Source organism: Gymnoscopelus microlampas, assembly GCF_963454915.1.
Source record: "Gymnoscopelus microlampas genome assembly, chromosome: 7".
Classification (NCBI taxonomy): domain Eukaryota; kingdom Metazoa; phylum Chordata; class Actinopteri; order Myctophiformes; family Myctophidae; genus Gymnoscopelus; species Gymnoscopelus microlampas.
Window position 1 is genome coordinate 28,033,567 of NC_139944.1, and position 72,089 is coordinate 28,105,655.

The 72,089-nt window shown below is 39.5% G+C and overlaps 2 protein-coding genes across 9 annotated transcripts; one reads left to right on the forward strand and one right to left on the reverse strand.

The window, feature by feature from the left end:
* Positions 1-6,877: 6,877 nt before the first annotated feature.
* Positions 6,878-41,334, forward strand: LOC311048312 (macrophage colony-stimulating factor 1-like). 7 transcript variants are annotated; one of them, XM_084061531.1, is made up of 11 exons: positions 6,878-7,092; positions 22,953-23,066; positions 24,703-24,765; positions 29,211-29,381; positions 30,386-30,581; positions 32,064-32,828; positions 33,910-34,094; positions 35,570-35,616; positions 37,831-37,898; positions 39,037-39,090; positions 40,553-41,333. In XM_084061531.1, exons 1-11 carry the CDS (start codon positions 7,060-7,062, stop codon positions 40,588-40,590), a joined length of 1,734 nt encoding a protein of 577 aa, XP_083917657.1. In that variant the 5' UTR covers positions 6,878-7,059; the 3' UTR covers positions 40,591-41,333. The 7 variants fall into 7 exon arrangements, with proteins under 7 accessions (XP_083917657.1, XP_083917658.1, XP_083917661.1 ...); XM_084061532.1 differs by lacking the exon at positions 40,553-41,333 and adding an exon at positions 39,656-40,545; XM_084061535.1 differs by lacking the exon at positions 22,953-23,066 and having other exon boundaries at positions 40,553-41,334.
* A 4,060-nt stretch (positions 41,335-45,394) lies between these two features.
* On the reverse strand, positions 45,395-50,999 carry LOC311048916 (uncharacterized protein). 2 transcript variants are annotated; one of them, XM_084062266.1, is made up of 8 exons: positions 50,835-50,999; positions 49,968-50,246; positions 48,552-49,547; positions 47,736-47,823; positions 47,471-47,562; positions 46,730-46,861; positions 46,506-46,546; positions 45,395-45,992 (listed from the first exon to the last, which is right to left on the reverse strand). In XM_084062266.1, the coding sequence occupies exons 1-8, from the start codon at positions 50,884-50,886 to the stop codon at positions 45,714-45,716; spliced, it is 1,959 nt and encodes a 652-aa protein (XP_083918392.1). In that variant the 5' UTR covers positions 50,887-50,999; the 3' UTR covers positions 45,395-45,713. The 2 variants fall into 2 exon arrangements, with proteins under 2 accessions (XP_083918392.1, XP_083918393.1); XM_084062267.1 differs by having other exon boundaries at positions 48,552-50,246.
* Between the last annotated feature and the right edge of the window lie 21,090 nt (positions 51,000-72,089).

Genomic DNA, 72,089 nt, shown 5'->3' on the forward strand with positions numbered 1-72,089 from the left:
AGACATCTTGACCAAGTTCTCGGAACGCTGCAGCAGACCTTGTTTAGAGTAGCGAACAGGGCAGTGTTGAGCTTGATAGCTTCAGGCTTTATTTCACATCCTCCTACATCAATATCTCAAAGGTGACAAATCAAATATAAATGCCATACAGTTTCTCAAAATAAAACCTACAGACAGTAAAAAAAATAATACACTGGCCTCCTACATCAATAGCTCAAAGGTCACAAATAACTTTTACAAAGTACTTCTGTGGTAACTGCACGGTCAGTATAGGCATTTTGCTAAATGCCTAGGCCTATACATTTTAAATTGTGTTATGCACTAAAATAGCAGATCTAAAAGCTCACAACACGTCACACTGTCATGGATAAGCCTCTGTGTGCTAGAGAGCTTATTTCCATGGGGGATGTATTTCCAAGTTGGCTTACAAAATGATGTCATTTGTGTTAACACTCCATTGTGGGTTTTCCTTAAAAACCATGCTTTGACCATGGCTAGTAGCAACCATAAATTTAAATGCATGTCATAAACTTCAAAATAATTCATACCAGGGTTTTTGTGTAGCAACACTTCAAATGTCCTCTGCTTCCAACATTTGAGTCATTGCTCATTGCTCTTCTTTCTATAGACCCACTTTAATTTGACCATAGAAAGAAAAGTACCAATGGATTTCATCCATATTTTGTTGGATGCCTCAACATAACAAGCTTTGGTTTCTCATGATCCCATAATAATTGTTTCTTTATCTACAAGCCAACCTTGTTACAGTAATTGGAAATCAGTGAATCATATATCAAGTCAGGAAAATCAAAAAGACTAAAATAAATATGTGTAAACTCACGCTGGGCGTCGCCCAGAGAACAAACATTCCACCCACGATCGGCCCCTTCTCTTGCAGCAGCATGTGAATATACCAGCTTTAGCCAAAAATGCACGCTTTTCTTACCTTTTCAACTGGCCACAGAAAATCTAGATCCATTATTATCGCTCATCCGGCCGTTTGTAAACACACACGGTATGTGTGTGCGTCGCCCAGAGAACAAACATTCCACCCGCGATCGGCCCCTTCTCTTCTAGCAGCACGTTGAAAATAAAATGTCTCGCGAAATCCAGGGCAAAAAAAGTCAACTCAAGATATAGCCGTTTCCTTGAAAAAGCTTGAAAAAAACAGGAACTGGACGGAAGTGGAAATCCTTGTGAGTTGAAAGTGAAAGTGATCACTGGGGTGATAGAGAAAAGCGCAATCTTTTATAAAACCACTAAAAAACTAAAACACGTCATTGGCCCGAGGGCCTTTGGGGAAAACACGTCAACACTTCAATGGCACTGAATGAGTTAACATTGAGATGCCCACTCTTCCTTAGAGTGCCCACTCTTCTTGTATCCCTGTCAATACAGAGTACTTTGAATATACACTGCTTGGAATCAACAAACAGTAGGCTATACTTAATCTCTCAAGAACAGATTCTGCTCTGCGTTGGAATCTGTCGGTAGCCCTGTTGACAACCCGTGCGCATTGGTTTCAAGTGGGTGTGCCTTCAGATCAGGAAGCAGGCCGCGCTTTACCCAATCAAATGTAGTGGGCGGGATTCACGTGTCCGTCCACCCTTCCCCCCTCGAAACTAACCGAAACGAATTTAACAATAGCGTCCTCGGGGCAGACAAAACCACGGAAAGATATTCACATTTTAACTTACTCTTTCATCATAGAAACAAGTGGGCTTATAACCAAAACCATCCATGTTCTCTGGGAGAAGTGGTGTTAGTGTTCCGTGTAGAAATATTGTTAGTGGGAATGAAAACATAGTCGCACCAACCGGAAGTGATGCGCTGAAGGCAGACACAAACCCCGGTTTCTAGTGATGCGCGGGTTGACCCGTAACCCGCGGGACCCGCGGGTCAACCCGCGGCGCGGGTGGGTCGAGTCAGAATTTCAGTGGCAATTATGCGGGCTGCGGGTGAGCGGGTCAGCCGCTCTCACGCGAAAAAAATAAATACAAAATCACATGCTCTTGTTTTGTCTTTATTCCTAATAAGAATAAGAATAATAACAATAAAACAGTTTGAATACACTTGGGGATTATTTTCTAACCATGATTTTACAGAATTCAAAAAAAATCGCGGGTTGAGCCATAGATTTATATATGGGTTCGTGGGGCGGGTTGAGGTGGGTTGGGTTCCGTGGCGGGGCGGGGCGGGGCGGGTCATGAAAAAACCCGACCCGCGCATCACTACCGGTTTCCTTGCGCACTGGTGTTATGTTTGCTTCCTGCCAGACCCAACAGACATATAACAAACAGCAGAGGTCGCTGTTTTTCATTTTCAGTTGGGTCTGGCTACGTAAGACTAGGCTATACTTGACTATTTATCATGTCAAAATATGAAGCGGAGATGCTCGTTATAGGGATCAGGCATCACAAAATGGAGTAAACCCGGGGCCCTGCTAAGTATGGCCAACAAACAATTTGAATAGGACAGAATACAAACCATGTTGATTGATTGAGTGATTCATTCAATGACATTTTGATATGTGTACAAAGGCCTATCTGTCAAAAGGACCCCAAAAAAAGGACCAAGAGCTTATTTCCTGTGTGGCCCTTTGGATTGCTATTATACTTCATGTAAAATGTTCGTGTCATCCAGTGTAATGGTGCCCTTTTGCCAAGAACGATGGAAGTCCCTCCAGGACACTTTTGTGATGGAAAGAAAACTAATTAGAATATAAAAATAAAGCAATTCATATTTTGAACCTCTTTCTTTTTTCTTTTTGTAATTCACATTTTGATTTGGGAATTGGCAGAACAGATATATGTGTTTCACATTACAGTGCATGCTTTGCTTTTCTATTCAGTCCACATTTCTATATGCTTGCATCGTTATGCAGTCTCTGTGTGGAAGTCCTTCTTGATCCCTCTTGTCCATTATTTTCCTTGCACATACAATAATATCTGTATGTTCCCTTAATCTTTCTGTGTGCAAAAACAACATGCACACCAATTACACTGCAAACAAATAAACACAAAAAAAAAGAAAAAGAAAAAACACACTCTACACAGACATTCACCATGTGGGTGTGATTTTGACAGCCTCCTGGCCACTTCAAAGTTCTCTCTGCTCCTTCTCCCTCCTGCTCTTTCTCCTCGCCACCAACAACGCCAACACCAAAGCCCTTTTTTGTCTACTAGAGTGACATACATCTTTTTTGTGTCACAGCTGAAGTCTGTCTGCGTCTCTCGCGGAACTGCCCACTACCCACAAAAGCATTGTGGGAAATAGCATGCGTATTATGATCCGTCACCAATGTTTTCGCAGTCGCACGTCTATGTGTGAGAGCGGCCTAGAAGAGTGTTTGTGTGTCCGTCTGTTCAGTGTCCTTGTGCTCGTCTCTTTGCCCACCCATCCCACAGTCCCTTCATATTTGGCCAAGAAAGATGCCATCAATATGACATAATCAAAATATCATCAGTGATCCACAAGTAAGCCACGCTATTATTACACCCCATCTTGTTTAAATAAATATTCACTCCCTTGAATAGCATTTTTTAATTGTATTTTATGCATGTATTAATTGTTAAAATATGCATGAATATCAATGGGATAAAAACCAAGACATTTTTTTTTTTGTAATATAATACAGTAACTGTCAAAGTGAATCATTGTGTCATCTTTTGCAATCTGGGCTTTCAGTCAAAATGAACCAATTAAACCCAGCAGGAGAAGAATAACTTCAACAATGGACCAGATCGAACGATTAGCCTATTGTATTTATTTCGTTTTTGCATGCTGAATATGTCAGAGTTCTATACAGCAGTAAATTGTTCAAGACAAGCCAGCCAATACAAAGGGCAAAAAAGGAAATTCAAATCAGACTCGAGGAGGAGAACCAAAGATATATTTGTGGTAGGCCAAAATGTTCTCTGTCACAGCAAAGTGTAGAAGGATCAATAAGAATGTTGTCATAATGATGGAGTATCCTGTTTTGATATCCTTCAAATGGTCACAACAAGCTACATGGTGAGTCAATTTTATAACCAGACTCTAAACTCTAAAGTATTCCCTTATCCAAATTGTTCCACCACTCCTACGGCATGGCAGCTCAACACCCCCTCCACCTCACCCTCTAGCACGCCTCATTCCTTGGTTTTTATTTTATATTTTCTAGTTATGCAGATATGTTTGTGTATCCCCTTTTACCCCTTATGACTTATGGGCAGGCCTCCTAAGTTCTTTTGACTTAAATGTACTTAGCTTTTAATCTTCTAATATTAGCTTGAGTTCCCTTATTAACTTAATTAATGATTACCATGAAATCAACCTTTTTAGCTTAAACCTTTTTAAACGTACACCTTATTATGAAATCCTTATTTAAGCAAGTAGCCAAACAACCAGATGTTTTTTGTAATTTTACTTAAAAATGAATTAAAATGAAATGATAAAACAGAAATAGAATAAAGTTCTCACTGGTACAGTAGGTTATTATACTCAGTTTCACTCAATGCACTTTACAACACCTCAGACACATGTGTATTCAAAATGATAAAACCTTATAACCTTTGAACCACTATCTAAGCCGGCATTTACAACACAATTAAATCAAAATAAAATGAGTAGGCTACTCAAACCCCCCCCCCCCCCCCCCGTTGCAGGGTAAGTGGACTTTAGGTGGGCAGAGTCTGTCAAATGAGATGGGGGCAAATCCCACGTTGCAAGAGGAAGGTTGAGCGTTGCCTGGTAGCTCAGCCCTCTATCTGGGATGTCTTGCTGCAGGCGACGTCACGTTTAGTAGCTCAGAGTTGACTGCTTTAGCTAACAGGCTACCACCTCCCACTAAATGCACCAATACTTGTCTCAGATGTTAGGTATATAAATGTCAGTTTCAGAAATAATTTGTGTTGCCAAGGAGAATATAAATACATTTACGAGCAAAACCAGCAGGATAAGATTTTCGTTTTTTTTTTTTGTAATTCACATTTATATATTTAGGCTTCTGACAAAAAACTGCAGAATATTGTGCAGAGAACTTTTAACCCAAAGTCCACAAGGGTATTGCCTATGCAAAAAATGCATTGAAAGAGTAGTGCCCAGACGTGGGCGTAGTGCCCAGACTTACAGTAGTGTTTTCTTCAAGCATTTGCACATTTGGCATTGTGCTTTTGGCATCTGGACTGGAGGTAATAGAGTTAGGTCAAACTCAGGTTGCAAAGGCAAATTTGTTGTTAGATTTTTTTCTTTTCTTTTGAAATGATGATACTTTTTGCCCAGATTTAGCTCCATGGATACGCAAATGAACAACAACAACAACGATCTACTTCTGCTTGGCGCGATGTAGCACCACACATCTCTCTGCACACCCACTACTATCCAGTTACCAGACAACATATCCAGTCATCTGTACAGCCACCCAGTGGACAGCTGGGAGTTTGCTACCATCTGCGTTGCATATGATATCCACTGGGTGGCTGCACAGGTAGACTGAATATGGGTGTGCGGATTTGTCTGTCTGCCTCTCCAACAAGTTATGTCTCGCTCGGTTTACATGTTGCAGTTTGGTTTCGCTTTCGATTTGCGTGTCGACACAAACACCCGTGTTGCAATGAACGTCAACGCGCTCTGTCTCCGTCTCCAATGTGCGGCCCAGGCTACTAGACGGGAGCCCCGCGCAGCGGCTAGACGGGAGTAATACACAAACAAGAAACTCTGGATGTAGCAGGAATGTCCACATAATTCCCCCAGTCATTATTATTGCTTTATTTTCAAGAGGTGGTGTTAATTTGAGGGTTTAGTTTACTCGTATATTTGATATAGTGCGGTGGTGGTGGACAAGCAAATATGACCATAAAAAAAAGTCGGTGGGTCCGTTCCAGACACCTGTATAAACATTTGCAATAATCTACTCGTCACGTGATTGTAAATATGGTATCATTGTCCACATAGGAATTGTGGTCCATCAATATATAGGACCACAATGAAAAAAATTCCCAGGACTTTTTTGTGTTGGCCTTTTATTCAAAATGCTTTACTGTACCGTTTATTTTTTACTAATAAAGTATTCAATCAATACAAAATATATTCAAATGTCTTTAATCTGTCCATGCATTAAAAATAAATGCTCTTCACTGAACAACAAAAGCAAGACTGACAGTATCAAATCTATCATGGGATCCTATGTGTGTCTTTGGTTTCTGATTAATTTGTTGGTAAAGTGGGACATGTTATCTTGGTCCTGGGTTACGTTTCTGATCTACAAAGTCCATCTATAGTCACAATAAACAGCAAAGCTAGACCCATTTGTGTTTCTTGGTTAGTAAATCAGTCCGTAGAAGAACGGAGAAAACCATAAATCTTTTTTTGCCAGCTGTTTGCACTTTGCAGTAAACTTTGTGGCCAAATATGAAGCCACTTTTTCCTGGGCAGCTATTCTTCTAGAAGCTACAAAACTTGAGTCCTGCATTATATATTGTGGCCAAGTTGAGGCAGGTCTTTCTCATGGATGCCAGCCCAAATGAAATGACACTAAAGAGCTATTATATGGGTCTAGTGGGAGGCCTGATACCAATAATATCTGTATTAAAACCACAGCTCTAAACACCTATTTTCATTGTCTAAGTCTATTATCCCTGATGATAATAAGAGCGGGTTGAACACCTTACGAGTAAGAAACCTACACAAATAGTCTAAAATAGAGAGGAGAAGAGTAGACAGGTCTACAGTGGTCAATATAAAGAACCAGTGAAAAGAGGGCGTCAAACATTACCCCTTTCTCCCTTTCCCCCTCCCTTTCTCCCTTTCTCCCTCTCCCCCCTTACTCTCTCTCTCCCTTTCCCCCTCTCTCTTTCTCTCTCTCTGTCTCAATAGGGACAGTCAAGCAGCAGAGCTCCACCTTGAAGTATTTCAGTCAGTCTTGTTGTGAATCTTGTGCCGTCCCCATGTCCTGCTCTTTCTCCAGCACAGGCCAGCACCTGGAATGTGACACAGGCTGATCTTTGCCACAGACAACACCTCTGCGCCAATGACTCTAAAAGTGGACTTTATTCTTTTTTACTTGCCCAGGTCGGCCAGATGAACACGCACAAACCAGTCCTTACAGCCAAGGTAAGTCACTCTACAGGCCATGTTATATCCATCCATGACAATACAACAAAATAAATGATTACATTTTGGCACAGTTATTTGTTTGTAAGCTCATTGTAAGTCAACTAACTAGAGTTCTGTCCTGAGTAAAAGCTGCCACCTACAATGATTCTGGTTTTAGTTATTTTCAGCAGACATAAAAAATTACGTACAATAAATAAACACTTCATCAAACAGTAAAACAGTTTTGCTTCTCCTCCCTTACCTCACAGCACTGAATCAGTGCTCTACCCACCTCGCCAAAAAAATAAAAATCCAAATCATTACTTGAGTAAGAAAGTATCTACTGAAAAGACGACTTAAGTACTGAGCCACTAAATATTAAAGTATCAGAATGTAATTGAAATGTCTAAAATATAAAAGTTATTGTCCAATAGAAATAAACTAAAGTATAAAATAGTTATGCGCAAATTCAAATATGGCCTAAACCATATTATACCAATTAACATAAATGAAGGCAGACAAAGAAAGCAGTGCATAATGTATTGTTGTAGTCTGTCCACTCATTCTATTATAGCCTATGTGTAAAGGTCACGAGCGAAATGTAGCCAAATTTAACTTTTCCTCCTAGTAAAAGTAACATTTCTTCTTCACAAAAATACTTAAGTGAAAAGTCAGTTGCATTAAACTACTCTTACAAATACAAGTTATGTTATGTTACATTTTATAATTTATGTGAATCTCCTATAAGTTGTGCTAATTTCATGTACTTCTCTTGAAACAGAAGCCAATTTAAGCTGCGTCGCTCACCAAAAATAACTGATAACGTTCAACCAAAAAAAAACAACATTGTTATTTAAGGTGAGCAATGCTGTCGTACAATGGAGTATATATTAAAAGACACAGGTGGTTTTGGCAAATTGAGTAATGGACAGCCAGACAGAGGAGTGATAGCTGCATGTGAAGAGATTTGAACACAGATCACACAGATGGTCTGTAAAGTGGCAACAGATTTTTCTGAAGAGAAATGCTGGAAATATTTACCTTCTGCTCTCACTAATATGTCTTTTTCCACATTTCTATTAACTTTGTTACAGCTCATTCAACTTCAGAGAGAGAGAGAGAGAGAGAGAGAGAGAGAGAGAGAGAGAGAGAGAGAGAGAGAGAGAGAGAGAGAGAGAGAGAGAGAGAGACCCTATACTGTATATACAGTATATATATATATATATATATATATATATATATATATAGAGAGAGAGAGAGAGAGAGAGAGAGAGAGAGAGAGAGAGAGAGAGAGAGAGAGAGAGAGAGAGAGAGAGAGACAGAGAGAGAGAGAGAGAGAGAGAGAGAGAGAGAAGAGAAAGAGAGAGAGAGAGAGAGAGAGAGAGAGAGAGAGAGAGAGAGAGAGAGAGAGAGAGAGAGAGAGAGAGAGAGAGAGAGAGTATTGATATGGATATTCAGCAGCATGACGGGCCAGGCATTTGTAACTGTATTTTTTTATTTCCTTGATCTGAATACACATTATCTCATAGTGTTGTAAGTTCTCTAATAATTATCTACAAATGATGTTAGAACAGGGAGGAACCAGTGGAGATGAATGACACAAGCATAGTGTCACACAGAAGCTGTGTGCCAGCTACTGCTCCCAGAGCTGGATAACTGAACGGGCCGGTCTGGAAAATTGGGCCAACTGAGACCCACCGTTCCAGAGCCCAGCCCTGAATTTCAGAGCCTGATTCAAAAAGGCCCCAAATACAGCGGCACATTAATGAACAGGCAAAGTAGGCAACTATACCGGAAGCACAGAGCAATAACAGGCCCCCCAAGGGCTCATTCAAGTCGTTAAAAAAAAAAGTTCTACCCAGGGTCCCAACAGTCTCAAGAAGTGCCGCTGCTCAAAGGCTAAATATTCAGTTTCGCTGTCTTTTCTGCTTGCCCATGGCCCCAGGACCTTCTGTATGGTGTAGCACTACTGGTTGTTGATGGTACATGTCAGGTCACCACAGTAGGGCACATACTGTAATGTCTGTAGCTTTAAAGCACAGTAGCTTGCATCATTATCTAACTCTTACAGAGGTCCTACTGCCTGGTTGATGAAGACTCCTTCAGATAATTGACCTAGCCTATACCAAATACGTTGATAGATTTATTTATTTTATTTTTTTCAAATCTCTAGGATCTGTTCTATGCTAAATGCGGCAGATGCTGCAACCTCATTTGTTTCTTCTAGACTCGACTACTGCAATAGCTTTTTCTACAGTTTACCCATCTGCACCACAAAGACATTACAGCTTGTTCAAACCAGTACCTTTTACCATATCACTCCAGTCCTCAAATCCCTCCTTTGGCTCCCTATTCAGGCTCGCTCTGATTTCAAAGTTCTTCAGCTAGCCTATAAATCGCTACATGGGCTAGCTCCATCATACCTGTCAGATCTCATCATTCCTTACACGCCCTCCCGCTCTCTCCGTTCACTAGATGCCAGCTACCTTACTGTCCCCAGAATCAATACAAAATCAGCTGGAAGCAGGGCCTTCTCCCACCGTGCTCCTTACATTTGGAACCATTTGCCAACTTCTGTACGAGGGGTGCAGTACGTTAGTCCGACAGCGCATTCCTCCGACAGCGCAGCGCTCCAACGTTTCCAATACTAAACCCGAACCAAACCCGCACCCTAACCCTAACCGCACGCGGATGCCACATAGTCGGAGAAAAGGTCTGTCGGATTAACGCATTAACTAAAAACACTTATTTTTTCTGTTTACTATGAAAGACAATAATCTCAGCATGTGCCCATGATCTATTTTGTGTTTGTGTTGTAAAGTGTATTGAGAGATTCTTGTGATTTTGCACTTTAACCCATTAAAGCCGGGAAATAATAGTGTCATTTTAGATTTTTGCATTGGCTATTCAAAAATAGCAGATATACGAGCTCACAACGTGTCACTTTGTGCTGCACTATTTGCTATTTTTTTTTACATTTTTGAACACATGCAGGCAGCAATATTTTTTTTTCCAGAACAGCAGAAGTAGTTAGAGAATGTTATGAATGTTATTTCATGATCAAAACACTTATTACAAACATGTGTTTGAATTAATCACTTGCAGACAAATAAAGCATCTCCTTATAAACAATGTTGTCAGTTCCCTCCTCCTCACCCACAGTAAAACTGTTCACGCTGGTGGTTCTCTTTTTCATATGGCTGCCCATGCGTGAAGACAGGCTGATGCAACTAATTATTTTGCCCCTGTTAACGGAGCTGGTGATTGAGAAAGACAGCATGACACAATATTCGCTCTGCTAGTGTCTGGGTGTAAAGGTCCTGCATGGCTGGCAGCTCAGTACTGGTGATACTGTGCTGTTTCAATCACTCTCTGTAGAGTCTAGGCTTGTGGTCATGAGTGGAGCATCTTCCATACAAAGTAGTGACACATTGTCTCGCCACCTTAACAATGGTGTCCATGTTATGTGTCCAGCTCAGGTCTTCGCTGATGTGAACCCAAACCTAGAGCTGCTCACTTTCCACTGCAGCCCCCTTGATGTGAATGGGGGCATGTGCTCCCTGCAGCTCCCTGTAGATGGGGCACGTGTGCAGTACAACGCTGACAGTCTACCATGCCAACTTAAAAATAAAAGTGCCTTAAACATAGTTCTGTGAGTGCTGGTATTCTCTATTATTGTATAGACGAATCCACAGAGCACTGGGGTGTCAGACTCCTGCTGCCGTGTGCATTCTGACACCGCAGTTATGATTGTGCCAGGAGAGCACTCTGTGTATTCGTAACCCATGTACCCGGTAAGAAAATATATTGAAACAAGTTGGAGATGTGCTCGTATATCGTGTGTATAAATGCATAGTTTGACTTTTATGCAAAGTGTAAAAATATGTCTCCAAGTTTGGAAACAGTTGGACTACTGGTCTGCACACACACAGGCACACGCACACGCACACGCACACGCAGTGCCTTTTCAATTATAGGAGTGAGATGGAATGGGATGGGATGACATCAATTGCTACGGTCATAGACAGGTCACTGACCGTCATTTGCACTATTGAGAAAAGTTTGCTATGGAACGCAAAGCACTGAGCGGAGCTGCCATGCGTAAACTTAAAGAGCTGATTGAGTGCATGTGACTTTGAATGAATGCACAGAGTGTATTTCCTCTCTATTTCCTTAGCAAATTATCAGTGTTTTGTAAATTGGTGCTATCTACGCAAACATTAATTACATTATGCATGTTACATGTCACATAGGAATAGACAGGCAGTTGTGTGGAGTGTAAATGGCACTGGCATGCATTTGTGTGGTAGAGGAAGGGGAGTCCCTGAGGGGTCTCAGACCAGGGCCCCATGGACTCAGGATCCGGCCCTGCATGCTCTCAAAACACTGAGGGATTGGATACAGATCCACAACAAAAGCCCAAATTTGGTCTTCCACATCATTATTTAGTTCATATCATTAGGCTACACACACATTACGTGCAATCATCAAATGTCAATCCATTAAATATGTTTTTATGTGCCAAATTAGGACAGGGCTTTTGTGCTGGGATTTGGGAAGTTAATGCTGATGTTTATGACATCTGGTTCCACTTTTTTCAATTAAGTCTTTAGTAGACAGTAGACGGCTGGTGAGCAAAAAGTAAAACATCTCTTAAAAAACATAAAACAAAAAAACAACATATTCAAGATGTTTTTTTTATTTCTTACATCCAATAGTTACCAATAGTAATGATAGTAATCAAAACCGGGTCTAATAATGGCATATGCTCCCCTGTGCAATATGTAGCTACAGTATATATGTATGGTAGATGCCGTTTTAACGACATGTCGTTTTAATGACATCCGCCAGCAGAAAAAAAAACAATCACACATGGCCACCGTAATGAGCCACCATAAACATTAGCTTTAGCCTATAAAATGTGAATTCAAGAGAATTGCTTTCCTTCATCCCTCTTTTAAACATGGGCTACAGTGATATCAAGCCTATATCTTGAACAATGCCTAAAGACCACCAATGATGAACTTAGACGCTACATGAGCATTGCAGTAATGTTACTGAGCTACAGGTGTGGCAGCGTCAGGAGAGCTGTGTAGTTTGCTGTGATTGGTCTAATGGTCTACACAGGCTCAATAGCGGGGGACAAACAACAGCGGGTCATCCTTCAAAGTTGTCGTTAAGAAGCTAGGCATCATGCCTCATGACATTAATACTCTATATGGATAGATCTAACAGTCTATCACACAACAGTAAGTAAATGCAGCAGTCAGTCAGCCAGAGTTTTTGGCTTGCACACATGACGTGATGATTGTTTGCTTTGAGCTATTAGTGGAGAGGAAAGTGGATGCAAAAGTGATTGGGAAAAAAAGAGTGTATCAGAGGAGCTTGAAAGGGTGAAAGTGAACTAGCCTTATTCCATTATATGAAAGTGGGTTGGCATATCTCAAAAGGGAAGCACAGATAAAGACGGTCAGTGCCAACCAAGACAGAAACACAACACATTTGAGAGTATAATGTGGGCCCAAGTTAACTTTATTCCGGCCATATGTTTTGTCCTACGTGTGCCAGCGGGGCTGTAACAAAACAACAAACAATTGCATTGTCTTTTGTTGCCATTGCCCAATATGGAAAGCAATCTTACGTTATAACGAAAGACATGCATTCCCCTGTGCTCAGTGGAGAAAGATAGATTACATTACTTAACTCATTCTCTGCCAGACTTATTTCTGGCTGCGTTTGCCCACTGCCAGCGATTTAGTGTTTTTTATAACTTTAAAATGTTCACAACTTTTTTTTTCCATTATGATCGCAAGTCCAATCGTTTATAAACACACCGACGATACGTGCACGTCGCTCAGACAACAGACATTCCGATCCGGGCGAAGTCTCTGTCCACCCCCCAGCCCCCCCAGCATAAAAACAGCATGTTTCGCCATGTGAACGGAAAACGCACTTACTTTTTCACCTCGCCACAGACCTCGCTAAATCCCTTATGATCGCGTGTTCAACTGTTTGTAGACACAGAGGGTAGTTGTGTGAGTGGCCCAGAGAAAACATTTTCAATCGGCGACATTCCATTTTGCAGTGTAGCAGTTTCTAAACAGCGTTTCTAAACAGCGTTTCTAAACAGCGTTCCGCGGCAGAGAAAAACAAACGAGATAATGGCGATTTAGTGGAAGGTTTAGAGCGGTGGCAGGCGGAAACGGAAATCTTCGATTGACGCAATTTCTGTATCCGGGTGTGCTACAATGAAATGTGTCACTTCGAGAGATGAAGAACGGTGAGATCTTTTAAAATCAACGTTTTTTGCAAAATTACGTTTTTTACGTCAGTGGCGGATTTGGTAATTGGAAAAAAATACGTTTTTTAAAGTATATTGTCACATCACAAGTTGAAAGTTGTGAAAGAGTGGGTGAAAATATTTTTCATACAATTTCACAACATTTTGAAGTTACAAATAAAACATTTGCAAGGCAAAAAAATGAAAAGTCACATAATAAGAAAACTCATGGAGCGCATATGTCATATGCAGCCGTCAGGAACCGAGGAAGTTGCGGGGGGAAATTGCTTTTATATTTTTGCATTTGCGTTCTCCCCCCCCTACGGACAGAAGTGAGAGAGCTTTTGAAGGCCAGCTCTATGAGGCCCCTCAACATGCATGATGTATTCTTTTTGTGTGTGTAAGAAATAGGTCCCCTTCTAATTGTGTAAGCTAATTACAGACAAATATGATGGAATATTAAAAGCTGTTTGGCAGTCATTGGTGTATTATTACAGAGATTATGTACCTACTTTTGTGAAGATTGTTGTTAATAAAAACTAAATCATGTTTCTACAAAAAACAGAGCTGTTTGTAAATTTCGTACTATATTTCAGTGTAGATTTTAGAGTATATGTTTTAAGACTTGCACATGATTCACGGAAAGCTGTGTAAAGCCTTGATTTGTGAGGATCACATGTATCAGATGATGAATCCCACCTGCGTAAATAAGATGTGCATTCCTTTTCCACACATTATGCTCTCATATGTAAATGAAAAGAACATCAATTGCATTTTTACTCCAAGTACTGTAACAGCATACAATTACTGTCAGTTAGTAAGATTGAGCAATTTTGAATAGTCATTCAACTGCAGTAAATATGTACAAGATAGAACCAGACCGCACACAGCTCAAGTTGGCACCCTTTCGTGTGAGTTGTATTATGACAGCTTCAAGTGCCTTACTGCTGAAGGTGGTGACATATTGACATTGTATTGATCTATCTGAGTCTGAGCTCTTGTGTTATGTTTCCAACTCAAAGTCAACTCAATATCATCCAAAATAAGTCATTTAATCAACATCTGGCTCAGTGAAGTTATCCTCATGGGGAGTATAGAATGTAGCCTACTAATGGCTAATGCCACCAAATAATCTGACTGAATACTGGAAGGGTACCAACATTGAAAGCTAAATCAAATGTGTGTGCTGGGTTCTACTACTGCCACGACACGTTCTTCCATTTTCAACCATATCTTCATATAATTGGTCCTCACTAATGCTCATTATAAGATGGCACCAATCCATTTCTGTCTACTCACTATGTGTCTTTTTGTGGGCTACCTATGAACCTGAAACCTGCCTACCATCATCGATGGGGTTCCAAGAAAATAGAAACTACAGCACAGTCTTTCTCTTCCTGGAAATGTAACTTCATAGTCATTTCATAAGTAATAGATATAGTATGCTTCCAAATGTACTTGACTGCATTTAATGTGAGCTATTGTGTTCATTTTCAATAACAAATAAATAAAACAGCTTTATTTGTTCTTTTTGCATAATTTAGTAGAATGCGACATCACCTTGGGACACCATCTTGGATCTCGTAATAAATAATGAACTCATGGCAATTTAACTGATTCAGTTGCATTCCTTGAGTTGAATAGTAATTGTGGACGCCATCTTGAAAATTACGTCTTTCCGGAAGTTAGATTTTCCTACATGATATTTAGCTTTCCCAATAGTAACAGAATCCATTGAAAAATATTTAATATTGGAGTTTCTGCAAACAGACCACTAGGGGGCCAGCCCAACTTGTTTGCGGTGGCTTTTGTAAACCGTATGCGTATGTATACCTAACACCATGCCTAAAATCAAAAACTGCATTTCATTTTACAATGCAATCCATCTTTCTCCATTGAGCTCAGGGAAATCATGTCTTTTGTTGAAACGTAAGATTGATTGCATATTGGGTAATGGCTACAAAAGACAATGCAATTGTTTATATTCCCTCCCATCTACAAGGCATTTGGAAGCATTTTAAATGAAAACATAAATCTACCAGTCCTGCCAACCTCACGAACAACATCATCAACATCCTCTGGTGAATGGTGAGCCATTATGTACATTAAAGTACATAATTAAATGTAAAAAAAATGGCGGTTCAAGTTATGGGCAGGAACTTGACTCAGTCCAATTGGGGCTCCCTGTCACTTGAGTCAGAGTCTCCTTAAGCAGCAGGACACTGTTGCTCCAATCTGCACCAAAGTTGTCACAAACACTATTCAGGGGTCTGCCATGACAATAGTCACACCAGGGGCCACATGTGGTACCCAGGGGCCACATTAGGACCCCCTGGGGCCACAGGTACACGGTTGCTCCCATCCACACCCAACTTGGCACAAAAATTGTTCAGGTGTCTGCCATGAGAATAGCTACACTAAAAAGCCTAAATTGCACACATATTGCACAGACAGTACAGCAGTGTTTAACACTTTAACACAACTGGCCATAAATCGGTGACCATTGCTCTGATCAGCGCAATATACAGTAGGACAGGATTTGAATGGCACATAATGGCCTGAAAATCGATGTATAAATGTACATATCAATGATTTGTCTTTTGGCCTGTTCCTTCCCTGTTTTGTTTTCCTCCTTGCTCTCCCTCTCTCTGCCCCCTGAATTATTTTCTTATTGATAGCCTATTCAGACTGAGCAACTACATGGCCTTTTGAGATAATTTACAAACAAGCTGCCAGAGACGAACATTAGTATCTGTTCTTCTCCTGCCGTGCTCAGCTGCTGCTTTGATCCATTTTAGAGCTCTCGCTAATTTACGAGGTTGTCCATACCTCGGACACGACCATTTTGCGTCCAATTCAGCATTAGGCTACACCTGAATTGGCACAAAACCAGACATCGAATGCAAGACCACATGCACAGTCAGCCTGCACATGCAATGTTAAATGCATAACATTTGTTTCCAATTCTTTGATTGTTTTGCAAATTTTACTGTCAGTTTATGGTGGATTTTTACAGCTGTGACACTGCCAGTGCTTGGTCGGTTACTGCTTTGTTTTCTAAATTCAGTGGGCTTGTAATGCACTGGAAGCCATTCAATTAAAATGTTCTCTGAAAAAGCAACTGGTGTCATGTGACAGAGCTTAGCATTTTGTTTGTGGTATTGTACACAGCTGGCATACAAGCTGTTTTTGGTTTTATAGGCATTCCTCTGGGAACTGTAGTGGTCTGGAAATAGATTAGATCTCCTTCCATCCAGTCCTGCTTGTTCCAACATAAACCAAAGTTTCTGTCCTTTTCCAATTATCCCAAACAACTTCGCACTTCTTGCATGTTGCTCATTGTAAATGCTGCCGCATTGCCTCTTACCTCAGTTTAAATTATTCTGTTGGTGACATTTTTATTAGTTCGATCTTACTGTAGCTATCTTGGATTTTTGTTGTTATTTTATAGCCCAGACTGTTCCAACTACAATGGAAAGCGTTGTCGCAATCAAGCACAATTGTTGTTTCGGAGACACTTGAGAAGGCAATATACTTTGTTACTTGGTTGCATGCCATGACTTGCACCAAAAATAGCCGATCTACAAGCTCACAACGCAATATGCGACACATTGTGTTCATGTAAATCTGCTAATTTCAGTGCACAACACAGATGCACAACTACATGTGAGTCAGGCATAACAGCTGGGGTGCAGCTGCAGTGCTTAAATGCCAGTAATATATAACATACTGTAGCTGTTTTAAAAAAAACGTGATTTTCAGGCCGCTACTCTGCCTTCAAACCCAGTCCTATGTTGTGCCGATCAGAGCAATGGTTGCGAGTTATAGCCATTTGTAGTGTTAAAACACTGCTGTAGCGCCTTATGTGTGTTTTATTCCGTTTTTTGTTCTGACTATATGGTAGATCCCTGTTTTTTTTGTTTTGTTTTTATGTCTTTGTAACGTTTTGTTTAATTTTTGTTTTTGGATGCCAGATGCTATGTATATGTATGATTGCTATGTGTTGTCTTTTTGCTCTGTTTTTGTTTGTTGTTTTATTATAGACATTTACTACAATTGCCATATTGCTGTGTTATATACCTGAAAATGCCAAATAAATATATTGTTTAAAAAAAAATATGGTAGATCCCTAAACAGTGTCTGTGCCAAGTTTGGTGCGGATTAAAGCAATAGTGTGCCTGTGGCCACCGGGGGCCCCTGGTGTGACTATTCTCATGGCCAACCCCAGAACACTGTCTGTGGCACGTTTGGAGCGGATTGTGGCCTAGTGTGACTATTGTCATTACAGGACCCTGAAAAGTTTGTGCCACGCTTGGTGCGGATTAGCAACGATGTTCCTGTGACCCCCGAGGCCCCTAACATGGCCCCTGGGGACCCTATGTGGCCCCTGGTGTGACTATTCTCAAGGCAGACCCCTAAACAGTGTGTGTGCCACGTTTGGTGCGGATTGGAGCAATGGTGCACCTGTGGCCCCCAGGGGCCCATGGGGCCACAGGTGGACCCTGGTGTGGCTATTTTGATGGCCGTCCCCTGAACAATGCTTGTGCTGCTGGTGCAGATTGGAGCAACGGTGCACCTGTAGCATCCAGGGGGCCCCTGGTAGGGCCTCTGGGGGCTACATGTGGCCCCTGGTGTGGCTGTACTGATGTTAGAACCGTGAACAGTGTTTGTACCAAGTTTGGTGTGGATCGGAGCAACGGTGCACCTTCCTAGTCCGGATGTTACATTGGTGACATCCGCGGTCCATGGTCCATGGTCCGTGGTTCATGGTCCATGCATGTTCCACGGTCGACCCGGCAATTTTGATATAGGATAGGATGAAGAGGGAAATTGCAGGGGTGTGAACTAGTCGGTTTAATTCGGCTGCAGGACCACCATGTCAAACATCTTTCGAACATTAATATTTCAGAAGAAAAGCCACATGGTTTTAACCAATCAACAATGAGCACTTCACACAAATTTGTTTTGTTTGGATTGAGTTATTAGCTGTTGCATTCATTGCTTCGATTATGTATAATTTATTCTAAACATAAATGGATCACTTGAGTCTGAACAGGCCATTTTGAATTTCTATAGTCATAAATCTTTATATTAATTATATTGTCGTCAGTTTCATCATAGATGTTTGCTCTGAACTAGCCTTCCTTTTTTTATTACTTCTTTTTATAGCAGAACTGGCTTAAACATATACCAAATGAAATTACATAATGATTAAATGTAATAACACATGCTCGGAAGTACATTTTTAGAATGAACTAATTCCTGAACTAATTCCTAAGTATATTGAGTCAACGCATGTGGTATGAAATGTGTTATAAATTTGACTTGACTTGAAATACACAGCTATTGCAAAGATGGCAGCATTAACTCATCCATGAAATACACCGATATTGCAAAGATGGCACCCCCAGGCATATAAACAAATTATATTTCACATTTATACAAAATGTTTGGACTTTAGACATAATCAAGTTTAACAGAGAAGTATGTACTTTTTATGTGAATCTTTTATTTACTGTATCTGGACTTCACAGACAGAAGAAAAAATACTGAACTAATTGAAAAGTATGTTTATTTCGTTCTGTTAAGGACAGAGGAAATTTAATCCCATTAAAATGTCCATTGATTGCTAACCAGCTCTTCTAGTCTCTCTACTAGTCTCTCATTATTATACCGGGGCGGCAGTGGCTCAGGGGTAGAGTGGCCGGGTAGAGTGAACTGGAAAAACCACAAGGTTCCCAGTTCCATCCCGGGCTGGGGCGCTCCCCTAGAGTTAGTGTCGAAGTGTCCTTGAGCAAGATGCTGAACCCCTAATTGCTCCCGATGAGCAGGTTGGTGCCTTGCATGGTTTCCTCCGCCATCGGTGTATGTGTGTGTGAATGGGTTAATGGCACAATCAATGTAAAGCGTTTTGGATAAAAGCGCTATATAAATGTACCATTTACCATTATGATAAACTAGAGGTACTAAAATGTATTGAAGAAGTCCACCTCTTGGCAAAACAGAGTTGATACTCTTTGGGTCTAAAGCAAAACTGACTAACTTCAGAATGGTGGTAGGTGACTCTGAAGTTACAGCCAAGGAAGCAGTACTTACTTAGACAATGAACTATGTGTACAGCATTGGAAGCTATCTCAAAGGTACTTCAAAAAGTAACATTTCTTGCTTTAATTTAATAGATAGAGGTTCTGTTGGCCACTTGTTCAGTGTTAGATAGATAACACACACCCTGGTACACTAGCATTGCTAAACTCCTTAAAAATAAGGTACAGACCTCACAAAATGTATTAGTTTGGTTGATCCCAATCTGAGATCCCATTCGGTAAAAAAAAAAAAGACTAGAAAAAGTGCTCCTCGGAGCACAGGTCCCCGCCAGGTCAGGTAGGTTATTGTGGCCTCCTGGTGGCGCTATAATAGGCCAATGGGAAAAGGGTGCCATTTCTTCTTAGGCCTTTCAATCGGACAATGCATTCATGATTTGAGGCATTTTGTTCCAAAAATGTGTTTTGCTAAATTAGACCTGCTGGTGGCGCTATGACAGGCCAATGTGAAAAGGGTGGCATTTCTTCCTCGGTCTTGTGGGAATGTGCATGTGAAATTTCAGGGAAATCGCAAGCTGCGTTCACGATTTGAGGCATTTTGTTCAAAACGGACCAAAAAAAAAGTGTTTTGCTAAATTAGACCTGCCACGATTTGAGGCATTTTGTTCAAAACGGACCAATCCTGCCATGTTTATCACATGACTATAGAGATAGTGTGTACCGATTTGCATGACGGTTGGATAAAATCTGTAGGAGTAATATCAAAAAATGGGTTTTGCACAAATCGGCCTCTTTGTGGCGCTATAAGTGGTTCCACTCAAAAAAAGGCCATTCATTTTCCCCATTTCCAAAAATATTTATATCAATTATTTTAAGCCTAGATCAAGCCATCCAGGCTACTGGTGAATCATGACCATAACACATTTGATTCTGTGAAAAACGTATTTTGAAAATCGCAAAACATTTTCTTATTAAATATAGCATATCACGTAATTAAATATTTTTCACCAAATCAAATGTTTTATGGTCATGGGCTAGTTAAGGCTTCATACTGTGGCCACATTGTGTTTCTCAGCTCATATATGATAATAGCAGTGTTATAAAGGCATCTATTTATAGAAATATTTAGGCGAAAATGTAAAACCTTCTATTCCAGTAAGTTCAAACTTGTATAACTCAATGTCAGTTGCACATAGAGTTGATAATTATTGCTGGGGAAAACACTTCAAAGTATTACCTTCAAAATGAGACCATGCCCATGCATCTATTCCAAATGGTTCAAGAACAGCAATCAATTTACTTTGGGTATGCTGTGTATAGGCATTTTATGCTAATTATACAGCCAGTGCAATCTTTCGCCCTCTCCCTCTCTACCCAATGTGCCATGGCCATGGAAGAGCGACATTGCCTTGAAATAAAATGATATTTGATATACAGAATTATCACACACATTGCTGGTTATAGAGAACTTTAAATACAGCAATCTGCTTGTGTTATGGATTAATCAAACGAACTCTGCAGCCGCACTGGGGCGCCTTAACAATGGACACTATACCCGACGTTTGCTTCATACGCTGTAGCCTTTGATTGCCCTTGAATAAAGCCATATTTGATCAACACAATTATCACCCACATGTTGCTGATTATAGAGAATTTTATATTATTGTAATCCGTTCATTATTTCCTGGGCAATGGAAACTGAACGGAATGAATGGCATTGCGCTACGCACAGCACAAATAATTGTCTGCTTTGAATAGACTATAATCTTCTATAAACATAATTGACAAGGAATTGACACTCTCACTTCTGCTGATTGCAGGAAATTTGAATCACAGAGATATGTGGAGAATTAGGAGAGAACTCAGCTCGACTCCCGACATGTCCATTGCAGGCGCACTCTACCAAAAGAATTTTGGCACAGCGGGTGGTTTTAGAATCCGCTATGCACTTTCCCAAATGTGTGTGGGAAAGACAGCAATTTTAGGGAAAGTGCAACAACACGCCCACAGGCACACCTCCAGGTGCAAATAACGGAGTCAGCATAAATAGCGGAATAGCGGGTATAGCGGCCGCAAGATACTGTTTAGGGACAGTGCCAGCTCCCTTGTGCTTAATTCACGGGCAGTGGGTAATGCCAACATTCACTTCTATGGAGCACATACTCCCCTTTTCCCTTCTGTGTTTGTTGGCGGTGACGTCGAGTCATCTGCATGCGCAGTAGTGTCACCTCCGTGTGCAACCCCGTGCGCAAGCTCGTCAGTCGAGCCCATTGGTCGAAACCGCTTTCGCTTGTTCATGTATCTGGCCCCAGACTGCAGAACTCGAATCGGCCACCATGACTATAGCACTTCACTTCTCCCTCTTGGTTCTGGGGGCTTGGGGCACCACACTACCTCCTGTTTTCTGTAACAAGAATTAATTGGATAACATATCCAATGTGAGAGTGTGTGTGAAATATATCAACATGTCAACCAAAAACTCATACCAAATATCAAAACACAGACAAACCTTAACCACCAGTCTTTACAAGCACCTTCACAGAAAAACAAGGGCAATGTCGCTTACAATAAGCAGAAATGGCAACCAATCATGACACGTTGCAGAGCCTTTTTGACCAAACACGCCCCCTTTCCACAGCCACGCCCTCACCGTATATATATGAACAGAAGTGCACGCCCACAATTCAGTCTAAACACATGAAACACACAAATGGACAGGGTTTTTGAGTGTTACACACACTCAAATGGACAGGGTGTTTCTTAGAGAGTGTTACACACACTCTCAAAAATAGGAACTTGGTTTGGCTCCCTCCCTTTCTTAGTCCACTTTCTTAGTCCACGTGCTGACAGATTCTGCTGTTAGCAGAATCTATCTTGAGATATTAGGTTGATCCTTCTTCTCAAACACATCTTCTCCCTGCTAATTTTATTAGCCCCAAGTGGCTCAGAGTGGACGAGAGAGTATCATAAATATGTACAGGAATGTCACATGGTACCAACATATAAATTAAATTACTTTTCTAAGATTATCATGCACAGTTATTCCACCAGAGGGAGCTCCACAAATGTTGTACCATCCAGATTCAAAAGCTGTATGGGAAAATACTTGTTTTTATATTCTGCAGCATTTATGTGGAATTGGTTACCTACAATCCTTAAGTTGATTATATTGTTAACGTTAAGTCCTCCAAAAAGAGCTGGCTGAATAGCAGCTGGACACCAATGTTGTTTTGGAAAGTTGTATGCATGTATCTATTATTGATTTTATTTTATTTTATGTAATAATTCTCTCTGTGTGGCACTCAGCGTACAATACATTCACATTACATTCAAAGGACCACAATTGAAATAAACTCTGGAGCTTTATTTTGTTCTATCCTTTTGACAGAAATGTACACATACATATTATGTTTAAACATGTGCATTTTGTCAATAATGATGTCAATCAATCAAATAAAATGTGTCTTTTCCAGGGTAGGGGACTTGTGGATGAGGCATACGTGTGTAACAGTGGTATGCATGATAACTCTTTGTGCTCTTGTCTTATGGACTTTAAGGCTAGGCATCTGTGCTTCGTGCTCCTCCTCTGCTTGTGCCTGGCGTGGGGTGGTGTCCTTGGTCCATGTCGACACTCTGTAACAAAGGATCACCTCCTGAGCCTCAACCGCCTGGTGAGACCTATACCCCCATGTAACATGCCCTACAGGGGACCAGCATATGGGGCAAGAAACTTTAAGCCTGATTTATACTTCATCGTGCAACAGCAAAAAATAACAGATCTATAAGCTCACAATGTTTAGCTTCAAGCTTGTAGATCTGTTATTTGTAGCATGTGAATTTAAGGACCAATTCACCCATTTTCAACCTTATCTTCATATAATTGGTCCTCACTAATGCTCATTATAAAATGGTACAATTTTTTTCTACTTGGCCTGTGCCTCATAGGAGGGCTGTAGACACTTAAAAAAAACACCTACCAGTGACATCATCGTTAAGCATCTTTTTTTTTCAAATGTTTTATTTAGATTTGAATTAACGTGAGAACAATGACTTCTATTAGCCTGCATGCTAACTTTCCAGGAACAGAAAGTCCCGTTTCTATCAGCTTGGATTCCCATTCGATGATGTCACTGGTAGGCAGGTTTCTGAACTATCCACAGCCCTCCTCTGAGACACAGAGTGAGTAGATACAGAAATGGTGCCATCTTATAATGAGCATGAGTGAGGACAAATGATATGAAGATAGGTTGAAAATGGGGCAGTGATACTTTAATGCAAGAACAATGGCTTCTATATCAGCATGCTAACCTTCCAGAAAGAGAAAAGCTGTAGTTTGTATTAGCTTGGAATCCCTATTGAGGATGTCATAAGTAGGCAGGTTTCTGAACTGTCATAGCCAACCAATGAGACACAGAGTGAGTAGACATCTTAAGACCAATACATGCTCCTTCCTGTCTCCTCACGACGTTAAAAAACAAGAAAAAATAATTTGGACGGGCTTACCGAACTAGTTTGCAGAGTCAGGACATAAGGGAATGCAGCAGATCAAAAGTTCTGAGATCGCCCATCAGAAGTTCTGAATGACGTCGATTTGTTGTTGTATCACCTCCCTTTCAGAAAACTTGGAGCATGTATTGCACTTTATAATGAGCATTAGTGAGGACCAATGATATGAAGATTAGATTGAAAATGGGTAAAGTGCGCCTTTAAGCATATAGGCCTATAGCTATTTCTGTTGATTTTGCCTATGACGTGCCCAAAATAGGGACACCAGGGTTAATGTGGTTAAGCATAATACTTCAGACAATGGTGAATCTTATAAAAAGATGCAACAGTTGGTCCAAAGCTCATATAAGAGGATGATAGACTATGTATACAGACATTAATAATCATTAGAAGACATGCTCATGGTATAAGATCTGTTAAAAAATCTGAGTTATCCAAAGATGAGCCCAATAGTTCTGTATGAGGATGTGGGCTTGTTTGTGATTTGTATTTCAGTTTTGTCATAAAAGCTTGCAGTGAGAGACAGCTCTTAGTTCACAGCAGTGCAAGCAGAACATTAGGCTATGTAATAACCGTGAAACACAGGATGGTCAGGATCTCACAAGTACAATGCACTCATTTAAATGGTTAGATATCATGAGTCCAATGTGTTGCTTTGCATTGTTTTAAACCATGTCTTTCCTGGGTTAGACAAATAATAATAACGATAATAATAATTATGATTATTATGATTAAGAAAGACAAATACAATATTTAGTTTTAGGAAACTGTGGGCTTCACATCTCAATTTTCACTCCACAGATTGACAACCAGTTGGACAATGGCTGTGCAATAAGCTATCCATTCACAGAGCGCCACAGTCTGGTGAGTGAATAGAAATGAGTGCCTTGTCTGCATAAAGCACATTCAGATATAGTTGGTGTATTTACAAGTAGAAAACATGGCACGTTGTGCTGGCATTGAGGGGGCTATTGTGACAATGGTACAATTCGCAATGTGGATCAACATGTTCAGGTTTCCCTCCATCCCTCATATATATATATATATATATATAGAGAGAGAGAGAGAGAGAGGAAGAGAGAGAGAGGCGACATAAACAAGGTTTATGTTTTATACATTTTTGAAATGCAGTTTACTTTTGTAATTTTTTTACTTTTTTAAGATTTCCATTTTCTTCACGGTAAGATACCTTGCCCCTGTACTCTGATCTTTTACATTATCATATGAATGATGATAGGAATGCAAATAGTTATGTCTTGTTTTAAACTGTGTCAGTGATGCTGATCCCCAAACCATCGCAGTGCATAAATCAGCTGCCTCAATGTGCTGGACTGTATTCAAGACAAGCTGTTTTCAGTCACAAACAGTAACATCTGGATTAGAACGTCCATCTCCTTTATAGGTGGCTTACAGGCCTATGTTTTGATGGAAAGCTAGCAAACTAGCAAGTTCAACTAAACTGGTAGTACAGTATGTTTTGTTAGCCTCATTCTTTTGTTCCGTCACATCCAATTTCACTTGTTTGTCCTGTATCCTGTAAACCTCCGTCCGCATGCGCAGGACTGCTCCCGTTAAGGTTCCATTGGGAAAACATGGCACAGGCTGAAAAAGTGATTTAAACGCTTGTTTCAACCTGTCTGTAAAATGTTCTTGACCGCTAAAAATGTAAACATCTGAGAGCAGGGGGGAATACCTTTACTTTTGGATATGAACAATATTGGCCACCGTTCGCCGGGGTCGCACTCTGCCGGCGTCGCACTCTGCCGGCGCCCTACATATTTTAGAGCCTGCAGGGGTTCTGATAACAAAGCCTACTCCTAACTAGGGGCCTGTTTCAACGAAACCAGATTAAACTGGAATTTATCAACTATCCTGGATGATTTATCTTGGTTTAGTGATTCATGAAAGCTGAGTTATCTAACCAGAATAACTTAGCCAGTTATCCTGGATATGTTTATCCATGGCTCAGTTTCATGAAAGCAAAGCCACATTAGTTACGATGGAGATTTATTCTGTGAAATTAGCCTGGTCCAGGCCAGGCTAGCAGCCAGGTTTAAGGTGCCTTTACTATTCATTGAGCAGTCAATCTGATCACAAACCAATGAGTTTTCCCACACTTATTCCATTCGTATGTGTTTATGTTGCCTTATTCTTATTAGCCTACCTACAGTATGTTATTAAAATAACATAGGTAGGCTACACATCGACATTAAATGTCCACTTAAGCCCAATACTTCATTGTACATCAAATAACGAAATTGTGTAGGCTGCACAACCTCATCATGACAATTGTGAGCTTGTAGATTGGCTATTTTCGCTATACAAAATAAGTAAGTAAGCCTTTAAACATTTTGAAAATGAAAAAAAAAAAACGCTATTAAACATTATACATTGTTAGTCAGAATATGTTTGTTAGACCATATTTTATCGCTTTATGGGCTATCTATTTTGCTAGGCCTAGGCCTATTTGTGGAATATAACTGCATGCCACAATCACTGGAGACTACTCACTGGAATATCTATCAATGAGTCATTATGAGATTTTTACTTTCGTTGTGGATTAGCTTCTGTCAGATTATTGGCAATAATGTATTGCTATGATTTTTTTTCATTGATCTATGAGTTATTGGACTGTTATTTGTTTGGACTGACTTAGGAACGTGTGGAGACGCAAATTAATGCGTGCGTTACAACAAGTACAATATTGAGCGTAGCGGTTTGGTACTGTGCACATCAGAGTGATCTATTCAAATAGATTTATATAAAACTAGGGTTGATCTTCAGAGCTTGATCATTTGTCCTTTAATTTAATTCAAAGCATGCAATTCAATATTATTTAGGAAACATAATAGTTTAATTAGTAAATGCACCTTACAACTGTACTTGGTATGCTCTTTTTTCACTTTACACCTACAGCCGATCAAGCCAATCCACAAGCATGAGCTTGTAGATCAGCATTTTTTTCTGAATGTTCTGTCAGAATAGGTTTACTGGGGTTCAAGTGGTTAAGGTCCTGAACTTAAGGAGAATCAAATACATCCTGTTTCATTTTTCGACACCTATTCGCCACCTATTGATTATTGGCTGTTCTGGCTGTCCTTCACTCCTTTAAGCCAATGGGGACACTTCCCCGTTTCAGCCAATGGGGAGACGGCCCGTCCTCCGCAGTACCACCCCTCCCCTCCCCTCCCTGAGGAAATCAAGGCTCCTTAGTTTCTTCAACAACAGTACGCTGCAAGTGCAACGTAGCTTCAGACTACAGAGTTAGCTTAAATGCTAGCGTGCTTCCTCAGACCTAGTTGGGCTATTAATTATTATTATTATTAATGTATTTCCTCGTAAGCGCTTCTCCATTTCAGCCTCATGGTCTACTGGAAGACGTGGACGCGCATTCAACCTGGTTTGACCAAGTCTGGCTTGATAAAGTCGCTGCTTCTCAGCCTGGCTTGGCGTTCGTGGAACGGAATAAACCAGGCTACACTGAGCAGACTTTGTCAAACCTGGATTTGTCTTACATCCAAGAGGATTTAAATCTGCCTTTGTGAAACGGGTCCCAGGCTGCACTGAGCAGACTTTGTCAAACCTGGATTTGTCTTACATCCAGGAGGATTTAATTCTGTCTTTGTGAAACGGGCCCCTGGACCTACTGTAGGTACTGTGTGCATCCAATAAAAATGTATCTGGTGATCTCAGGACATGTGCTGGTACATACAGGGTCAGGAGCTCAGAGACGTAGCTACAGGTGCCAGAGGAAAAATAATAAAATCTTAAAATAGATTCTAAAGTTGACTGACAGCCAGTGATGTGTAGCTAAAACAGGAGTGATGTGCACATATCTCTTTGAACCAGCTACAAGCCTTTCAGTTGCATTCTGCACCAACTGCAGCCAATGAAAAACAGCTTAGGCTGAGGCTAGAGTAAAGAGTAAAGAGAGTTGCAATAGTCTAAATGAGAAGGGACAAGGGCAACTCTAATTAGATGGGGACTCTAATTAGATGGGGACTACTCTAATTAGATAGAATTGCTTCTGTGAACTTCATTTGACTTGTTCAAACACGGGTCAGAATTATATAGAAGAGCTCATTTGCTGTCAACAACAACAAACAACATTGTTGTTGTTGTTGTTGTTGTTGTTGTTGATTCATCGACAGACAGACAGATAGATAGATAGATAGATAGATAGATAGATAGATAGATAGATAGATAGATAGATAGATAGATAGATAGATAGATAGATAGATAGATAGATAGATAGATAGATAGATAGATAGATGGATGCATGACATGCCCAGAGTAGGAATGCTAGGGTTCATGCAGTTAAAAGAGAAATCCATAACAACCAGATCTGACAACTCCCTGAATAACTGTTGCCTCTTCACTTCTGTATTTTATATGACAAAAAAAAGTTGAATAGCTCCAGACTTCACACTGACCGTCTGGAAATTTGCCTATGCCTTTCAAACAACTGGCTAGACCACAATGTCCATTGTCCCAGGCTCAGCTTGGTTAGAACAACATCATCCATTCTCCCACAGTCTATAATCCACTTCTTACATGACCAGATGACAGCACAGTTAAGTAATGCCCTTTGTTCTTCTGTCCACTGTTTTTGATTGGAAAATTGACCGTTATTATCCAATTTCATTCAAAACATGCAATTGTTTTTTAGTTTTTTGTGTTGAAAAAGATGCAGTCAATTCAATGGAAAGTGGAGGATAGTGAAAAATGTGTATTTTCATGTACGTTAGCTCTCTCTCTCTCTCTCTCTCTCACACACACACACACACACACACACACACACACACACACACACACACACACACACACACACACACACACACACACACACACACACACACACACACACACACACACACACACACACACACACACACAAAGGAATGGGGAGAGTATTAGAAACCCATAGTATTACAGAAAGCCATCATACATACAAAAAGGTATTTCTCTATTGCTATTATAAATCCATGTCTGTGTTTGTGCAATTGTATGGTGTGGCTCTGCAGTAGTCCAGCCATCTATAAAAGGGTTGGTCTGGGTGTCTGTGATATACTTTTTGAAATATTTAATTTAAATTCTATAATGGAAGTCAAGCCTAAAACCTTGCCCAGATTTGGAGTTCCGTATCATCTCTAAATCTCGATCCTTCCTCACAGTTAGGGGTGGAAACATTGAAGCAATGTTTTACAAACAAAAATGATGTGGTCCAAAATATTTAACATAGTGGTGATCAAAATCCCTGAAACTGACTGCAAGTAACTGTTTCGAATTTTCAACCTTTTGTGTCCTAGAGTAAAATCTGTTACATCAAAGCAACCTTTCCACACATCCTGGAGCTGCTGAACTCCCATTTCCAATATGCTAGGAAGTCAGACAACAGAAGATATGTCAACACCTTGAAGAAGATGATCTACAACCTCTATTCTCAAGGATGTATACATGAGATCAATGAAGAAATTGAGGTAAGCAATCATAGCAATGAGCATAAATGCGTAAATCTGAGAGAGGTCAACATTGTGCAAATTCAGAACAAACACCCGTCATTATTCTCCTCTGTCTAGCAGCTTAATGGATAAAACGAACCCTTTAGCTGCGCATTGCCCTGCAAGAGACAGTAACGGAAATGTTTGAAATGCTGCTCAAAATTTAATTATATTTGCAAATCGCATGCTTTATTGCAGGTATCTCAGTGTAGAGAGACAGGAAACCATGAGCACAGAGAAATGAGAGACATGTGAGACAAGATGGGGTCAGATTTGAACCTGTACTATACTGGCTGAGCCACCAGGCACCCCTGGTCAACATTTTATATTGTGTGTGTGTATATATATATAGTATATGTATGTATGTTTTGCATCCTGTCCGTCCGTCCGTGTGTCTGTCTGTGAACAGCTAATCTCCGGCACCATTAGCCCGGCCGCTGGGCTTTTTCAGATTGGCCTGTTATAGCGCCACCAGGAGGCCGATTTGCACAAAACACATTTTTGGATATCACTCCTACAGATTTTGTCCAAACCTCACGCAAATCGGTACACAGTATCTCTATAGTCATGTGATCAACACAGATCTGTCCGATTTTCCATATTCTATCCTGATTGGCTAAGATTGACTTCCAAAGTTTGCAAGATTGGTTATTTTTTAACAAAATGCCTGAAATCATCAACGCAGCGTACGATTTCCGTGTAATTTTGCGCGCACATTCCCACTAGGCCGAGGAAGAGATGCCACCCTTTTCACATTGGCCTGTTATAGCGCCACTAGCAGGTCTAATTTAGCAAAACACATTTTTGGAACAAAATGCCTCAAATCATAAATGCAATGTCTGATTGAAAGGCCTAAGAAGAAATGGCATCCATTTCACATCGGCCTATTATAGCGCCACCAGGAGGCCACAATAAACTACCTGACCTGGCGGAGACCTGTGCTCTGAGGAGCACTCTTTCTAGTTTCTCTCTCTTTCTGGCAGGACAACCCAGGAAGGTTTGCCAGGGTGTTTGGCAGCTCACCAAAAGACGCTCTAAAAAAGGCTAAAAGTGTGTTCCAGATGTATATGATGCTAATGTCAGAGAGTCTTGGCCCTGTGGATTGGAGTTGCCAAGAAGAGTATGCTGTGGAGGACACTACCGAATCCAGCACTGTTGTCTCAGACACTTCCACCACAGGTATGGAAAACCAAGATCCCAGAGTCTGTAACTCCTTCTCACAAAATGTGTAACAGGAAGCTGTCATCTGCTTGTCATTTCCATTCACGAAAATGTTGTTTGTGTGTCTCACTGCTACAGGGGGAAAGATGTTTACCCTGGTGCATGGTAGGCTATCTCTTGCAGTAATGTAGCTGACTGGGATGAGGAGTCCGAGATAAACATTAATACACACCATATATATTAGCTGAGCATGATTTCCCCCCTTGAAATAGCATAAAATGGTGTACTCAAAATTCTATTCAATCAGCTATTGCTCATCTGCTTTTAGACAACCAACAATCCCAATGCAGTCCCTCCGGGTAATGGAATATAAACAGAAGAAAGGGCTGTTCCTCCCTGATATGGGAACGAGAATGATAATGAGTGCATGGAACAAGTGACAGTATTTCCTGATAAGATATCAATGTATTTGTACTTGTATTTTTCTAAACGCTACAAGTTTAAGTACAGTATGTCATTGCCATTTAAAGGTTCTATGACATTCATTTTCACTTTTTTAATGTTTTATGTTTTTGGGGGGTTTTATAACCCCAATTACACCCAAAAAATCTGAACTTTGAACATTCAGTGGATTTTCTGTGGTCTGGGGTTTTCTGAATAATTAGGCTGAAAAGTAATCTGTGCTTGGCCCTTGGAGTGTGAAGTCATAGGCCATTAATCCCGCCCACTCTCCTCCTCGCCCCTCCCCGCCCCCATCCTTTCCTTTGGGGGGGGGGGGGGGGGGGGGGGGGGGTGGCAGAGCAGAGGTGATGATTGACAGGCAAAATCCCTCAACAGCGACACCCGCAGGCAAAGATTTATTTTTTCATTGCAGTTGAAAAGGCTTTAGAAATGTGAGAGAAAAACACCTGAATTTGGATCACTGGAGTGGATTTTTTAGTTAAAACTTGTATACACGTTTGAAGGACCATGACAAAGACTTTTAATGTGTTGTAAAACTGAATGTCATGAAACCTTTAAGATCACAGTGGCTGGGTTTGGATCCGCCCTTCAAGACCATCGATCGGGCTCGTTCTTTCAGTCTACATGTTGAGAGGCGTCTATAGTACAGCTCCAAACGCGCTTTCATTTCTGCCCATAGGGGGTGCCAGAAAGACTCTATTTCCCCCTGCAGCTTCCTTGTGTCCTGACGGCTGCACCCCACGAATGGCACAGCCCTGGACAGGCAACCAGGCCTGGTGGAGCTCTGTCCTCTGAGGAGCACACTTTTCTACTTTAACTTTTGTGCATCAGCCGTATTTTAGGAAATGCAATAAAGGTGGTGCTGTTTGATGGACTGACCAAAAAATGTACAGTGCTGAAGGTTTGGGGATTGTCCGTGTTTCTCCTTTAATTTAAATGACAGGGGCTCATTTCATTCACGTTATTATGAAAAATATAATAAAGATACATTTGTAATTAATTACTCCTTTTTTTTTTACATTGTTCTCCTTCTTTTAGGTAGTCCTGAATGCCAGTGCTCTTGTTCCATTTCGACTCAGACGACCACTGTCTCCTCCCCTGCCAATAGCCTATGGAAAAGGGCTAGGCATTCACGTCCTAATCAGCACACACCTGTCAGGCCACCCAGGTCCCTCTCCCCTCATGGCACACAGACCAACAGTTCCATCCTGTCTTCAGGGAGCAACATGACAGTAGGCTTCCTTCCTTCAGTGACAGTCAATCTCCCAGATATATATCCCATTAAGAAGAGGGACACCTCATGGCTGTTCCCTCCACCGACTGAAAAGGAGCATGACCCATTGCTCCATAAGCCAGAGTGGAGCAGACGGTTCCCATTAGGGAACAGGACTCAGGACTTACTGAAAGAGAAAATGGCTCAATCTGGCGCAGATGCTTCCCCAGCCCTGTATGGTGTGATGGACATCACTCAAAGTAGTGATGAAAATACAAAACATGTCTTGGCAAAGAAACCACTGGATTCTAATAACTATGGACCCCCTGACACTGTTCTTCAAAACGGGGTTTCAAGTCTTAAACCTAAGGCTACGGAACAAAAACACAGAGCTCCAGAGAACACTATGGATACTTCAAACCATGATACTGAGAGGGTGCCCTTTGTTGCTGTGCACACATATATGATGGAATTACATTCATATGAATTGAAAGATAGTTCCATGGACTTACAGACTCAAGCAGAGGATCCAAAATCCCAAACTAAATTTTCAAATAACATTAATGCAATCCAGGACATTATTAGTAAAGGTAATATCCCCCCCCCCCATTTCCCAACATTGTATTTATTTATTTGTTTGTTGTCTCGGCCAGGAGACATTGTTTTCACTTTCCGTCCCCCCCCCCTCGGCCAAGCTAACATTGGTCAAGCCTCACGTGACACGTGACAATACGGTGAAATAGTGTGATCTGATTGGCTAGTGACGTATAGCGGCCTATAAATACATGTGTCACTTTGAAAGAGTCTTAGCCTCTTTCAAAGTGAGGTAAGACAGGAATATTCACGAAATGGCTGAGAAATGGCGGATACTGTAACAATTGGATAGGACACTTACACAGACAGGACAGATAGGACACTTACACAGACAGGAGGGATAGGACACTTACATAGACAGGACGGATAGGACACTTATACAGACAGGACGGATAGGACACTTATACAGACAGGACGGATAGGACACTTATATAGACAGGACGGATAGGACACTTATACAGACAGGACGGATAGGACACTTATACAGACGGATAGGACACTTGTGTCATGTTACTATGACACAGTAACATGTTCTATTTTTTGTAAGAATTAGAACATAAGAATTAGAACATTCCCAACATTCCCAACACAAGTCTGCTGGCGGAGACTTGTGCTCCGAGGAGCACTTTTTCTAGTTTGTATTATTATTATTATTATTATTATCATAAGTCGCAATAGTACAGCAGTAGTAGCAGCAATAGTAGTAGGAGTAGTATTTTTATTTTCATGTAGCCAAATGACATGATTATGAAGAATTCAAAAGTTTTAGAACAAAATAGATTAGAATAGATTAACATGCAATATTCTATAATGTACATACAACTTTACAATTGTGCAGCAATGACTTATGCGTACTCTATGTGACATATGAGAAATGAAACATTTGTGTTTTGCAGTAACTCATTCAGTTCATGACCATGCCATCACAGTTATTTTAAAACTGTTATATCATCCTAAATGATATGTGCTTGCCCATATCGGCTCTTTCAGTGAACAAAGACCTCTTAAATCAATCAACTATGGAAAATTCAATATGCAACATTTCCTCATGCTATCCTGCTTTGCTCTCTCTCTTAGATGTTCTTCCTAACATCAAATCTACGGCCATCAGCAGGACTTCTTTGTACGAGGGTCCAAAAGAAAAAAAGGTGGATGGAACCAGTAGCTGGAAGCAGCTCTCTGGCCAGCCTGTATTCACCATGGCTGCAGTTTCTGGGGGATTTTTGTTATTCTTCGCCTTCTGTTGTTTCATAATGAAAACAGTAAGTAATAGTTATGCTTTGAAATAAATAGTGTTGCAAAATCAAATGGATTACAACTGACATCTATAAAACGGTCTGGGTTCTATTCAAGTTGTTACATAAACCTAGTACCATAGAAAGACATTAAGATGTCAAAGCATGTCAAAGTTAACTGGTACAGTCAGCTAAGTCAATGTCTCAAGACTGACTGACTGACTGAATGACTGACTCACTGACTCACTGACTCGAATTGATAAGAACTGACATCTATTAAAAAAGGCCTACTGTACGGGTTTTGTTCAAATTCTTACATAAACCAAATGCCATTAAAATGCAGATGTCAAAGTTAATTTGTATAGTCAGCATAGTCAATCTCTCAAGTACATACATACATACTGACTGACTGACTGACTGACTGACTGACTGATGCAACATTGTTTTAATCATTCCTTCCTGCTGTGTGCTGTGTGGCCAACAATCTTAGCGTAACCCATTTCTATATTCTGCTTTCCTGACACAAATAACAGAAACATTATGCATTCTCCTTATCCCATGGCCAGTGGTAGGCAAATATTACGTTTTACTGGGAAAGTTCTTAAATACAAACCCAGTAATGGCCCATCAAGTTCCTGGACAGAATGCTCTGGAATACAGCCATTTGGTTTAGGTTTTCCTCTCACCTTTGTCTGTTCCGTTTCCTCTGTATATCTACCGTATATTATTTATTATATCTGCATTTTCCGCATGCAGGAGTGTAATTTCAGCTGTCTACTCACTTCCACCATCAAGTTGTGCAAGACAGTGCTTTGGTAGTTCATAGCTGGCAAGATAAATGCATTCAAACAAAAGAACAACTCAACTGCCAGTCCCCCCAGTCATGCCAATGAGATTAAATCACAAACAAAGGGAAGAAAGTGCCCCCCACTGATCCAAACTGAACTAGGCTGGGTGAAGGTCATTCTTCAAGGTTCTGAAAGGCTCTGCATGGAACATTTTCTTATTTAAGTCCAAATTGTCAATCATCTTTATCTGTTGTATCTGTTCTCTGTGAGCAAGGAACCGGAAGTAGTGATATTAGTGATTCTGTTCAGTGTTATTGTATAGTGAAACAGGTATCAAAATAACATTAAAAGACTATAATTATTGCCGTGATTTACACCTATTGTGACTTATCGTTTTTGCTGCACTAGTGATTTTTGTCTAATTGTTTCATTTTATATTGCCAGTTTGCGTTTATGTGCTAGTATAGGTGTGACACCTGTTTCAATATACTTCATAGTCTAGGGGTCTATACTAGGGGTCCACTTCTTTTAAAGGATAATAAAGGATACTGTTCAAGTGGTTAAAGAATCTGTGTGCATCTTTCAGAATTAAATGGGACAAGCAATGTCAGTTGTAATCTGCTTTTTGAAAGCCTATAATTAGAAATTTTGAAACTAATGACAATCTGAATGTTTGCTTGTAAAGACAATCTGCTTTATTTTATTTTATTTCAGAGATGTGAAGGCCTATTCCATTGCTCTGGTCTCACTGAAAAAAAGAGGTAAATATTATACAGTTGTTCAAAAAACAGCATTCATTAGATGTTGAATAAAAATCACGATGAATGCTGCATAGCTTGTGTATTACTATACTCTGTATATTGGGTTTGGATTTTACTTGTAAAACCAATATTTGTTATTTACATTTTACTAAATATTCTGTTCTATATTTAGAGCCATATTTATGGTAAATGGTATAATGTATGGTGCATAGAGTCTTTCTACAAAGCGCTTCACAATGTGCATTACATTCACCAATTCACACATAGATTCACACACCAACGGCAGATGAAACTGAAAAGGTCTCCACCAGGCCGGATTGCCTAGCCAGCCCCCACAAACATTGGAAGGCAGTCATAGCCAATTGGTCTGGAATCTGAAAAATCTGACTATACATCTTGATCACATAACTCCAGAGATAATGTTACAGATTTGCGTGAGCTTTCGACAAACTTTGTAGGTATAGTAATAAAACTATGAGTTCAGTCATGATCCAAGGAATCTAGGGGGAAAACTGTTCAAAAGTTATAGCCAAAACGTGAAGTGGGCCGTTATAGCGTTACCATGAGCCCATTAAAAAAATGTGGGGTGGTGGTTCTTCTTTGGTCTTTTGGGAGTGTGCGTGCAAAGTTTCACGGCAATCGAATGGAATATGAAAGGATTTTCGTACATGGAAACCATGTTTATACAGGGCAGGAGATTCTAGCGTGCCTGGCCTAATTAAGGAGTGACAATATTAAGGTGTAAAAGTAGCTGAGGTGACTATTTAAATTGACAGCCTTGCCCAATATATTAAATTAGAAAGCGCCCTTTTACAGTACCCTGAACATGAACATGGTATTTTTCACCAAGGAGAAGTACGGTAGCACTTGCTCATAAGGGGCCAATTCATACATGTAATTAAGGCTTAATTAATGCTTAGTTAATGATTAACTCATACATTCATTCACCAATAATTTATTAAGAATTCATCATTAATTCCTATTAATTAATTACAAAGTCACTATGACTTAACCAAAGTTAATATTTCATTAGTTAAAGGGATATTTCACTTTCAAACTAATTTTGGGTAATTTTATCATCTACTCAGGCTTTTGTCAACACCCCGGACAGTTTTTAAGTTGCTTGATTCAGTATTTAGATATTTGATATTAATTTGATCAGACACGCCCCCCTTCCTGTACAAACCCGTTGTAACTTCAAACTCCATTTTAACCATGTTAGCTTAATCGGAAACACCCGTCCTTGGTTCTGGTGACTGATATTGTCCTTCTAATACGTGAGGAGACCGTGTTTTTTCAATTACTTTTTTCCATTTATTGTCTCCGCCAGGCCGAAAGGCATGGCGAGAGTATGTTTTACCCCTGTCCGTCCGTCCGTGTGTCCGTCCGTGTGTCATTCTGTCATTCTGTGTACAGCTAATCTCCGACACCGTTGGCTTGATCGCAGCGACACTGTGCACACATACTCCCTGGATGCCAGAGCAGAACCTCAGCTGCACATTTTTCACATGGGCCTGTTATAGCGCTACCAGGAGGCCGCTTTTTGCAAAACATTTATTTTGACCGTACTCCTACAGATTTTATCCAAACATCACGCAAATCAGTACACAGTATCTCTATAGTCATGTGATCAACACGGATCTGTCCAATTTTCCATATTTCATCCTGATTGGCTAAGGTTGGCTTCCAAAGTTTGCATGATTGGTCTGTTTTCAACAAAATGCCTTTTATAGCGCCACCATGAGGCTGATTTGAAAAATTTCAAGTGGCATTTATTCCTCGGCCTAGAGGGAACGTCAGTGTGAAATCTCACGGAAATCGCAAGCTGCATTCATGATTTGAGGCATTTTGTTGAAAACGGAGCAATCCTGCAAACTTTGGAAGCCAACCTTAGCCAATCAGGATAGAATATGGAAAATTGGACAGATCCGTGTTGATCACATGACTATAGAGATACTGTGTACTGATTTGCGTGATGTTTGGATGAAATCTGTAGGAGTACTGTCAAAAAATGTTTCGCAAAAAGCGGCCTCCTGGTGGCACTATAACAGGCTCATGTGAAAAATGTGGGGCAGAGGTTCTGCTCTGGCATCCAGGGAGTGTGTGTGCACAGTTTCGCTGCGATCAAGCCAACGGTGCCAGAGATTAGCTGTACACAAAATGACAGAATGACGGACACACACACACACAAACCTTCCTGTGGCTGTGTGTTAGGCTGACGGGGGTCTCACAAGTTGGACTGGCTTGCTGGATAGGCCTGGTGGCCCCCTGGGGACCCCCAGGTGGGTCATGGTTTTCATCATTAGTTAATCATTACTTAAGCCTCAATTAATAATAATTATTAATGAATTAATAATTACTTAACATTTAGATCGTAATTAGTTACTTGATTTTTGCATGTCAAAGTAAATCACATCAATGTATGTATGTATGTATGTATGTATGTATGTATGTATGTAAGTACAGTGTGTGTGTGTGTGTGTGTGTGTGTGTGTGTGTGTGTGTGTGTGTGTGTGTGTGTGTGTGTGTGTGTGTGTGTGTGTGTTGCGTGCGTGTGTGTTTAGAAAATAATATATATAAAATATATATATATACATGGTATATGTATGTATTCATATACATACATACATACATACATACATACATACATACATACATACATACATACATACATACATACATACATACATACATACATACATGCATACATACATGCATTTTAAAGTTTGAATTACATTTCTGGCAGAAAGTCTGAGGGCGTTATGCAGGTCCAAAATCTGGGCCAGAATTGTAATAATTTAGAATAACATTATTGTGTTCACTTCCAGCGAGCCCACCAACAAAATAGAATGATATACAATAATAAATAAGGTAAAATAATAACAAGCTCAGTCATCGAACAGTGATTATATATCTACCGATACATTGGGATAGTTAACTCTCGCCGCTTCCGACGATACACTCATTCCATTGTTTCGGACTAAACACAACAACAACATATCACATGTCACCACAACACGTAATATGTCCTTCATTTTCGTGCCATGCAAATCCCAAACAATACATTATTAGTTACCCGCGGCAGCGTCTACACACTGCCTCTAACAGTCACCCGAACCCGAAGAAACAAGCAAGCAGGTTCATGAAAAAACTAAAGCCACAGGGAGTAAGCCGGTGGATCTATATGGGGTCTGAAGGGGTCTGCGATGTTTCGCGCGCCTCCCAAGACTCCGCGGACCCCCAGGGGGGCACCCATGTATTCTTATTCTTATTTTTTTTTCTTTTGTTTTTAATTAGTTAATATATACAGAGAGAGGGACACGGAGGGACCAACAAGCACAAAGCCCCGCGCAGCGGATAGGGGGAAGGGGCGCGCAGCGTCCCCACCCTCTAGTACAGTACATTATGTTTTTTTTACAGGGTGGGCAAAGATGTGGAGCTCTGGCCCTGTGAAACCGTGGTGTGAGAGAACTGGTGAGCATGTTTCCTTTTTTGTGCAGAAATCCTAATCTTATTAACCACGCGTACTTTGAGTAGCAGAAATATCTCCTATTTTTGAAAATATATAAAATGAAACAAATCTCAGATTTAGTTTTTATGCCAAGTTGAAAGTTGTTTCTTAGTCTTTTCTGAATACAATTCTTAGCAATAAGCTCTTTTTATTGTCTTTTTACTGACACTGGCATTAAAGCTAACGCTAACCCTAAGTCAGCTATAGATTGAGATATACTGAAATAAACTAGCCTGGTTCCAGACCATAGACCCCGCCCACTCTCTGAGTGGACTGCCTCTTGGTCTGGTGTTGTAAATGTGAACCTAGGATTTATTCGGTAAAAAATGTATTGTCAAATGAGTCGGAGAGTCGGAGGTGGGGGTGGGGATCCCTTAGGATTGGTTTAGGGAAATTCGAATCCCCTCCCCCTTGTAATCGCCGACACTGGAGACAATTTCAGACTGAAGCTCCACGCAGCTTCAGGCTGATTATCAGGCTATAATAAACTCTACTTATTTGTCTTTTTTTCCTCTCTTTTCTTTCAAGACTTGGAACCCCTTTTTGAACCACATGTCAACTGAAATACATGGAAATGTTTGAGCTAAACTATCCCGTTTCCCTCCTGATGTTATCTTATGTTGTGTACATACATATATGGATATAGAAAAAATTATCTATTTTTATAAAGATTAAGTTTATTCATGCTAATGTATTGTCAGAATGTTAAGAGAGTGGTCAGTGGTTCTCAATGTGTGACCCGGGAGCTAAATGATTGATTGTTAATCTCTGCCATTATTACATGTGCACGTAAATACAGTCAGAGTACATACAGGAATGGCTATCTTGATATTTTCACTTCTCTATACCTACAGTAGATACTGTACGTGGTTTGACTTAATGCATATCAAGATGGGTTTCCATGAAATTAAAAAGGTTGAGAATCACTACTCATGGCACCCATATTTTAATGTTGAAGATATGCATGTGGAAAGTAAGCTGTCTTTACACACACACACACACACACACACACACACACACGCGCGCACGCGCACACGTACGCACACACACACACACACGCGCGTGCGCACGCAGATGATCACAGATATACTGAAACATCTGCGGACATCGAAATTGAATATAGGGGCTTGTGATCTGGCAGTGAGAACAGCCACTAACAAAATGTACACCTACTGCTTTAAAAAACAATTCTGATACCGTCCCAATGAATGAATGAATGATTGCCCTAAAGTCTTTGCTTGCTGTTATTTTTTTTTTAATCACTTGTTTCCACCCAGTTCTAGACCCTAATACTCTGGCAGTGGGTAATGCACTAGACTAGACTGTAGTCTATTAATAGGAAGTATTAATAGGAACTACACTACTGCACTAAGAACTCTGACAGCACTAGAACATGCTTATAACAGCCCATGGAATCAAAAGAAGAAACATTATCCCATGGATTGGACCAAGCCCCTGCATAATGAGTGATTTTCATTCATTGTGTTGTCAGTGGGCATGTCAGTCAGATTGTACAATACGACCACAGATATCTCAATATAAAACTACAGTCGTGAGGCTCTGTGAAATGCAGCCAACCTGTAAAGCCACCATCACCACAAATGCAACAGAACTAACACTAACAACAAGAACATCAACATGCAGAGTCTGCAGGGGGCTTTCCAGGACACAATGTGAAAATGACTTCATTTACTACCGGTTGAAATGCTTTGTACCTGGAATACTCATGTCATTATCCAACATTAAATATACCAGTGTACCACTAATAACATCAATAAGAGTCAAAATGTGCCACGTGATTTGTCAAGTAATTACTGTACATTGTCAAGATTCATGTTATCATCGTTGCTATCCGGCAGAAGCCTTGTATCTCCATATTTAATATTTTTAGTTTCATCATTAATTTATGCCCTGTTTTGTTGTATGACAGTGTAATGCAATTGTTGCAACAAGTTAAGTCTGTCTGTATGTTTTATAAAGTATTAACAAGTGCTTGTGACTAAACATAACAATGGATTACATTGGATCACAGGTTCTTTTTTCCATTTCCTCAAAAGTAACCGTTTTGGACATACAAGGTTTCCACCTGACGATATAATATAGTGCTTTATATTTAAAGGTAAGATATTATATTGACAAGCATGGCAGGAATACAATTCAATATAAAATACAATTGTTGTAAGAGGAAAAGTAGGTTTTAGGTTGGCCTATATATTATAATTGATAAGTAACTATTTTATCTATGCTCAAGTGTAGGCCTGTTACAATAATAATTTATTGAATAATTAATTAATTTGTTAATTAATAATTACATACCTAAACAGATCAGTCAAAAGCCAATATGACTGAATCCTGTTAGACATATTTACCACTATTCACCCATGTTCTGAAAACCAAAGAACAATATATTTACATTAATGGGTTACAATGGCGTTTTGACTGCACAACCAGGAAGTTTTAGTGAAAGTGTAATGATATAATAATATGCATAATGAATGGTTGATTCAATGATTCAATGATCTTAATTTCCTATCTTAGTTACGTCTATATTGTTCTTGTCAAGCAGTTTGTAGCTTACTTACAGGTGAATTATTTATAAAGCTCAATATTTTACATTCCGCTAAAAGTTCATCACACTAGTTGACATGTCCCCAAGAACTGTATAATGTGGCCTGGATTGAAAGTGGTTAAGTCTGTCAGTGGATTTTATAAATATTTAACCAATACAAAGTGGTGCTTGTGAGTAAATAACTATATTGGATCCATTGGAACACACATTGTTTTTTCCATTTCCAGAAAGGTAATGGTTTTGGACTACCCTACAGCGACATTTTACTGTTATAAGCCATAACATGTGGAGATGAACTTGAAGAAAAAGTCAACAAAACAAATAAGAAGTAACAAATCAGATTAGTCTATCTGCTTGACATTATTGGATCTATTAACTGGTTTGTTAACTTAACAATAACCTACAATGTGGTGGAAGTTATGACCAGGAGAGACATACAACTTGAACCGGGTGACAATGTTCTTCTCCAGGTAGGTACTCATTCAGCTCTTAGGCTGAGGCAGCTGACATTAAAGGCAACAGAAGTGAGAGGATAGTTAGAGACGTGTAATTTCATATGGAATCTGTGTTTAACTGGAAATGGCCTTGTTTCTAAGAAGAGGAAGTACAACTGTTTGTGTACAGGAAATGTCATACTTCCACTACTGCATATACAAGTTATCTAAATGTAATCTTCAACAGGATGTGGCACCGTATGCTGCAGTTCTGCACAAGATGTGTTTATTATTCTCATGCACACGTCAGATAGAGTAAGAAATCACGCCTCAAGCAGTTCTATCATTATGCAGTTATAACATACAAATCTTTGTTAACTTTTATATACCGATGTAGTTATTACAATAAAACAACATTTTCCGACATGGTCTAGTCACTTATTATTAAAGATGGTGCCTTAATAGGCTGTAGGACAACATACTGTAGCCTACCATAATGTTTGACTGATTACACATGATTTATTTGTATGGAGAATTTGAAGAAATCTGAAAATAAAGTCATACATTTTAGAAAAAAGAATTGGTCTCTTTTTAGTTAAGGTGTGCACATGGACATTTTTACCTAATGGTGGTGATAGAGGAAAGGCCATTACTATTAGGTTACCAATAGGGCCATCCTCGGATTCATGTATCTGCACAACAAATTCCATGGCAATTCAGCCTGTACAATTCAATATAATGTTGCTTGGGACCAAGTGGTGGAAGGACTGACTGACCGAATGACATTGCCGTACTTTAGGTCCCTCCACTACTGTGGCTAAAACTGAAGAAAATATACACTTACATTTTAATTAAATGTAATGTTTGCTGTAATTGCATAATGACATTTTTGGTCAATTTAATCTGAAAGGTAAAATACATGGAATGTCCCTTCCTGTCTCAGCCTAAAGTAATTGGGGTCAGCTAAATATTTTCAAACCTTGTTATCTGTATTTAGTCTAGACATGCCAGCTTCTATAGGCATGAGATGATTCAACGTAATTTAGTCAGGCCACTAATGCTCACCATAATTCATCTTGAACATGTTGCATTTATGGACCTGGCTCTGGTCAAGGGTATTCGGCTGAACTGCAGCAGTCTCTCTGTCTGACAGAGTTCATCCAAGGCACCCTCAATTTGTAAAGGATCTCTGGCTAATGAGCCAAATATACCTTAATACGTTATAATTGCCCTATATAACTAAAATATATAATTTATATATATATTTTTTTTTTAAGGAAAAAGAGAACTTTGAGAGAAAGTGTATTTGATGCTCATATCAACCTTAGGAAGTATTAAGTTGTTTTTTTATTTTCACATGCATTCCATAAATTCCATAGGGCTAGACCACACATGGGCAAATGATATCATCAACTTGCGACGGGCATTGCCCCTATTGAGTGAAAGATGGTAAAATATTTAAGATGTTTTTCATTTGACATTTTAGTAATAGAGGACACTTATAATGTATTTGGGCATATTTGGCTTATTAGCCAAGGATCCTTTTCAGTATCTTCAGTTCTGTTCACAGCACAGGCCCCTCAGAGCTCACCCTCAGCATTTTCACTCCTTTTTTGTTCAGGGTATAAGCCTACCCATGGTGAGCTTGTATGTACTGTAGATTGGCTATTTTCGTCAATGGTATTTAGTGTAGAGGGTGGAAAGGGGGCCTGGTGTGTCCTTGGGGGACTCAACTAAGGCTTTAGCTTGCTAATTACAGTGTTACACGTTTTTATCAAACAGAACAGTGCAGTGACACAATTTCAGTACCTGAAAAATACTTTATTGAATCTTATTAAATCTTTATTGAGACGTCTGAAACTAAAGTCCTGCCTGACAGAAGTTTGAGAAAGGCTATCATTCAGCAGACAATAAGTCATGTACTCACCCACTTACTTACTTACTCACTTACTTTCTTAACATAAAGCTCTAACCGTTATAAATCAATGGCCAGTCTTGGCCTGCACGGTATTCAGTAAGGCAAATCAATCATGGGTATGGATGTAGTTTCTCAATGGGTGCAGGCATCATTAGTAACAGGAAAAAAATGATAGATTGAAACCTGGCAAGGCCCAAGTAGTTAAGCCTATTGTACTTTCAGGAGAAGTCCACAGAATTCAATGTAAATAGGTAGGGGAAGGGAAATAGAAAGTTTCACTGGCCAAATTGTCCTCATTTAACATATCCCAACTATTGGGCAGCTACTGAACAGTGCACAGTGCCGGGGACCAATTATGGGTTCTGATCAAAGCCAATTTGATGCAATACCAGAAGGAGCCAGGATCAAACCGGGAATCTTTCAATACGAGGCAAACACTCTTACTCCGTGGGGAACAATAGTCTGAAGAGAATAAAAGGAAAAAGGGGAAGAAGGGGGATGGTAAAAATATGGAGAAACTAGAGAAAGTGCTCCTCGGAGCACAGGTCAGGTAGGTTATTGTGGCCTCCTGGTGGCGCTATAATAGGCCACTGTGAAAAGGGTGCCATTTCTTCTTAGGCCTTGCACGGCACCAGTAACCAACCTGTCACTAACTTCGGTCCCAGCCTCACTCATCTGCGAAAAGCAGAGCCTGGTCACGACCTAAAGCAGCGAGTGTCTAGGAAGTCCTGAGTGGACAGGATTTCCGTTTCCCCCGGAAACATTCACAACACTCGTTTCATTCACGGAGAATGTTAACAGATTTGTAAAGCATCAACGTCATTTCCTTGGGCGGTACTTCCGCCAAATTCAACCATTTCCAGTTGTCAACTTCCTAGACAACCAACATCTCAGGTCTTGCCCAGGGTGACCTGTCACCAGTCAACATTGGACTGATACATCCTACGCGTACGCCCCCGCCCAATATTCCACTGCTCTGCTTTTATTGGTATTTAGTGTAATAAAATAACATTGACTTTGGATTACTCTGCCTCTGTGTTGGTTTTTGTGTGGTGTCTCCCAATTGTGGTCACTTTACTAGAAGTGAAGCCCTAGGCTTATTTGGTTATTCACAACTACTGTGTAACACGTTGTCCGGGGTATTTTAGGGAAGGCTCGTACAACATTCCTGTGTGGGCTGATCTAAGAGAGCGGGAAGGGTTGTAGGCTTGGATCATGTCTTGAAGGTCAGGGGTTGCCATGCCTTTGGCATATTTCATTAGTGAGATGTCACTATTCATGAGTTTAGTTTAATCAACCTAAGTTGTGTCCAAAACAGTCTCTATATGTCTCTGAATGTTCTAACATTCTTTCATAATTATTTGGAGAGACAAAGCCAGGATACACAATATACTGTATTACAGAAAATACATGACATTAGGAGCAGGAATTGTGAGAACGTTGTGCACTTATAACTTTATATACATGTTTAACAGCAGTAAACAACATTATATACAGGTAAGACAAGCTGAATGACCATACATTATGAATTGTTGAATTAATCAAGGTAATCAGTACCTTGATAGTGGGCTTGTTTTTGAAAAACGCTTTCACCTGCCACCATCATCACCATCAATTATGAGATTAGTTTAATCAAGAACTGTATCAAAAATCTACTGTGTCCAGCTACTTTGGTTTTCCTTTGGGCTTAAATATCACTTGAGTATATGAGAGTTCAACATCATCATAATCATCATCATCAACCTTATTTTTATTGCTTTCTTGCAAACTACTTTCAACACTTGCCCTTGTTTTCTTTATTTTTATGGCTGCTTTGCGTATATTTAATTTAGCATAGGCTTTATTTTCCTCCTCATCCTCATCAGATGTATTTTCATTGTCCTCCATCTGCACAGCTGTGCCCCCAGATGCAACATCACTGTATGCTTTTGGAACCGACGGTATCTTCAGACCAACGGTGTAGTCCAGAACACATGGTGAAGAAGAGACAAACAGAGGGAATCAGGTTATAACGCATGAGACAGTAGTTTGTACAAAACCTGGCTTATACACACTAAATCCTCAGTCTTCATTTGTATCCAATTGTAACTCAAGAGAGTGTACACAATTAATGTAACCAAACGGACCGCTACTGGTCCTTTTGTTAAAATTCAAATGAACACTCAGGATTTTGCAGTGTAGCGTAATAATCTGAAAAACAAGATGGGGGCTTACAAGTCGCAACTCACTTTTAAGTACTTTATGCTCCAATTAGTGAGTTGCAAGCCCACATCTTGTTTTTCATGGTTCTGTTTTTGCAATTTGGCTCAGCACCAAAAAACGGAGGATGTGAGTAATTTTTTCTTTGAGAGTATAATCTGAAAAAAAAAAACACTGACTGCTTTGATAGAGATAGGACAGTAATGTAGGTGAACGCGTGGATTATTTCACCACTCTTTACTTCCTGTCATGACTCACCATTTCTTCTGAGCTAGTTGAGTCGGTGTCATTGTGTTCATCTACAGAAAAATATAAAAGTTTTACCAAGAATGTTTCCAGATACAATGGATTTTAACCTGTTATCTGTTTACTCTGTACATCTAAACGAAGACATTTAAATCTAGCATAGACTATACATATATTTTTTAATACATTGAAAAATCTGGCTAGAGCAAGAGAAACATAATAAATTTCACTAATACCAGTGGCCTGTGTGTCAAGTCTGGGCAGGTCACGGTTATGGCTGTAGTACTGGGCCAGGGAGTTGGCGTACTCATTTGCTAGGACATCAACTTCAGCTGCAGGTGCTTTATTCAATTTCAATATTCTTCGTCCTGAAAAAATATAAAAGGCATAAAAACAATCACAGTTGCATTATGATAATGTAAAACTGGTTCAATAGACACAACATGAGTGATTTAGCTTCATTGACCAAAGTTGTTTCACTTTCATTAAGTATACGTACTGCAACATTAGCCCCATAACACATTCATACACTCTAAGACATATCAATCCTTTGTTTCTGTGCATTGATGGATTTGGCCTTTCAAGGGATGTGTCTTTGCAACTTTGTTGCTGTATTATTGTGGCAATTATCAGCATGTTACTACTTCTTAAGTGTTCTTGTCATGTCATTATTATGTTTATACCAATATTTAAAAAACAGATTTGTTTATCTTTGTTTTGATTGTTGTAGTGTAACCAATAGAGAATAACCAATAGCCAAATGTTAATATGTTCTATTCTCAACCATACTAAATTTGGATAGCTACCTCTGAGAATAGAATAGTATTCTAGCATTCTGTTTGTCTATAATCACAGTTAGGAGTCTGTTGTTACAGTAACTGACTCAGTCAGAAAACATGATTATGTGTCTTTTATAATATTTTGTTCAGCTATCATTTACTACTGAAATAATGGTACTAATAATGGTTGATACCTACTCCTATATGTTATGATGACTAGAAGCATCAGAACAGTGGTAAAAGGGACTATAATGCCCACGGTAACTTGTGAAGGGGTATCAAAACGGTTCCTGGAAAACATAGAAACATAACATTTGTTAGTAGGCTACTACTAGCTAACAATCTATTGCAAAATGTCCTGACATCTAATCTGGTTTACAGCCTGTGTCACGTCATCCCCAAATATGAACTTAAAAGGGCAGATTGACATTTAATTTTGGAAAAGATGAGGCAATGCATTTACCTTGTTGTTGTTGTTGGTCGTCGTGTTGTAGTCTTGGGAGGAGGACGAGGCCTGGGAGGAGGACGAGGACGAGGATCAGGAGGAGGAGCTGTAGGGAAGATGGCGATCATATTAACTTTGTTCCCATCCAGAGTACATTCTGATTTAGTACATTAAAAAGCTGAATTGGCTAAAAACATCCGTTTTAAATACAATTGTTTTAATTTTGCTCAAAGATTGCTGTGCTTTCTTTCATATTTTATGCAGCTAAAGACAGCCTGTGATGAATAGTCATCGAAACACTTGTGTCAAATAAAAAATGACTTAACAACTTTTCCTGCTGTCATCTTTCCCAATAGTAATATATTTTTCTTGCAGTTGTATCACAAAACTCCTCATTAATGTATTTTCTATTCATCTCATTAGACATCTTTTGCAGCACTTGAAGTGAACTTAAAGTGTTGCAACACTGAACTTTTGTACTGTAGAACATTGGGTTGTACAGCTCGAGAAACATCGCTCACAGCACAGACCCAACAGTTAAACATGATCGACAAGGTTTGGTCTTGCAGTATATCATGTCCAGGTAGCTATATAACACAATGTTCTACAAAAGTTCAACATTGCTTTCAAATTCCCTCAATTGGATGCAACCATGACTATTATAAATGTTACAACATGTAAAACCTATAACCAGGGAATGTCAACTGAGCATGAAAAGTATGTTATCATACCCTAGTCTTTTGCTGTTGGACACTGAATGTGTCCAGTAGAATAGAATAGAATTTGTCTTAAACCTCACCAGTGGTCCTCACTAGCAGTTTCTGTGTAGCCTACCTATTACGACGATGTTGATAGTTCCATAGGTATGCGAATCCACGCCGCAACGATATTGTCCAGTATCACCTGGCGTGACACACATTTGCATAGTGATAGAGTCGTGTTCCGTTTTCTTGTCCATATAATTTGTCATCGGGTTACATCTGTGTTGGTACTTGGCATCCATCTTGCACCATGTAATAGTATAATCATAATATTGTATAGGCCTTGGATAAGGCCGATAAGGCCGATAAGGCCTATCATAAAAATCATACCTATCATACCTATCATCATAGTCCCATGATCGACGAGGAGGAGTGTACACACACTTAATTTTTAACAGATGGTAAGCATCTATCCTTACATCCTTTCTTTCTCTCCGATTTATATTTATATCGACGTCTTGAAGTTTTCTGGAAAAAGGATTCCGAAAAGGATCAGATTTGTGAACTATTTTAACTTTTACAACTTCTGCGACACATGTGTAATATTGAAAAGTTTTACATGCTGGTCTGTCAATGGACAGTTCCAGGGCTGACTGGAAACGATCATCTGTTATGGTCATTCCCTCCTCTGGGCATTTAGAGTCATCACACTGCCAATATTTGTCCAAGTGTTGGAAATCATGGGTATATTTGCACGCAATCTCAAGTCGTTTATGAGCCTTTGGGTTTTTTCCTTTGGTAGTGTCCAGAAATAGGCCAGGTCTCGATTGAACTGTCACTGCCAAGTCATTTTGTGTCTTTGTGTCATTTTGGCCATTGACCACGCATCTGTACAGTCCTGAGTCACTGTAATTCAGCTGATGTTTCTCCAGAGAGAATGAGCCGTTAATGTCCTGAATCTCAAAATCTCCAGTGGTTTCATTTACTAGATCCATGACTGGTTGGCACGCAGCATCTGGGCCCACCACCTTACACCAGTGTTTCTCTGAGGATGACACGTTCTGTTTTGCAGCACATGGCATCAATAACGATTTTCCTAGAACACCAATCAGGAAACTTTTCTCACGATCTGAGAAGTTTTAAAGAAACAGCAGAGGGGTGAGACTAGGACATTTAAGAGAAGTGAAATAAATGATCAGAAGTAACAATAAATGGTCTTTAGTTCAATTGTAGTTAAATCTAGCCACCACATTTCCTTTATGACAAAATGTCAAACAGAATCAGACCTGTAGCTCAAACATTAGATGTATTGTATCAGTTCCCATTATAGTTATACAGAAGTGTTAGTCCCGGAGACCACAATGCTTTCTTTGTACCTAAACCTAAACCCAAGCTCAAACTTGTGTTCCCATGTCATTTTTTACATTTTGAATTAAATATGAAATATTTAATTCAAAATGGAGTTAAATTAAAAAAGGAATAGAAATATGTCATTCTTTGTGATGAATTAATTGCATTTAGTTAATTCAATTGAGATTACAGGACTTACCTTGAAATACATTTATAAAGTACTTTTGTCCATGTTTTCTGTTGTTATAGCAAGTGTACAGCCCTGAGTCATCGCCTTGAAGTTCAGTAAATTTAAAAACCTTGTCAAGATGTTTGTAGACTTCAGTGCTAGGCTTGTCATAGCGTGTATAACTATCACATCTGCAATTTTTTGGGTAAGATGGGCAACTGCATCTAACAACAAAATCGGAGTATTGGCACCTAAGCATTACGGAACTATTAGTCTTCATGTTGATTGTGATTGGTGTTCCCAAGATACCTGTTGAAAACAATTAGCATGGTTAGTAAATGTTACTCCTGCTAGTGTTTCTTGTCATCAGCTTGTACATCATATAGGCTACAATTCACATACACTGTATCAAACTAAATATTGTATATATATTTTGGCCTCTAAAGATATCTCATATGATATATTTATATTTTCCCTCCCTATGGCACAGAAAGTTGCAACTACAAGAGATGTATTGTCTCTGTCTATTGCTTTACTAGTTAGCGTTAGGAGTCATTTAAAATTGTACTTCACATTGAAAGCAAGGCTTGGGCTGGCTCTTATCAATATCTCAAACATTTTACACCACCAGTTGAAAAATAATGAAATGATTGCGTGATGAAGAACAAATTAGTTGTAATCACAAACTGCCACAAGTGCACAGCTCCTGCCAGCCTTCAGTATTATATCATGTAAAATGTTAGTTAATTCAGAGAAAATTGCAAAAATTATGCAGTGTAATACTAGTTAACACTAGTTACGAGTTAAAAATGTGTCATAATTTGCTTCGTTTTTTTTTAGATTACTAACTTCATGTACAGGTTTTTATATTACAATGCAATACAATATTTAACTTACCTTCTAAAACAAGAACAAATGATATGTACAGTTGCACATTGAAGTCACTCATTTTCAGGTGTGGAGATTCCACCCTAACAGATCTGTCTACAGAACTTAATAATCAAGCCTCCTTACAAGCAAATTATGTTTAATTGCACAATTGTATTGATTCTAGAAATTATTTTGAAAAGTGGTTCAACGAAACCATATGTTTAAAATTTGTATTTTCCTTGTCGTTATGCTACTTGCATGTGGTTTAGAATATTGTCAGTAAAAGCACTCCCCGCGCAGTCACTAAGTGAAACCAGTGTTCAAGTGGAAAGTTGTGGTTAACCTAAACTGACTCAGTTAAGAGGAAATAAAACTGCTTAGGTAAACACTGATAAAAATCTCTGTTATTTTGGAGGTTTTTGGTGTCAAAATGTTATTGCCTGTAATATGCCTCCAAATAATGTGCCATGGCCTACTGGTACAGTATACTGTATATCTAATGACTTGTGGCAGATTGGTAATCAGAAAATGTCTTTCCTGCCGCAGCTAACAGTCAAATGTTTGTATCAGAATATGACCTCATTTTCTGTGTACCCCACCTGTGACGCTGATGTTGACAGAGCCACTGTTCCAAAAGTTTCAACCCACTTTAAAACAACATCTTCCAGTGTCACTTGGCATTACACACATTCGTATAGTGTGGGAGTATTTGTTTTCATGTCCATCTGTTGTCTTGTCACTGGGGAAGAGCTGAACCTCCTGAATCCTCTTTGCAACATTTATAATTATAATAATTGTTAATCCAAACTTCAACATAATTAATCTTCTGTGCCCAGCTTTGTTTTTCTTTTGGGCTTAAATGTCACTTGAGTATTATGTGACTTTAACATCATCATCATAATTTGTATGACCATCACCATCCTTATTTTTTGTGCTTTCCTTCAAACTACTTTCAACATGCTCCAACTTTGTTTCCTTTGTCTACTTTGCATATATTTAATTTAGCAAATAGGTTTTATTTCCCCCCCTTATTCTCATCAGATGTATTTTAATTGCCCTCTATCTGCACAGTCGTGCCCCCAGATGCTTTTGGAACCCACGGTATCTTCAAACCAACGGTGAGGTCCATAAAACATGGAGAAGAAAATACAAGCAGAGGGAATCAAATTAAAATGACAAAAGTTATACGCGTATACACAGTAAAGTCATAATTTATCCATTTTGTAAGTCAGAGCGTAAATGTAATAGTAAAAGCAAAATCTGATTGACTGCTTTGATAGAGGTAGGACAGTAATGTAGGTGAATGTGTTGTGTGAATTATTTCACCACTCTTTACTTTCTGTCATGACTCTGAGTTAGTTGAGTCGGTGTCATCGTGTTCATCTACAGAGAAATATAAAAGTGTTAACACGTATAATGCCATGGCATTGGAATTTAACCTGATATATTGATACATTTTTACTCTACATGTACAGGACAACTAAAGCAAACAGACAGCTACATTTAAATCTAAGATAGACTATAAAAATGTTTAAATAAATGAAACAGTAGATGTCACTCATATCATTGGCCTGTGTGTCAAGTCTGGGCAGATGATGGCCAGTGTTGCTAGATTTGAAAATTGCCGATCTACAAGCTTGTAAATCTGCTTTCAAACAAATCTTGAACAAAAAAGAAAAACATTTTGGATGGCACAAAATATTTTTAGAAATTGGGGTCCTTGGACAAATACATATTAATTATGTATATAAAAACAAATAGAAATATTTTATAATAATACAATATTGATTTGAAAATGTTTGAGAACCACTGGTTTAAACAACGTTGAGGAAACAAGACCAAATAAGCAACTACACTTTAGAAACAAGCCAAAAAAAACGCAACCCGCAACTACCAATATTTACAAGCTACTTTACAGAAAAACAAGCCTATAATAAGCAGACATTGCAATGTGGCAGACCGGTCACCAGACAAGTGCCATCTTTAACAGTGAATTTTGTGTATCAGAATAATGACCTAATTATCTGTGTTGCGTACAGTAGGCCTACCTACAGTATGACAGAGGTGATGTCGACAAAGCCATAGTACTGTAGTTCCAATCCACTTGAAAACATTATCTTCCAGTGTCAGTTGGTATGACACACATTTCTATATCGAGTGAGTATTGTTCTGGTTTCTTGTCCACATAAATCATGTAAATATATTTTGACCAAAGATTTGACTAATAATAGGCCATCTATTATTTTCACTCCCCTATGGGACAGAATACTGCAGCCAAGGTTTTAACTGGTGCAAACACAAGAGATTACACTGTCTCTGACTAGCATTGCTTGAATAGTTAGTTTTAGGGTTGATTTAAAGATTTAATTTATCACTTTGAAAGCTTGGCATGGGCTAGTTCCTACATTATGTATCTCAGACATTTTACACCACCAGTTGAAAAGTGATGAAAGGGTTGTGAAATAAAGAATGAATTAAACTTTAATCGCAAACTGCTGGATTTCCTGACAAACACACATTATTATTGCATTCTACAGCTATACAAAACGTTCGGAATTCTCTTTTTCTTCACTATATCAGTACTTTGTGTGCACAAATTTCCCAGTACAAAGGCAAATTCTATACCATAAAAAGATATATTTGAACCACTTTCAACCCTTTCAAGTTGGTGTCCCTATTCTGGACAAATGCCATTATACTGTAGGTGAATGTAGGTTTTAAATGTATTTCTTTATTTTTATGTTTTTTTGTCTATTTATTTTACCAAATGTTTCCAATAGAGTGAAAATAGATCTACAAACCCACAACACATCCATATGCGGAGCTTGTAGGTCAGCTATTTTCAAAAAATGTTTCTTTTGTGAAAGTATTGAATATGGCAGTATTTGGCAATCGTAAGAGTGATAATGTTATTATTATTTTGCTACAGATTTTTACTTGTCCTTTGGTGTGCCTTGGACACAAAGTTTTAAAACCACTGGTCTAACACATCTACTAAAATGTCAGGACATTTATATGAATTTCAGAGCAAAATGCAAAAAGAAAAAGTGACAGTCCCAACTATGCTGTGTAATACTTCTTTTTTTAAATAAACCACTCATTACCTTAATGTGATGTAAAGTAATGAAATCAAAATATGTTGAACTAAACTTCGGCCACACCACTGCTGTGTGGTTTTATGGGGGTGAAGTTTACACAGCTCTGCTTTCAACATAAAATAGTTTCAATCTCCCATTAATGCATATGAATGCATTAATGTTTGTTTGAGAACTACAGCTCGGGTTTCAACACCATTGTCCCAGCCAGGCTTGATACAAAGCTCAGACATATTAGGGCCCTAACTTGCGCAGCGCCTAATGTTATTAGGCATTTTTTATTATTTTGAAAAACATTTTAAGAGTGAAAATAGCCAATCTATATCAACGTGTTGTGAGCTTGTAGATCGGCTAATTTCACTATTTTAAAGGAGAAACACCATGAATTTCACTTTTTTTTTTTTTTTTTTTTTTTTGGGCTCCCCAGTGTCTCTTGTACCCCAAAAAATATATTTTTTTAACATTCAGTCATTCATTCTCATTTCAGAGATTTTCAGAATGGGCGTGTCTGAACAGGCCATCTCAGAAATGGCATGTTTGCTTACATCACAAAACTTTCTGCCCATGTATTTTGACAGACAGAATTGCTCAGTAGCACCCCTCTGCCCAACAGGACGTTTTGGTATTGCAGCTGAAAGTGCTTTATAAGCCTGAGAGAATTGACTTGGGATGAGTATATCTGAGTGTTGATTTAGGCTCAAACCTTTTGAAAATGGTTTGAGGGACATACACCATATGATATTAAATATCAAATATTTTTTTTAAATTCATGGTGTGTCTCCTTTAATGTTTTGGCCAATAACTCTTGAACTGTAGCTTGTACAAAACAAATATTTTCCCCCTGGATTCCTTAGATTCTCACTCTCCATATAGGCCCCGGCCACTTGTGCCAGATTACATTTCTGCCATTTTGCGTTTTCTTCAAAACACACATTTTGCTACTATTTTTCAACACTATTTTGACCAAAACTCACACAAACCGGTACACATTATCTCTGGGGTCATGTGATCAAGATGAATAAGTTAGATTTTTCAGATCCCATTCCAAGTGGCTAATGACTACCTTCCAAATTTGTGGGCCCTGGGTATGCAACCCAGCCTGGTGGAGACCTGTGCTCTGAGGAGCACACTTATAGTTTTTAATGAAACCTCAGGAACCCAGGGAATGATAACTGATGATCTTAACACATATCTGTGTCCAATCTGCAGTCTGGTTAATGTTTACTACACCAGCCTATACGGTAAGAGCAAGGCTCAAAGGTCACACTTGGAGAACAGGAATGAAATCACCAGTTCTCCAGATTCACCACAGAAGAAAGGCGAGCAAGGAGCGTGGAACAGGGGAGGCCAAAGAGAGCAAAAGGCAGGCGGGAAAATAAAGAAATAAGGAATTATGTTGGACATCACAGAATTTCAGAGTAAGTGGTTTTCCACAACACCTCCTTCTTCTCTGTGTGGATGTGAAATTGCTATTTGAGGTTTTGGTCAGCGAGCACTGAGGTACAGTAGATAACTGTCAAGGGTGACACTTGGAGTAGAGAATAGTGACGTGTAATTTGCAATGAGATGAGGTTAAAGACTTTGAATTGACTTGAACCTCACTGTTCTTAACTTTTCAATTTGAGATAATTATTATAAAAATATAAATTTCTTAGATAAAATAAAAGTTGTCATGAGGACATAATATTTCCTAGCCTGAATTATCCTACATAACTGAGAATGAACAAAGTTCTAGCGAATAGTAGCTTTAGGTTTTTTATTGGTTGTTCTTCCACAACAAAGATTTGACACCTGACTAATGATGTTGTCAATCTGTCTTCATTGTAATGTAATGCTTGTTTTTGTTCCAGAAATTGGCGTTGGTCTAACAGGATTCGGCGTATTCTTTCTGCTTTTTGGTGTGCTGTTGTACTTTGACTCTGTCTTGTTGGCATTTGGGAATGTAAGTAGCTCAAACAAATATTTCACTTTGTTCACAATGCAAATCATTTGAGATCATTGGGGGTAAAACCAACACAAGATAGTTGCTGGTGTGGAGATAGCTGCATTCTTTGTGGAAGGAGTTACAAGGAAGGAGTGGGGATTATCTATAATGTAGATTTTTTTTTATACTCAAGAATAAGTGTAGGCTTTAACATCGTGGATGTTTAACACGTTTCAGCTGCTTGCAGAGTTCAGCCCAGTGAGTGGGCACATCAAATGAGCAAATAAAAAAGAAAACACTGACCACTGCATGCATGGGCAAAACAATATTATATTGTATTTAATTTGAGGGAATTGTTGGGAACTGTTCTTATGTTTTCTATGTTCAGCTGTCCATGGTGCGGAAACTGCACATAATGCATTTTAGTAGTCCGAAAATACACCATCCTGGATGCAAACTCACTTGAATTATTTGTGGGGCCCCATATTAGCTAGCTCTTCAAATGGCCCCCACCTGTGTGTAGGTCAATAGTGATTAGTGAACGGCTGTTGTATTCATTGCTTAGTTACACACTGTGTGTGCGTATACATGACAATTCAAAATACACTAATTTAATCCGAATAATTTGTATTGCAATCTAGCCTAGAGTGAATTCTATACAGTTATTACATGTCTCACATTTAACTTATCGCTCATTTATTTACCCAGGATAGTAGCTGAGCACAAGTGCTCATTTTCAGCAACACCCTGCACATACTGTAGAAACACACACATTAAAACCTGGGAGGTGACCAGTAGTCTTACACTGTTGGCCACTAAGCAGCTCCACTGGAGAAGTTGGGGGTTCAGTGCCTGGCTCAAGGGCACATCAGTGGTCTTGGGGGAGTGGGGACCTTCACTTCCCCACCTGGGGAATCGAACCCGGTAACCCGGCAACAAGGGCGCTCCTCTAACCTTTAGGCCACTGCTGCCCATTTAGTGGAATTGACCACAAAAAACACCTTATGCACCAGAAGAGTACAATGAACAAGCTGACTATCTTAATAGATATGGATGCTTTATTGCGTTGTTCTTCCTTTGCTGCAAGATTCTCTTCTTGACTGGCTTGGCGTTCATCATTGGCCTCCGGAGGACTGCCCACTTCTTCTTCCAAAGGCACAAGCTTCGAGGTTCTACCTTTTTCCTGGGAGGTGTAGCCTTGGTGCTCTTCCGCTGGCCAATCATTGGCATGGCAATTGAGACTTATGGCTTTGTACTTCTGTTCAAGTAAGTAAATTCAGACAAGGGTACTCCCTTCTGACCAATGGATTAGCTCAGTGTTTCTCAAACATTTTTGTGTCAAGGATGTATTTGCCGGCAAAGCGCCATCTGAAAATATTTTGTGCCAGGGACCCCCATACAAGATTTGTGATTTTTAAAATGTTTCAAAAATATTAATTTAATGCCTAAACTTTTTCAAGATTTATGAAAAAAATCATAGGGGTCCCCGGACCCCACTTTGAGAAGCACTGGAGTAGCTTATGGCTTACATACATTTCAAACATTTTAGAAACCTTAGTACCGGTATATGTTGTTTTGTATTGTAATGTATTTTTTATTTTATTGACTGTTAACTGTGAGAGGAAATAAGTCTCAGGTCTTTCTTGTGTAATCATCGAACTGCTGTAACCATGTGGTTTTGCTTTTCAAATAAATCAAATCAAATCAAATCAGATACATTATCCCACTCATCAGATATTTACAGAATATATTATATATCACAGGTATTTTGCACTATACTTAGTTGTGGCAGTGTTGCACAAAAGTAGGGAAAATAGCCAATCTACAAGCTCAAATGTGAGCTTGTGTTTAAATAATAACTACATTAGACCCATTGGAACACAGGTCCTTTTTTCCATTCCCTGAAAAGTAACGGCTTTGGACAGCGATGATGTGCAGTTCACTAAAAGAGAACAGCAATACAATTTAGAACAACACTGAACACTGGACATTTCACATCTTCATTTAGCTGATGCTCTTATGCCCAATGAATAAACCATAACTGTAACAACAGACTGAGCTTCAGAAAACAAGCAGTAAGGTCAGAATCAGACATAAGGGAAAGTGCCAGTCGTGTTTTTTTTTCTTTAGATTTTTGAAATGTGTCTTGTCTTCTGAGTTTGTCTGTTCACGTCACATTGTTATCGTCTACTCTCTAGGTCATTTTTTCCTGTGGCTTTCGGGTTTGTGCTGTCACTGTTCAATATACCCTATCTAAATACGGTGAGTACAGTAAATGTTATTTCTCAATAGTGACACTGACAACTAGTAAATAATTGTCCTTGTGATACAATGGGACACACATATCTACTGAGATAATTGTGATTAACTCAACTGATTAACAACTAGAAAGGTTAATGCATTCAGTGGAGCCATTGTTTGTGTATTTTATTGATATGTATTGAAGAGCAATGCTATTTCAGAATGCTAACTTTTCTAGGAAGAGAAAGGCTGTGGTTTCCATTAGCTTGTAATCCCCTCCAATGTCATTAGTAGGCAGGTTTCTAAACTCTCCACAGCCCACCTCTGAGATGCAGATTGAGTAGACAGAAATTGCGCAATCTTATAATGAGTATTAGTGAGGACCAACGATATGAAGATATCGTTGAAAATGGGTTACGTGTTCTTTTAAACACGTTTAAAGTGAGGAACTTTAAGTCACATCGCATTCCACTGTTATGTAGATGACACACAGCTCTGTCTCCCCCTAGCCTGGGATCAATACCATTTTTGGGTTTCTGATCCAGTCGGAGCGGAAATAACTTTACGTCATCAGGTGGCCGGAGCCAACGACCAGAACCACCGGCATCTCCAAAATGATTCCCCTAGTTTAAAATGTGTTTAGTTTGGTATAATCGTTTCGTTTCTTTTGTTATAATAATGGTTTGGTATGTCCATCTTTTATTCTAACTCATAGCACGACTAGCAAGACTAAACTAATTGATTTCGCATTTTGTGGGGAACAAAAACAATGCTTTGCCAACCGGAACAAACCTCCGGAACCACGATCATATTTTCCCTTTTTTCTAAAGTGGATCACACGGCTAGTTTTAGAACGAATACCAGGCTTTCCACCTCGGAGGAAAGCCTGGTATTCCTGGTTAGTCTCCCTCTGAAACCAAATGACCAGTCGAAGCTATAGCCAACCTCATGAACTGCCTTCAGGACATAAAGTGTCGCACGAAATTTGGCCCCTCTGACTCGATCACACAGACACAAAGCGGTCTTAACCTGTTCACCCAACTGTGTGCTCTTTGATTCCTCATTTACGTTTGACGAGCATGCAAATGCTGTTGTAAACAACATTCTATCACCAAAATCAAGCAGTTTTTCCCTGTTCAAGAGAGAAAGTCATCCACACCCTCATATCATCCTGTTTAAATTACTTCATTTCCCTATAAACCAGGACTATCCAGTCGTCCCTGTCCCGCCTGCAACTGGTCCAAAATGCTGCAGCCGGGCTCCTGACTTATTAACCATATCCTGGCCGCTCTCTACTGGCTGCCAGTACGGTTTAGAATCAATTATAAGATTCTCCTGTTTGTATAAGCCCAAAATGGGTTGACCCCCTCCTACAATGCTGACCTGTTAACCTCTCATAGTACCTCCAGGTCCCTCAGGTCAGCTGACTTGGGGCTAGCTGTTTTAAGAACTAGACTCAGGCTCAGGGGTGACAACATCGTTGCTGCCGCAGCCCCTAGACTGGGGAACAGCATTCCACTCCGTGTCAGATCGGCTCCTCCATCAAATCTTTTAAGTCCAGGCTCAAGACGTTCTTTTATTCACTAGCATTTGAATCCCACTTATATAGTTTATTTGTATAATTTATGGCTGATTGTTCAAGTTATGGCTTGTTGTTTGTGCCTCTGAAATGTCTCCGCATGTCTTGTTATGTACAGCACTATGATCAATGATAATTTTTAAATGTGCTGTAAATAAATGTCATTTTATTTGATTTAAGACTTTACTTTTACTCAAATGTGACTTTATACACCACTGGAAATGCACAGTTAAAAGAAGAAGTGCCTTGCAACTGTTACTGTTGGCTCAAATCGAGAGGCAACACAACAAATGTATTTGACCAATACACCTGCACCACAAAGTGAAAAACCAGATGCCATCCAACAAAACAAAAGTCTATTCCAGGTGTTTGATAGTGCTGCACTGTATGTGAGAGGCTAAATCACTAACGGCCAGAAATAAATCACGAACACAACAATGTTACTCCTTGCCAAAGATATGGTACCACTAAGTCCTCACCAAACATAGTTTTAAAAAGATAAGAAACCCAAGAAGTTGATGTTTACGCTGTTTCAGCGCTATGTGTGCTACAGTAACAACATGGATTCGAACATTGCACTCTGCGTGCTAGTGCTATGGAGATGAAATTCAAAACACCCTCCCACTCATAAAACAGTCCATTATAAGTTTGGGTCTGTCTGCTTTGCCGTCCTGTGTGTGTGTGTGTGTGTGTGTGTGTGTGTGTGTGTGTGTGTGTGTGTGTGTGTGTGTGTGTGTGTGTGTGTGTGTGTGTGTGTGTGTGTGTGTGTGTGTGTGTGTGTGTGTGTGTGTGTGTGTGTGTCAAGTCAAGTCTGGCCAGCGTAGAGATCCTATAGCCTGTGCAGCTGTAACCATGACAAGAGATCCCACAGCCTGAACTCGGAATCTCCAGTGTTTACACAAAAACGCTAATAAACAGCTTACATTTTGTCTTTATATGCTAATGGTCAATGCCTGTGTGTAAGTTCAGATCAATTGCTCAACCCACTGAGGGGATACATGCGAAACTGACTGACGGACAGAGTTTCCTTAATATATAATAGGATCAGAAAACAATTTGCAATTCGGCAGACAGCAATAAAAAGTACCAAAAAAATAAAAAATAAGCATGGCATCCATATTCACACGTAGAGGAAACCGACCGCTTGAAGCACTATTTTTAAAGAGGGGCGCTAAGGTGCACTTTAATATATTAAAGTGCAACATTTTCTTCATTTCATCCAACACTTTTTTTTCATTAACTCACTGACATGATACTAACCATGATACTGTCATGATACTGACCATGACGCTGACCATGATGCTGACCATGATACTGACATGATGTCCTTATAACAACTGAATGCCAGACACAACAGGGCGCCACACCACTTGAATGAATAGGATGGTGGAGCCTCAAATCAGGTCCTCCCTGAAGACCAGAACACATTGCGCGGTGCAGTTGGCACCTAATTCAGAACTGGATATAACAGGATACACATGTCCTGGAGCCTATCAGCATGGCACTGGGCCCACTGCAGGACTTCATAAATGCTCTATCAGGGGAAGACTGTGTAAAGCCAGTAGTTCATCTGTTCCACATCTGTTCATCGGTTCATCTGTATAATTCAGCACATCTCTTCCACATAAACCATATTTATGCACTGATTGAAGAAGTACTTTTGACATTATTTCTTACATGTACTATTTATTTAACTTCGATATTTTACTGCAAGATTTATTTATAAACCACTCAGACCAGTTGTTTATTCCGTTTCACTTGGTTATTTAAAATAGTAATTTAAAAGTTTTGGATTTTTGCAATACATTGTAAAATGATGTATTTAGGAATGCCTGTGTGTACATGTCTGTGTGTACATACACCGTATGTCACACATGCAAAAACAAATAAAAAATCACACCCAGTGTGAAGTGAGCGGTGTTATTTAAGGTCATCACAGTGATGGAAGCTCACTTTTTAAAAAAATATTTTTTTGAAGTGCGTGGTGTAGAGATGCGCAGATGGCCTCTCACGTCACCCGAATCCGCATGTACAAATTAATTATCCGCCTGTTGTCCAACCACAATAATTATATTATCCAATTTAAATATCCGCACCAACCGTTTTTCCCGTATGTCAAAATATTATTATTTTCTGGTATTCCCTGTGGTATTTGATTGACCCGAATCCACCCAAACCGCGGTTAACTGCGGCAAGCGCGGCTAAAACCGCGATCCGCGCATCTCTAGTGTGGTGCTATTTATAGGTTATGAATTTCATCATGCGTCTCGCTAGCCAATCACAGAGTGGTCTGAATACTCATCAGCCAATCACAGTACAGCGAAAGACAAATTTTCACGACGGATGGGTCATGGGTCGCAACCCCACTTACAGTATAGGAGCGGCTACACCGCTCAAAAATAAAGAAATTGGGTTAAACACACATACAGGCACTCCAAATGAAAGGTGATAAGCCGTGGTTCAACTATGCACACTTGCCTTGTTATCCTTAAGTGATGTTTTTAAGTGTAATGTATTTGAAACTTTTAAGCTTCCTGTAATATCCTGAAATCTTTCTAGACACCTCCCTTCTTTAAAAGGTAGTGTAAGTGATATTTTTTTGTTTAAACAAAACAAAATTGTTGAAAAGTTAACACTATTTTCTGATAGAAATCATTGGTGCAGAGTGTTTGTTCGGTAACAGGAGTCTCCTCTTCTCCCCAGCTCTTTAATAAACAGAAAATACTTTTTCAGGTGGTTGCCAATTTCAGTCAGTCAGGAGAGAGAATTTTATCAGCATCAATTTTTATAGTATTTCAGTTCCCATTTTGTCTGCTCACATCTTTGTGTCATCACTTGCAATTGAACTTGTTTATCCTGTATCCTGTATTAGTTCTTTCTCCTGATTGGATAAAATTGGTATTCCAACCTGGAAACACATTTTCTGTTTACCAATAGAGCTGCAGAGACCCCTGTTACTGAACAAAGACTATATATAATCCATAGCAATGATTACTATCAGAATATAAAGATATTTAATACTTACTTTAACAACCAAAAATCACTTACCTCACCTATAATCTACTAGAGTCATTGCGACATAAGTGTGACGATGTGGTCTACTAGCCAATTATTATTATTTTTTTTAAAGATTTGTTTTTGGTATTTTTTTATTGTTTTTATTGGAGAGGGACAGGGAAAGTAGTCTGACAGGAAGAATGGGGAGAGAGATGGGGGGAAGACATGCAGGAAAGGCCGACGGGAACGGGACGCGAGCCCGCGGCACACTGTTATTAACATTGAGTGCCAGGGTTTTTTCAAAACAGGGTACCTCCAGTGCCTGGAATTTTAACCATTTTTGGACCTTTTTCAAGTAGTCACAAAACATTTTCAGTGATCACCGTCCTCACGGTGATACCCTCATTACACACATAGAGGTCTCGTACAATCCCGGGAAAAAGATTAAAAACATTCGGTAATCCGTTCCATAGTTGCAGCCAGTTGAAAATAGTCGAAAATACATCGTAAAAACAAAAAGTACACAGGAGCCGAGATACAGGCTTTTGAAGTCATAACTCAACCAGGAGGTGGATTGGAGTCTAAATCTTCGTAAAATGATATCTCCTGGTGCTGTGAAGGAAAAAAAAAAAAAAAAATGTAAAAAAAAAAAAAAAAAAAAAAATTTTTTTTTTCATATTTTTCCCCAAAAACGGCCATAACCGTTTTTGGCACACCATGTTAGGATTATGAAAAACGGTCCGGACCGTTTTTGGCACTCAATGTGTTAAGGATTTGCAACCAGGGTGCCTAGACCGCGACGCCACGGTCTAGGCCTACTAGCCAATTTTAATCCTATATTAAAATTGCCTACTGGGAGGGCCGGTTGGAAGGCCGGTGGACAACGGCCACGTCACTATGACTCAGACATAACCATATAAGGAGTTTCCAATGCAGCTACTCCGAAATATGGAGTGTCATAACTAATTTCAATGTGTCATCGTGGCATCAGGCGGAAACAAATCAGTCGGCTCCATATAGGGGTACAAAATGGGGTATGCCCCACAATCTCGATCTCCATACTTACTTAAGCCCATAGCTAACCAGTGGAGCATAGGCAATCTACGACTCTTCTCCATCCAACAAGGCTTTGGGCTGTCTTTTTTGCCTCTCCCCATATGGTTCCCTGTCTCTTGAGCGATCTCCATGTATGGGCATAGAAGGGACAAGGACTGACCGATAGAGATCTCCATATATGGGCATATTAGACAGCAGTGCAACATTTGACAGCCGTGTTGCCCAAACCTCTAGTTTCATATAACCCCTCTCAGCCCTGGGCCGTAGGAAACTTAGATATTCATTCCTATTCAGAGCAACTGCTGTGCACAACCCTTATTTGCAATATGATAGGCCATACATCAACTGAAGACCTGTCTCATCTGTCATCTCTCCACTCCATGTCATTCTTCACTGACCTTTTTAAACAATAAAACATAATTTCCCTAAAGTCTAACTGCCAAACAGTACACCATGGCACCATAGTTGTCCTATAAGTGGTTTGACACAATGGTTAAAAGGATGCTATGTGGTGAGTGGCCTATCCATAACATATTTTCTTGACTTCTTTGACAAAGAATCTTCAAAATTAGCTGATACAGTATACAGGCTCACAACACTTCACAACATAATGCGTTGTGAGCTTGTGATCTTCAATGTTGTGGTTAAGTGGTTAATAGTGTCTTTCTGTCTCTATTTCAGTTATTCAGTAATTTCCTTGGAAGCCGCTCATCCATGGTCTGAGAGTCAATAGTTCTCAAAGTGGGGTGCAGGGATCATCTGGGTTCCTTGAGGGGGTTCACTTCCAAAAGGACCCTTAACAGGTCTGTAACTCTGAGAGTTTACAAATGGACCCATTTGGTTCCATTTTCTCAGAGTTATTGAAATTAAAGAACTTTGAGAACCAATCATCTGAGTAGATGGTGTTGGCATGAAATCATGGAAGCAGAAGACAGAAGGGGAAAGCAATGGGAAGCAGCCTTCGAAGAACAGCTAAACTTTGAGAAATAGTGTTGTGTAGAAAATGTGTTTAACTCTGAAAGTCTACAAATGTATATGATAATACATTTACTATGTGGTGACAGGGAAAGAAAAGGAGAGTAAATCTATCATGCACTGTTGATTAAAGCTGCAATCCATTGTGTGTAAATAAAACATTATTTTGACAAATCTGATTGGTAGAGTATGTTAATAAAATATAACTTGGTCTACCACTACTGTTTGACAAGAGGTATTAAATAAATAAATGACGTGCCTTCCCAAACCTGCCCTCAGTTATAGCTCAGTCAATTTCCCAGGATTCGAATCCTGGGTAGGACATAAACGTTACGGATTGCAGCTTTAACTCTGTTTACTAAAATGTTCCCTACTTGAACTCTGGGTGCCATTCATTGTACTGTCACTGTCCACTGGGCTGTGATAATGTATTTAATTGTATAAAACTAAAATGTCATTCATGTTAAATGTTAATTTATTATTTTTCAATTAGTGTTAATATTAATAAATAAATGCTGCCTGCACCAATATCTGTTCTGCATGTCAGTTTTTGAGATATGACCATTATATATGTCTCTTCTCATTATGATATAGGGCAGAGCACAATTTTGTGGTGCCACAGATAGAAACCCCATTCATTTCCCCCATAGAAATTTCAGAAAATATTTATACACAAAGTTTTAAGTCTGGAACCAAGCCATCCAGGCTCCTGGTGAATCATGACCATAAAACATTTGATTCTGTGTCAAACAATATTTGAATATTTAATCATAATATATACTAATACTATATTTAATAAAACATTTTTGTTTGCGGTTTTCAAATTTGAATGGGTATAGTTCTAGTTCATCAGTATTTTGGAAGACATGTTTGGAAGAAAAGAACACATCTTCAACATGTTGAAAAGCGATGTAGCTTAGATCGGCTATTTTCAGTTTAAATGTTACGGTTGATCAATATGCTGCTCAACACTTCTGATTTGCTTGTCCTGATATTCGGTTTTATTTGTGATTTTTGGTGTGAAGATTGACATCTGATCACACCTAATAATACTGCTCGTAGTAGCATATGCATGCAGATTAGTTGTTGGTAGGCTACTTAAGGAAAACAATAGCGAGCAGTTAATTGAGTAGTTCACCCAAATAATTACTTCTTTTCTATCAATTACACACCCCATGAAGCATTGAATTCATGGAGATTTTTTTGTTTTTGTCACATTCCTAAGCCAATAATTTGATGACCAGCGGTCTCTCCGGTAGGAGACTCAAAGAGTCTCCTTTGAGTCTCCTACCGGATACATTAGCATACATCCGCCGGTAATCAAATTATTGGCTTTAGGAATGTGACAAAAACAAAATGAAATTCTAAAATATTGCATCTGTATTTAGTAATGCATTTAATGTAATATTCAACCCATATTGTCCTTGCCATCATAACCCCAAGCCTTGGTCTTGAGAGCACATATCTATTTTAGGGATCACAATTTTGGCCAAACACTTTTTGAATCATATCATTGTAAAACTCACCAAGAAGAGCTCAATATTATAGGGGAGATAAAAGAGAAAGGTCACAGTGAGGGGTAATGGGGTGGCAGCCTGTTTGTGTGTGTGTGTGTGTGTGTGGGGTGCACTGGTTGGACGTGACACCTCATCACAGAGATGGTGACGCAAAGGGTGCTATCCTACAAAAGGGTGTTACTGGCGAGGGAGGAGGGAATGGAGCTTCAGCATTGCACTTGACCAGAGCGCAGAGCCTTTAAGATACAGGTAAGGGATACAAAAAATTACAAAAAAAACAAAAACACATTTAACCACTTTCAACCTGGCGTCCATATTTTGGACATTTTACTGTAAGTGACAATTTTTAATAATGTAAAAGAATTATGTCAACATAGCGAAAATAGCAGATCTAAAAATTACGATGACTTGTGAGCCTGTAGATCTGACATGTTTGCTATTTGTTGTACAATAAAGTATATAGGGCTTTAATGGTTAAATATCAGATTATATATTTTGAAGGCTTTGAATATTTTCATTATTTCATTCTAAATCAGTGTTTCTCTTAAGATTTAACAGTTCATATTGTGATATTTGGGTTGTGACTTTATGATCAGATGAAATCCAGGCCCCAATGTGAAATCAGTTGAGAACCACTGTGTTAAAGGGTCCAAATGTTAACACAATTGAACGCACAGCTGTTAAAGTGAGGCATATTGCTTATTTCAAGGATTTTTTGTAATATATATGTACAGAATTGCAATGACAAAGTGCACATGCTATCCTTGCTTCTTTTCGAGATTTGAGCATACCTTATGTGACATGGTTGTTACAAGCTCATGAAATGTGGTTGTGTACCATCTGTTTCCTGTATGAAATTGTGTGTGTGTGTGTGTGTGTGTGTGTGTGTGTGTGTGTGTGTGTGTGTGTGTGTGTGTGTGTGTGTGTGTGTGTGTGTGTGTGTGTGTACACGTGTATTGTTGGGAAGCAAACGACTTTTGGCAAACCAGCACAGATCAGCTGAAAGCAATCAGTTTTGATAGCACATCAGTGAACTGGGTGCAATCCAATCTGGAGGGGAGAGAACAGGTGGTGGAGCTGAACGGAACCCTGTCCAGTTTGAATAACTGTTGCACCCCTAAACCAAATAGACAAATATACGGTCTAGGACCCTTACGTAGGTCTGTAACTCAAAGAGTGTGCATCCTATATCATTGCGAGTCAGTTGCTTTAATCTCCCCAGGAAGGACTGATGCTGCGTGGGTTCGTGGTGACGTCAGCTTGGCAAGTTGCCCAGCAACTACTCACTCATACTGTTGGTTGGAATCTGTTCTCACACTCTGGCTTGGTGTCCATTGCTGATCAAGGCACATACTCTTTTGGTCCTTACAGAGGAAATGTTGACAAAAGTTTTACGTTACGGATAAAGTGGGGGAAAAGAAGGGGAAGCTCAAGTAGCCTACACAAATATGCACACAAGTACACAAACCCAAATTATTCTTTCTTTAAACAATTTTATTACAAGCACTGTACTGCTCTCAGAGCATTCCTGAATTGTCTGAGTGCCTTTATTATGCACTGAACTGTTGAGCTCTTCTGTGTCCTTTCAGAACAACTCTGGCTGTGTATCCAGTGCTAACATAATGACTGACACCTTAATCTACTGTACTGGGATTCCCCGGTTTGCAGGGGCTCTGATGCTTGTGGCTTTGCTGACACAGGCCTACCCTGTCAACAAGTCGGCGCCTTCAAACCACAATGAAGGTAATAAGAAAGGGGGAGGGAAATTCAGGTGAAATATCAACAACAGCAGAAAGCATGAGTCAAGAACCAAACCAAGATAAATAAAATAATCGGGCTAGTTATCGTGGTCTAAAAATATGTTTTAATCTGTCTCTGTAGCTGAGCACCCACACCACCCTAACAAAAAGGCATCCAGAGGAAGTGCAACTGCTTGTTTCTCTTACAATGTTGATGTGTTTGTTTTCTTTCTTTTTGGTTCAAGAGATTCCAGATCAGGTGTTAATGAAAGCACTGAGAGATTTAACTGGCAAGTCAACGTTCCCCAAGGCCATATCCCCAGAGCAATTACCTGTCAATGAAGCCAATGTCATGGCAAGGATGGACTTCCCCAGGACAAGATTGTGGTGGCTCCCAAAGATGTTCCAAACCCAGAAGCGTCAAGATCTGTCCTCGTATAATCTGAACTCCTTTGGCTTACGTTATGGAAAATGAGGGACAAGTAGAAGCATGAAATCTTTAATTGCAATAGGCTATGTTCAATCTGAACTGGTGGCAAATATTTCAATTCTGGTAAATTCAGTTCAACTTTAATGTCATCTTTACTCATCTTTACTGATACTGAGAGTTGGAAATGTGGAATAAACTGTGTTATGGGTTGAGCAAAATTCTAAAGTATTTTTTTCCCCCCCATTAACAAAGATTAGATTTGACACATTTCAGTTGCTGTTTGTGCAGCTCAGGGGGAAAATAGCTAGGCAGATAACGGGAATAATCGTTCACTTCCGGATAAAAGCGCCAAAATTGGTACACATACTCCTTGGGTAGTACTGTTTTGATAAAACCCGTTAGCCACCTGAAAATTCAAGATGGCGGCCATTTTTCAAGATGGCCGCCATTGAATATACAGTAATATGACATTTCCCAACAAAATCACATAGATACAAGCGCCAAAATTGGCAAACATACTCCTTGGGTATTGCCCTTTTGATAGAAAACAAAGATTTTAAGATGGTGGCCATTTTTCAAGATGGCCACGATTGAATATACAGTAATTTGCAGTAATTTCACTATAACATGTCATAGATATGCACCAAAATTGGCACACACACTCTTTGGGTATTGCTCTTTTGATGAAACCTGTTACCCATGTAAAAATTCAAGATGGCAGCCATTTTTCAAGATGGCCGTACAGTAGGCTATATACAGTCAAATCACATTTAGAAGTAAAATAGCTTAGAAGCAAGCACCAAAATTGGCTCATATACCAATCTTTTAATAACATATTAGCAGCCACCTAAAAATTCAAGATGGTGGCCCTTTTTGAAGATGGCTGCCATTTAATATACAGTATTGCTACATTTTGCAAAATCACATAGATTAGCGCTGAGAGTTGAGTAGTAGCTCAACACACCAGATGTCAATGTACAGCCAGGGCACACTGGTTTCACCGCTGCAGTGAAACTTTGCTTGGGGTTCAGTATTAGCTGAATAATAACCTAAATAATTACTTAAGTGTCCCAAATGCTGTCTGATAAGCTCCACATTAGGTAGCAAGTGTAGATTACAAGTAGTAATAGCGCCCTGGGATCACCCTTCGTCTAGTCTCTACCCTTCGACCTGTTTGGCTTGGGTAACCCTGCCAGGAGTACAAGACTCCTGCCAACATAGTTCTAGGGGTCATGGAGACATCCAAACTGCCCCACCACGATAAGGTGATGATCCCGTTGAGGCAGTTTTTTTTTTGTCTTTTCTTTCTTTATTTATTTATTTTTTCTTTTCTATTTTTTAGAGACAGTAGGCCTATACTTATTTGCTTGACCAAATTGTCTGTTTGTTCGCTTATTGTCTTGCTGCCTGGATGAGGAAGACACTTCTAAACCTCGCATCTGCAGCTGCACTGTGCCGTGCAGGTCAGACCAAATCTGTAGCATTTGCATCGACCGCAGCACTCCGACTTGCATCCACACTTGGTCAGCTGCTTGCAACTCTCTGCATTGGGTGGGAGCTCTGTCCAAAATATCTGCCACAGATCTCCATTCTTCTTCCAGGCCCAGTTGGCAGGATCCTCTGTTTCTGGTTGACTTGACTCCAGATACAGCCCGCCTGGTAGGCAGCACGCTTTACATGCTCCTTCAGCGCTGATCGGGTTGGAGGAATGGTTTCATATGGTCTCTGCTTCCGAGCAAACATGTCCAACCTTGCATCATCAACACCTTCAGCTGTGCTTGATCTGTCATACATCATTATCACAAACTTCTCTAAAGTCTTCAGGTCTTCATCATCCACTATGGGTGGGTACTGGCTGAGTTTGCTTAAGACACCGGAAGCCTGACCACAAACATCCCAAGTTTGCCAAGCAGATTTCTTCCCTTTGCCACGGAATGCTGAGACGACATCCCAGCCAGTGAAGGCATGGAAGAAGAGCATCCCTGCGCTCTTACACCTAGCCCAATCGTTCATCCAGTATCATTTAAGTCCCGTGCGATCTGTACACCATCCGGGTAAGTCCATGAACAAGTCATGTATGGCCCCTTTACCCTTGGTTCGGCTCTCCCGCGCTGGCACACCCTGTCGATTCAGGCGCGACTGTCTAACTAAACATCTATTAAACTACATGTAATCTACAATAGCTAACTGATGTGGGGCGTATTAGACAGCATTTGGGATACTAAAGTAATTTTGTTATAACAAAATAATGATTTAGCTGATACTGAACCCCATGCTGAGTTTCACAGCAGCGGTGCCACCAGTGTGCCCTGGCTGTGCGTTGACATCCGCTCTATTGAGCTACTACCTCTCTACCTTCCGATGAAAGTCTCTCAACCGCCCCTCCACCCCCTCCCGATGCGCACACACACACATACCGCATAGTGGTGTCATTTCAACTTTGGAAGTCTTGTACAGGAAAATGCTACACATAATAGACTTATAACATAGCATGATCCCCTAATTTAGCAGAAGATTAGGATTCCGGGGCTGATATATGGTACAAGGAAGCCAGTGAGTCAGTCCATAGGTCCAGATTCAGATTCTACATAGTGAAAGATGTATGATTTGACACCAAGATTACTCAAATAGGACATATTTTGGTGATTTTATTCAGAAATGCATTATTAGTGTATATTCAATGGCGGCCATCTTGCAAAATGGCCGCCATCTTGAATTTTTAGGTGGCTGCTAAAATGTTATCAAAAGAATGGTATATGAGCCAATTTTGGTGCTTGCTTCTAAGCTATTTTACTTCTAAATGTGATTTGACTGTATATAGCCTACTGTACAATGGTGGCCATCTTGAAAAATGGCTGCCATCTTGAATTTTTACATGGGTAACAGGTTTCATCAAAAGAGCAATACCCAAAGAGTGTGTGTGCCAATTTTGGTGCATATCTATGACATTTTATTGTGAAATGACTTCGAATTACTGTATATTCAATGGTGGCCATCTTGAAAAATGGCCACCATCTTAAAATCTTTGGTTTTTATCAAAAGAGCAATACCCAAGGAGTATGTTTGCCAATTTTGGCGCTTGTATCTATGTGATTTTGTTGGGAAATGTAATATTACTGTATATTCAATGGCGACCATCTTGAAAAATGGCCGCCATCTTGAATTTTCAGGTGGCTAACGGGTTTTATCAAAACAGTACTACCCAAGGAGTATGTGTACCCATTTTGGCGCTTTTATCCGGAAGTGAACGATTCGCCTGTTTTTCGCCCGTTATCTGCCTAGCTAAAAAGAGGGTGGATATGACAGAGGTCTCTGGAGTCTAAATGAATATTAAATATAGTATAATAGAAAATAATAATAATTTATATATATTTTATTATTTATTATTCATTTATTATGTATTATGTATTATACTTATAATACAATTTAAGATATAATATAAAATATGATATAAAATACAATATAAAATATAATATAAAATAATAATGATAATTTATATTATGTATTATTATGTATTATTTAATTATAATGATAATTATTATACAATACATATATTATATAAGTGTTTCAGCAAATCTAGTAACAATTTTGCCCAATGATATTTTTTCAAAAAACCAACGTCATGACGTGTGACGCCAATCACAGGCGCAGAGAAACCCGAGTAGATATTGTAGCCAAGCGAATCTTGTGCACACCGGGGTTATTGTGTTGTGTTGTTCTCTCTCTCTC

Bases quoted from the DNA above. Each gene is read 5' to 3' on its own strand.
- LOC311048312 (XM_084061531.1), top strand. From the start codon at position 7,060: ATGAACACGCACAAACCAGTCCTTACAGCCAAG. The intron at 23,067-24,702 runs GTGAGACCTATA...TTCACTCCACAG, and splicing joins TCCTGAGCCTCAACCGCCTG to ATTGACAACCAGTTGGACAA. The intron at 39,091-40,552 runs GTGAGCATGTTT...AATCAAAAGAAG, and splicing joins ACCGTGGTGTGAGAGAACTG to AAACATTATCCCATGGATTG.
- LOC311048916 (XM_084062266.1), bottom strand. From the start codon at position 50,886: ATGAGTGACTTCAATGTGCAACTGTACATATCATTTGTTCTTGTTTTA. The intron at 50,247-50,834 runs GTAAGTTAAATA...TGTTTTCAACAG, and splicing joins ATTTGTTCTTGTTTTAGAAG to GTATCTTGGGAACACCAATC. The intron at 47,824-48,551 runs GTAGGCTACACA...TCTTCCCTACAG, and splicing joins TATCAACATCGTCGTAATAG to CTCCTCCTCCTGATCCTCGT.